This window comes from Salmo salar, chromosome ssa05, assembly GCF_905237065.1.
Source record: "Salmo salar chromosome ssa05, Ssal_v3.1, whole genome shotgun sequence".
NCBI classification, from domain to species: domain Eukaryota; kingdom Metazoa; phylum Chordata; class Actinopteri; order Salmoniformes; family Salmonidae; genus Salmo; species Salmo salar.
Window position 1 is genome coordinate 72770319 of NC_059446.1, and position 70649 is coordinate 72840967.

The window sequence follows — 70649 nt, forward strand, 5'->3', positions numbered from 1 at the left end:
TGCAGCACCTTCTCTCCCTCTCTCCACTGTCTTTTTATTCTCCTTTAGTTTTTCTTATCCCCACAGGTCCACACAAGTGTTCCGTATCTATTTGCAACAACACAAACTTGACCTTAAGGGGACCAGCAACAGACAGTCATGACACTGTTGAAGAGGCTGAAAGCACAGCTCTGGCAGCAGCCCAGCGTGATGAACAAATCATCAGAAGATCGACACGGCAAGTGAGTGTCCTCATGTAGTTAAATTAGAAGATCACAGCGATTTCTCCATAGAACAGCGCCATCTTCTGTTCGCATGTTGTATGACCTTGGCTGTACTTCAGTACCTGTTCCTTTTTGTGTCCATGCATTTGTTTCGTCTTTGTACCTCATGTTGTCACCAGGTTGGAGTTCAGATAGGTTTCTTGTCCCTCTGTCATAGTAGAACTTTTGATTTGTTTTCGGTTGTTCTTTGAACTTCCTCACTTTCTCTCTGTCTTTCGTTTTCAGGAGGTTCTCCGTAATGGGTCAGTTGGTCCTCAGTCTGCATCCCATGAGGAGGTGTGCTGGGAAAACCCCCAGTCAAGTGGCAACGTGCGGTATACAAGCAGGGTCCTGTAGAAGTCAGTTCCACTGTCTTTTGCTTTGTACATCAGTCTCTCCACTGTCTGAACAGATTTCTCCACTAGTCCATTCGATTGTGGGAAGTGTGGACTTGATGTAGTGGTGACGAAGTCCCAGTCCTTGCTGAATTGTTTAAACTTTTGCATTACAGAATTGCGGTCTAGTATCGCTGAAGACTTCACTTGCCACTCTGTGTCTCTGAAGACTTCACTTGCCACTCTGTGTCTGGATAATATGGATTTCATACATATTATCTCAGTGTCTGAGGTGGTGGTGTTCAGCCTACAAACCTCTGGATACAGGGAGTAGTATTCTGTAAGAACAAGGTCATTCATTCCATTAAATCAAATCAAATTTTATTCGTCACATGCGCCGAATACAACCAGTGTAGACCTTACCGTGAAATGCTTACTTACAAGCCCTTAACCAACAATACAGTTCAAGAAATAGAGCTGAGATAATATTTACTAAATAAACTAAGTAAAAAATAAAATAAAAAGTAACACAATAAAATAACAATAATGAGGCTATATACAGGGGGTACCGGTACCGAAACAATGTGCAGTAAATTGTCTGGGTGGCCATTTGATTATTTTTCTTACTTTTTGAGGATCTGAGGACCCATGCCAAATCTTTTCAGTCTCCTGAAGGGGAAAAGGTGTTGTTGTACACTCTTCACGACTTTCTTGGTGTGTTTGGTCCATGATAATTTGTTGGTGATGTGGACACCAAGGATCTTGAAACTCTTGACCCACTCCACTACAGCCAGGTCGATGTTAATGGGGGCCTGTTCGGCCCTCCTTTTCCTGTATTCCACGATCAGCTCCTTTGTCTTGCTCACATTGAGGGAGATGTTGATGTCCTGGCACCACACTGCCAGGTCTCTGACATCCTTCCTATAGGCTGTTTCATCGTTGTCGGTGATCAAGCCTACCACTGTTGTGTCGTCAGCAAACTTAATGTCGTTGAAGTCGTGCTTGGCCACGCAGTCATGGGTGACCAGGGAGTACAGGAGGGTGACTAAGCACGCACCCCTGAGGGGCCCCAGTGGTGAGGATCAATGGGGCAGATATGTTGTTGCCTACCATTACCACCTGGGGGCAGCCCATCAGGAAGTACAGGATCCAGTTGCAGAGAGAGGTGTTTAGTCCCAGGGTCCTTAGCTTAGTGATGAGGTTTGTGGGCATTATGGTGTTGAACGCTGAGATGTAGTCAATGAACAGTATTCTCACATAGGTTACCTTCACTTTCTTGGGCACAGGGACTATGGTGGTCTGCTTAAAACATGTACGTTTTACAGACAGTGAAGACACGTTCCAGTTGGTGCGTGCATGCTTTGTGTACACGTCCTGGTAATCCATCTGGCCCCACGGCTTTGTGAATGTTGACCTGTTTAAAGGTCTTGCTCATATTGGCTACAGAGAGCATGATCACACAGTCGTCCGGAAAAACTGGTGCTCGCATGTATGCTTCAGTGTAGCTTGCATCGAAGCAAGCATAAAAGGCATTTAGCTCGTCTGGTAGGCTCGCATCACTGGGCAGCTCGCGTCTGGGTTTCCCTTTGTAGTCCGTAATAGTTTGCAAGCACTGCCACATCCGACGAGCGTCAGAGCTGGTGTAGTAGGATTCAATCTTAGTCCTGTATTGATGCTTTGCCTGTTTGATGGTTTTACAAGTGAAAAGGTCAGCTCCTACCTTTTGGTCTGGTCTCTCGGGTGCAGGGTGGGGCTTTAATGGCTCTGCAGGTTTGCTTGGTATTTCAGACGTGCAGTAGAGTTTGATACTTTGTCTGTCACATCTTGGTTAATTCTGAGCCAATACATTACTTCCCATGCTCTCTTCTTGCACTTCTCGATTCCTAGGTGTCTTTTTTAACATTTCCTTCCTCAGACTTTTCAGAATTACTATTTTGCTTCCATTGTAGACAATGTTTTCAATTACTGTCAGCTCAGCTCAGCAGTTCGAGTATTCTGTTAAGTCTTGTGAGCAGTCTTGTTTATGTTAGACCATCCATTGATTATTATTTTCTTCATGTTTGTCAGTGTTGTGTCTTTTTCTGTCTCAGTCCGTATGTTTCCATCTTCCATCTGCGACTAGCAATGCTGTTGTGATCATGTCCACTTCTGCTCTCACTTCTTCATCTGCTTTGGTACTCGCTGGCGCCTTCGGGTCCACAGCTCTAGAAATAGTGTCTGCATCATCTTTCCTGGAGTGTATGCTACATTCAGAGCATAGCGTTGTAGTTTGATCATCATTCTTTGGACTTTCAGTGGACATTCATTCAATGGTTTTTGAAACAGCAGAATCAGTGGTTTGTGATCTGTTTCAACAGTGATCACTTGTCCTGACACAAACTGATGGAATCTCTCACAAGCATACGTTATGCTGAGCAGCTCCTTTTCAATTTCAGTGGGTCTCAGGGTCAGTCATTGAACAATATGCATATTCCACTGGTTGCCAGTTGTTGTCGTACTTCTGCAACAGAACAGTCCACTCTGTGATACATCTGATGATATCTTGATGGGTCTCGCTGGGTCGTAAAATCTCAAGACTGGTTCCTGTGTCAGCTGTTTTTTCGAGTTGTTCAATGCAGTCTCATGTTCATGATTCCATTCCATTTTCTTTTCTGTCAGTCTTCTCAGCGGAGAAATCTTCTCTGAGAGGTTGGGTTAGAATTTTCCTCTGGACATCCTTTTTTCTCTATGGTTTTGGCATGTTATCCACAGCAGATATTTTTCTCGGGTCACGTCTGATGCTTCTAGCACTTTTTTCAGTCTTGCATCGTGCTCTGCATTCGATGTCCCCCATACAATAATGTCATCCATCGACGTGTCCACGCCTTCAATAAGTTTGTAGATCAGATGTATAGTTTTGTGATAAACTTCAGGAGCTGAGGCAATGCCAAACGGTAATCTCAGGAACCTGTATCTGTTATGAGGGGTATTGAATGTACATCACTTAGAGCAGGCCTCGTCTAACTTCAACTGCCACGAGTAGCACTCCTGCGCATGCATTATCCTGCCCAGGCATGGTAATCAATCTGGCAAACACCATTTTCTTATATCATTACAAATATCTAAATATATTCTTGATCTGACTGAGTTCTAATCAGGCATGCCTCTTTGCGAATAAGTAGAATCATGAACAGTGGATTGTTTATTATGTTCGCCTGCATCCCCCATCCCCCAGATTTGACTCCCAGATTAGCCTTTTTAGCAGCACATTCATGTTTTAGTTTATATCGGTGGTTGTTTGTCTTATACATTACCCTCTTTTTTACCTCTACATCACTGATATTAATACAGAATTGTAAGTAATATTCTAATAATTCATGTGAATGTGATAATATGATCATCTGTGTGCTCCATTTTGCATTTTGATGTTGTCACGTCCTGACCAGTATAGAGGATATTTTGTTATTGTAGTTTGGTCAGGACGTGGCAGAGGGTAGTTGATTTATGTATTACGGGGTTTGTTGGTCACTGGTTTATGTTTGTATTTCTATGGGTATGTTCTAGGTTAGTTTTCTATGTGTAGGTTGGGTACTGGACTCTCAATTGGAGGCAGGTGTTTCTAGTTGCCTCTGATTGGGAGTCCTATAAGTAGGTGTGTGTTTTGTTTGTCACTTGTGGGTAGTTATTTGTTAGCACTGCTTTTGTTGAGCCTGCTACTCTGTTCCTGTCGTTAGTTTGTTTATTGTTTTTTCGTGGTGTTCTCATTTTTATAATAAAGATGTTGAGCACGCAACCCGCTGCGCCTTGGTCCCATTCTATCTTCCACGACAGCTGTTACAGAACTACCCACCACAACAGGACCAAGCAGCGGAGGAAATCTGGCGAGGACCGGGGAACACGGCTGGTAAGGGAGCCCGAGAGGCAGCCCCAATAATTTTTTTTGGGGGGGGCACAAGGGCAGTTTGGCTGGTTGTGGATGGAGCCCCAGGCCAGCTCCCCGTACCCTTTTTGGGCAGAGACATACTGGACAGGTCCCGTGCTTTGGGGTGATGGGTGCTGTGGCAAGGCCGGGTATTTTCATGCCGGTATGCGCAGTACCAGCGCCCCGCATGTGCCAGGGGAAAGTGGGCATCCAGCCAGTACGGGTGATACCAGTCCTGCGCTCGAGACCGCCAGCACGCCTCTATGGTCCAGTGTTTCCCGCTCCACGCACTAGCCCTGAAGTGCGTGTCTCCAGGCTGGCACGCCCAGTACCAGCACCACGCATCAAGCTTCTAGTGCGTCAGCCCAGCCTCGACAGTCCAGAGCCGCCCGCCAGCCAGGAGCCGCCAGAGCCGCCCGCCAGCCAGGAGACGCCCGCCAGTCAGGAACCGCCAGAGCCGCCCGCCAGTCAGGAGCCACCAGAGCCGCCCGCCAGTCAGGAGCCGCCAGAGCCGCCCGCCAGTCAGGAGCCGCCAGAGCCGCCCGCCTGTCCGGAGCCGCCAGAGCCGCCCGCCAGCCTGGTTAGTCCTGTGCCTGCGCCCAGGGCCAGGCCTCCTTCATGTCTTCCCAGCCTGGTGAATCCTGGGCCAGCGCAGCCAGGGTCGCCCGCCAGCTGGGCGCAGCCAGGGTCGCCCGCCAGCTGGGCGCAGCCAGGGTCGCCCGCCCGGCCGGGCACAGCCAGGGTCGTCCGCCAGCCGGGCGCAGCAAGGGCCGCCCGTCAGCCGGGCACAGCCATCGCCGCCCGTCAGCCGGGCGCAGCCAGGGTCGTCCGCCAGCCGGGCGCAGCAAGGGTCACCTGCCAGCCGGGCGCAGCCAGAGACACCCGCCAGCCGGGCGCAGCAAGAATCGCCCGCCAGCCGGGCGAAGTCAGGGTCGCCCACCAGTCCTCCGACGCGGCCAGGGGCGCCACCTAAGTGGGCGATGCCGAGGGTGGAGCGGGGTCCACGTCCCGCACCTGAGCCGCCTCCGATATAGGTGGGTTGGGGAGGGGGAGTGTAGCACAGTGCCGTTTAGGGGGATTTTTCTGTTTGTTTTGGGGTTTTCTGTGTTTTGTGCAGGTGCATCCGGAGTCTGCACCTTTGGGGGGGGGGGTACTGTCACGTCCTGACCAGTATAGAGGATATTTTTTTATTGTAGTTTGGTCAGGACGTGGCAGAGGGTAGTTGATTTATGTATTACGGGGTTTGTTGGTCACTGGTTTATGTTTGTATTTCTATGGGTATGTTCTAGGTTAGTTTTCTATGTGTAGGTTGGGTGCTGGACTCTCAATTGGAGGCAGGTGTTTCTAGTTGCCTCTGATTGGGAGTCCTATAAGTAGGTGTGTGTTTTGTTTGTCACTTGTGGGTAGTTATTTGTTAGCACTGCTTTTGTTGAGCCTGCTACTCTGTTCCTGTCGTTAGTTTGTTTATTGTTTTTTCGTGGTGTTCTCATTTTTATAATAAAGATGTTGAGCACGCAACCCGCTGCGCCTTGGTCCCATTCTATCTTCCACGACAGCTGTTACAGATGTCTGTTTGTGCGCAGCTCTGCCTCCTACTGTCACGGATCCCCCCGGTACTGCTGCTCATTCTGTTCACCAGTTCCGGAGGTCCACGTCACCGGCCTTCTAGGCTGCACTGAACTGTGTCATTACGCACACCTGGTTCCAATTCCTCACTGATTGTGTTTGTATAAAAGTGCCCTTTGTTTCCCCAATGGGCTGTCGATTATTGTTCTCATGTCTGTTGGTCGCGTGAGTACCTATGCGTTGTCTCAGCCTGTGCTGAGTGTTTTGTTTATTACGGGTCTCATCCCGTGTCGTTCTACGAGGTTTACCCTCGCTCTTTTGTTTGGGTACATCCCATTGTTTTGTATACGTGTTTGTTTCGGGTGTATTAAAAACCCAGATGTATTCCTGTGCATGTCTCCAAATCCTTTATACCAGCGTGACACCCACTCACTAAAACTCTAACCCTGGTTACAGCCCTGGACACAAACACACACAAACAACAAGTGCACATTCTTCCTCGTATACACTCACACCCAATCACTCACAGCCTTTATGACCTAGATCAGGTGACATTATGTGAGTCAGTGCTCCCTCTAAGATAGTTAATTTGAGAATCATCCAGACTCCTATACTGATGCCGTTCCCCTGATCCAGCAGAACAATTACAGTATTACTGACTTAACAATGAGGGAGAGTGAGAGAGGGAGAGATCAGATTGGACTGTGTAGTTTCCTAAGTCATTTGGCTTGATATTTCAAACACCCTGCTACTTGATCACTTTATTTAGCCCATCCATCTAGATCTCGTTCCATCCATTTACATGTAACTCTCTGTCTGCCTGATCTCTCTCTGTTGATCTCTCTCTTTGACCATTTAAAAGTCTCTCTGTTCATCTACCGGTCTCTTTTTTCCATCCATCTGGTAGGTCTGTCTTCAACCTGTCTCTCTCTCTCTCTCACCGTCTTGTCTCGCTCAGTCTGGTTATCTACTGTATCTTATTTACCCAGTCTGTCTCTCTGTTTAACTCTCTGTCATCCTGTCTCTCTGTCTCGCCATCTTGTCTCACTCAGTATGGTTATCTACTGTATCTTGTTGACCCTGCCTGTCTGTCTCTCTGTTTAACTCTATCTGTCCTCTTGTCTATCTGTCCCTCTGGCTTTGCCCCACCCCCTCTCTGTCCTGTTGTCTCACTGTCCCTCATATCAAACTATCTGTCCTCCTGGCTATGTCCTATTATTTAATCACCTCTCTGTCACTCTCTCTCTCTGCCATGCAGACAGCCTCCCATAGATTTACGCCTGGATCAGCATCTTTGTGTTGGCACTCCATTGTCTCCCTGCACCATGTGTTTCCATTTGTCAAACAGAGCGTCCGTGCTTCTGTATGAACTCCCCCCCCAACCCTGTCACATGAGCCCTGTCCCCCTGTTTCCTGGAAATAGTGCACCCTAAACATCAACAACTGAGGGGGGGGGTCCAGCACAACCATTTACAAAGAGAGGGGGTGAGGGGTGTTAAAGACATGCTCTGGTACTTTGGGGAATAAGAAAGTATTTTATAAACCTCCTGCTTGGGATGTGTCAATGTGTAGTTCATACATACATAATCTATGAGCAGAATTACTGTATTACCTCAATTAGCCACAAAATCCCTAGTTTGAACCCGACTGTTTTCTTGAAAAACAGAAATACCTTATTTACATAAGTATTCAGACCCTTCGCTATGAGATTCGAAATTGAGCTCAGGTGCATCCTGTTTCCATTGATCATCCTTGAGATGTTTCTACAACTTGATTGGAGTCCACCTGTGGTAAATTCAATTGATTGGACATGATGTGGAAAGGCACACACCTGTTTATATAAGATCCCACAGTTGACAGTGCATGTCAGAGAAAAAAACCAAGCCATGAGGTCGAAGGGATTGTCCGTAGAGCGTAGAGACAAGATTGTGTCGAGGCACAGATCTGGGGAAGGGTTCCAAAAAATGTCTGCAGCATTGATGGTCCACAGTGGCCTCCATCAATCTTAAATGGAAGAAGTTTGGAACCACCAAGACTCTTCCTAGAGCTGGCCGCCCGGCCAAATAGGGGAGAAGGGCCTTTGTCAGGGAGGTGACCAAGAACCCAATGGTCACTTTGACAGAGCTCTAGAGTTCCTCTGTGGAGATGGGAGAACCATCCAGAAGGACAACCATCTCTGCAGCACGCCACCAATCAGGCCATTATGGTCGATTTCCCAGACAGAAGCCACTCCTCAGTAAAAGGCACATGACAGTCTGTCTGGAGTTTGCCAAAAGGCAACTAAATACTCTCAGACCATGACAAAAAAGATTCTCTGGTCTAATGAAACCAAGATTGAACTCTTTTGCCTGAATGCCAAGCTTCATGTCTGGAGAAAACCTGTCACCATCCCTACGGTGAAGCATGGTGGTGGCAGCATCATGCTGTGGGGATGTTTTTCAGCGGCAGGGACTGGGAGACTAGTCAGGATCAAGGCAAAGAATAACGGAGCAAAGTACAGAGAGATCCTTGATGAAAACCTGCTCCAGAGTAGTCCGGACCACAGACTGGGGCGAAGGTTCACCTCCCAAAAGGACAACGACCCTAGGCACACAGCCAAGGTTAAGCAGAAGTGGCTTCGGGACAAGTTTCTGCGTGTTCTTGAGTGGCCCCCCAGGGCCCGGATTTGAACCCGATCTCTGGAGAGACCTGAAAATAGTTGTGCATCAACGCTCCCCATCCAACCTGGCAGAGCTTGAGAGGATCTGCAGAGAAGGATGGGAGAAACTCCCCAAATACAGGTGTGCCAAGCTTGTAGCGTCATACCCAAGAATACTCGATGCTGCCAAATGTGCTTCAACAAAGTACTGAGTAAAGGGTGTGAATACCTATGTAGATATGATATTTCAGTTTATTTGTATTAAATTAGCAAAAAATTCTAAACCTGATTTTGCGTTGTCATTATTGTGTGTAGATTGGTGAGGAAAATGTATTTAGAATAAGGCTGTAATGTAACAAAGGCACTGTAGGATGTCCACATGGTGCATACAGAACTCTAGACTACACCGGCTGTTACTGGCCCAAGTAAGCAGTGACCTGCAGAGACAGAAGGCAATGGAGAGAGGGAGGGGAGAGAGAGAGAGGGGACAAGATGTAATAATACATTTGAGGAAACAAAAAAACATAAGGTAAAGATGGGGGGGGTGCGAGAGAAGGGGTGCCATGATAGAGGGGACAAACTGTTGAACAACCCTTAGAGTCTAGGGCCTTGAGAGTTTTGGAGGGGAGGGAAGGTACAGATTGAGGGAGGGAGGAAGAGAGAGAGTGTGAGAGAACCGATAGCGGAAGGTCAAACTGGTTGGCCAAATTTTGAGAGGAAGCCAGGGAGAGAAGGAGACAGAGGGAGAGAAGGAGACAGTTGGAGAGAGGGGGGAGGAAGGGAGGCAGAGAGGGAGAGAAGTAGAGACGGGGGAGGGAGGCAGCCAGGGAGAGAAGGAGGCAGAGGGAGCCAGGGAGAGAAGGAGACAGAGGGAGCCAGGGAGAGGGGGGGAGGAAGGGAGGCAGAGAGGGAGAGAAGTAGAGATGGGGGAGGGAGGGAGGGAGGGAGCCAGGGAGAGAGGGAGGCAGAGAAGTAGAGAGGGAGGCAGAGAGGGAGAGAAGTAGAGAGGGGGGAGGGAGGGAGCCAGGGACAGAGGGAGGCAGAGAAGGAGAGAAGTAGAGAGGGGGGAGGGAGGGAGCCAGGGACAGAGGGAGGCAGAGAGGGAGGGAAGTATAGAGGGGGAGGGAGGGAGCCAGGGTGGCAGTATAGCCCCCAGAGGTGATGATGTACGTGTTGTGTAAATAGATGGGCCTGGGGTCTATTTATAAAGTCATCTGGAGTGGCCCTTAGCTGGGGTTAGCACAGACCTCCCTTCCTGACACACACATACATGCATGCACACACAAGCACATACATGCACACACACAAACGAACGCACGCACTCACGCACGCTGAGGATTTGTAGTTTTTCTATTTGTGTTAATTGGTATACAATTCAGTCTGCCCACTATCTACTAATAAATGCTGCTACGTAACTGGTAGCATTGGCTTTGCATTCAATTAGGGGTCAAGTCTACATAGGCTACTGACAGGCTAACAGCATGGCATGGTTGGGTCTTTGGGCTATTAGGGTAACATTCAGGGAGGTCATTTTTCTTCTGTTGGCATCATTCTCAGTGACAGAAATGGGACAGGTCCAGAGTTCCTTCTACAGCTAGGAGGTGATCCCTACTGTCACATGCAGTGGTCTGACGTTTTGTGTCTGCTGCAGGGTTTAGTTATTGTACTCAGAGGGACAGTTAAGCAGTTAAGGGTATAGTTATTGTACTCAGAGGGCCAGTTGTTAGATATTACTGCACTTGTTAGATATTACTGCACTTTATTAGATATTACTGCGCTTTGTTAGATATTACTGCACTTTGTTAGATATTACTGCATTGTCAGAAATAGAAGTACAAGCATTTCGCTACACTCACATTAACATCTGATAACCATGTGTATGTGACAAATAAAATTGGATTTGATTTGATTTGAAGTAGGTCAAGGGTCAAGGAGGCAGATCTCTCCACAGCAGGTTATTATGTTCGTCAGTTGTTGCTAAGGCAGTGACATAACTTTAAAAGGAGCTTGTCCTGTAGTTAGGTGTTAGGGTCAGTTTTTGCAGTGTAATGATGGTGCCTGATTGACCTGCTTCTAATGAAACACCCTGATAAGCTCTTATTCCTAACGTGGGTGAAGAGGGCAGATAGCTGCCATATGAGATTGAATACTGAGCTTGGAACAGCCTCCGGGGTATTAGGTATTATTTATTGCTAATGGTAGCCAAGTGTGTGTGTGTGTGTGTGTGTGTGTGTGTGTGTGTGTGTGTGTGTGTGTGTGTGTGTGTGTGTGTGTGTGTGTGTGTGTGTGTGTGTGTGTGTGTGTGTGTGTGTGTGTGTGTGTGTGTGTTTGGGGAGTGGAGGAGGGGTGGAGATGTAAAGTTGGATTCAATCCACATCTTTAGTTCCAGTACTGGCTTCATTCTGTCCTAAGGTCTTAAAGGTCCAGTGCAGCTGTTTTTATGTCAATATCAAGTCATTTCTGGGTAACAATGAAATACCTTACTGTGATTGTTTTCAATGATCTCAGTGATCACTGTTCTACTGCATTTATTAGAGATACTAAACAGATTAACACTGATCCTCGTATAATCATGACGAGAAATTTTTTAAATCCCAACAAGCTTTCTTCATGATGTATTACTCTGACTTGTCCTCAGCTACATCTCATTATGATCAGATATTGTTATGAGGCCTGGGCCAAGGCTGGGCCAAGGATAGAAAAAATGACTCTAGCTGATTTGCAGTTTTTCAGGCAATTGTAAAATAGATGCACTTTCGCAAATTAGGCCAGCTAAATCTATCTACTGTCTAAATTCCATCTCAGACTACTGGTGAGCTGTCTACATGTTGGAAAACAGTTAATGCGCTGAATATGTGAAAATCCCTCTCCTTCCCTGCCTAATCAAATTGTGTCAGACTCTGGGATCATTACTAAAGTGAGATGTGATGCTTTTAATCAGCATTTTATCCCGGCAGGCTTTTTATTGTAAATAAATTGTGGTTTAATTGGCCCTGGTCAGCCAGTCGACTGCCTGCCCCTCTCCCCACCTCTAGTTGTCTCAATGGAAGTTCTGGCAACTTCTAATGAATCTTTGTTTTCATTTCAACAACTTTCTACTTTTGATGTGCTAGACGCCTTAATAAGCAAGATTGAAAAGCGGCCCATATACTCCCCCTTCACAAAGGTGGTGACCTGTGTGACCTAAATAATTATCACCCCCTTTCCTAACTCTCTTGCCTAGCAAAAATAATACAATCCTTGGTAAATACTCAACTTAGATCCCTTTTAACTATGAAATGTATTCTAAAATGAAGGTAGGTTTCAGACCTGGTCATAGCACCATTTCTGCTATTCCTTTGGTTAACTGATGTTCTTAATTGTTTGGACAAGAAGAAACACTGTGTGGCCCGTTCCACTGGGCATGGTTACGCAGGAGGGCTTTTGGTCACCTGAAGGGTCTGTTTACCTCGGCTCCCGTGCTGGCTCATCCAGATCCCTCCTTGGCGTTCATAGTGGAGGTGGACGAGTCCGAGGCTGGGATAGGAGCCGTGCTCTATCAGCCCTCGGTTACGCCACCAAAGCTCCACCCCTGTGCTTTCTTTTCGAAGAAGCTCAGCCCGGCAGAGCGAAACTATGATGTGGGGGATCGGGAGCTGTTGGCTGTTGTCAAGGCTCTGAAGGAGTGGAGACATTGGCTTGAGGGGGCTAAACACCCTTTTCTCATCTGGACTGACCACCGCAATCTGGAGTACATCCGGGCGGCGAGGAGACTGAACTCGCGCCAGGCAAGGTGGCCATGTTCTTTACCCGTTTTGTTTTCACCCTGTCCTACAGACCAGGTTCCCAGAATGCTAAGGCAGATACACTGTCCCGGATGTATGACACAGAGGAGCGGTCCATGGATCACACTCCCATACTTCCGGCCTCTTGCCTGGTGGCACCGGTGGTGTGGGAGCTGGACGCGGATATCGAGCGGGCGTTATGAACAGAGCCCACTCCCCCCTCCAGTGTCCAACTGGGCGTCTGTACGTTCCGTCTGCTGTCTGCGACAGTTTGATCTATTGGGCCCATACGTCACCCTCCTCTGGTCATCCTGGCATCGGTCGGACGGTGTCCGGTCTTAGTGGGAAGTACTGGTGGTCCAAGGACGTGAGGGTTTATGTTTCCTCCTGCTCGGTGTGCGCCCAGTGCAAGGCCCCTAGGCACCTGCCCAGAGTGAAGTTACAGCCCTTACCCGTTCCACAACGGCCGTGGTCGCACCTATCGGTGGATTTCCTCACGGATCTTCCTCCCTCACAGGGTAGCACCACGATCCTAAGTCCTGCCGTCTCCTTCCTTTGCCCGGTCTCCCTACGGCCCTACAGACTGCGGAGGCCCTGTTTACACACGTCTTCCGGCACTACGGGGTGCCTGAGGATATAGTGTCTGATCGAGGTCCCCAGTTCACATCAAGGGTCTGGAGGGCGTTTATGGAACGTCTGGGGGTCTCGGTCAGCTTTCACCCCGAGAGTGATGGGCAGATGGAGAGAGTAAACCAGGATGTGGGTAGGTTTCTGCGGTCTTATTGCCAGGACCGGCCGGGGGAGTGGGCGGCGTTCATCCCCTGGGCAGAGATGGCCCAAAACTCGCTCCGCCACTCCTCCACTAACCTCTCCCCCTTCCAGTGCGTACTGGGGTATCAGCCGGTTCTAGCACCTTGGCATCAGAGCCAGATCGAAGTCGGTCCTTCTTCTTGTTCGGGCGGCATTCGGCGGTCGACGTCACCGGCCTTCTAGCCATCGCCGATCCACTTTTCATTTTCCATTTGTTTTTTCTTTGTTTTACACACCTGGTTTCAATTCCCCAATTAATTACATGTTCATTATTTAACCCTCTGTTTTCCTCATGGTTTTTGTGAGTGATTGTTTTATTGTAAGTTTGGTCCGAGGTTTGTGGACTTGGTATTACATCATGTATTTTGAGTAAAGTTCATTGTGTTACTCATCTCTGCTGTCCTGCGCCTGCCTCCTCTGCATCAGCTACACCCAGAACCTTACAATTGCCCTGTAGAAGGCCTTTGTTGAGCTGATATTGGTCATTAATGCAAGTAAAAACAACTATATGTTTTTAAAATGTATTTGATGCATACGTACTTTGGATGGTGCCTCATTGATCGTGTCCCTGCTTATGACTATCTGGGTAACTGGATTGATGAAAAGCTGTCGTTCAAAAAGCATGTTGATGAGTTAGTTAAGAAATTAATTATTATTTCAATAATTATTAGGCTTCATCTACAGGAACAGGTCCGGTCTTGTGTTAAATAGCAGAAAACAAATAATCCAGTCAACATTCAATCCGGTTATTGACTATGGCAATATCTAATGAATCCAGCTGCCACTCTATTGAAGCCATTGTACGCAGTTTATCATAGCGTATTGCACTTTATTACGGCGATAGGTTCAGTACACATCATTGCATTTTGTATCAGAAAGTAAGCTGGCCCTCCTTGAAGTCTCATAGATTAATGCATAGACGCGGTAAAATTGTCAATCAAAATCGACCAAAAGAATTGAATTACTATGGAATCGTGTGGGGGAAAGGGCCGTGGGAGAAAGATCCCGAATTTCCTCATTGCTCCCCAGCAAAATTAGCCTACATTTAGGCTATTGTGTATATGATATATCACATTATGTTGGGGTAAAAATCTGAGTATAAAGCTTGTATGGATGCCAACCCCAACACATGTTCATGTCATCGTCACCAATCAACTTCCTTACAGTTACAAATGACTTTGACTACCACCACCGATTTCTGTATGCTAGCTATGCTAACCAGCTTATACGAACAGGAGTTAGCATTTAGCAGTCACTTCTTCTAAACCTGAAAAGGGACAACTTCTAAATGTTATGCAGCAAAAACAGCCATATATATCCAAATCTGACTTAAGTAACCACATTGTGGGCCTGTTACAATATATAAATCATGACAAATTTGAACAATATCCACTTTGTTAGTTCAGATTTTTGATTGTGCGCCAATCTGGTCTGCGTTCCATTGACTCTTTTATCGCATCTATTGAGCTCTTTCAGTCTATAAAGCACTCTTGCATTAACTTCTGCCATACCTTACCAACCTTCAGACGTATAAGTTACCAGACCCAGACTCAGGGATAGCTAAACTCTTTTTTTGTCCTCTCATGGAAAATGATCTCCAAAAGTCCTTAAAGTTGCCAGATTTGGTGCCTCCAAGGAAATTCAGTTGGATGTAAGAGGAAGAAGAATGTGTTTGTTGATTGCTTTTCGTGTTTTGTGTTTGCTTTTCATGTATTGATGCGTATATAGATATGTATAGTGAAACTGTTGTTTACTGATGCGTATATAGATATGTATAGTGAAACTGTTGTTTATTGATATGTATATAGATATGTATAGTAAAACTGTTGTTTATTGATGTGTATACAGATATGTATAGTGAAACTGTTGTTTATTGATGTGTATATAGATATGTATAGTAAAACTGTTGTTTATTGATGTGTATATAGATATGTATAGTAAAACTGTTGTTTATTGATGTGTACATAGATATGTATAGTGAAACTGTTGTTTATTGATGTGTTGTTTATTGATGTGCTTGACAGATCATCCTTGTAAATAAGAATTATATCTTAATTGACTTATTGTATAAATAAAGGTGAAATTTCAAAAAATGTAAACAGTCAAAAAGAAACAGAAATAGCTTCTTAGCAAAGAGCCATTATTTCTGGGTGGGGAGCCGACACTGAGAAAGTTGTTATTGGCAGAGAGGTTTGGATTGCACATCAATCAACATTTTTGTAAATGTGCCGGATATAACCAGCTAGCTAATTGTTAACTGGAGAGCCTTGGCAGGTAGATACAAAAAAAGCATTGTAAACATTTCACATAAAAATTCAACATTTTTAAAACATTCGGGAAGTATTCAGATCCCTTGACTTTTTCCACATTTTGTTACATTACAGCCTTATTCTAAAATGTATTCAATTGTTTTTTTTCTCATCAATCTACACACAATACCACAAAATGACAAAGCAAAAACAGTTTTTAAGAAATTCAAAAAAATTGAAATATCACATCTACATAAGTATTCAGACCCTTTACTCAGTACTTTGTTGAAGCACCTTTGGCAGCGATTACAGCCTCGAGTCTTCTTCGGTATGACACTACAAGCTTGGCACACCTGTATTTGGGGAGTTTCTCCCATTCTTCTCTGCAGATCCTCTCAAACTCTGTCAGGTTGGATGGGGAGCGTTGCTGCACAGCTATTTTCAGGTCTCTCCAGAGATGTTCGATCTGGTTCAAGTCCGGGCTCTGGCTGGGCCACTCAAGGACATTCAGAGACTTGTCCCGAAGCCACTCCTGCATTGTCTTGGCTGTGTGCTTAGGGTCGTTGTCCTGTTGGAAGGTGAATCTTCACCCTAGTCTGAGGTCCTGATCGCACTGGAGCAGGTTTTCATCAGGGATCTCTCTGTACTTTGCCTCGATCCTGACTAGTCTCCCAGTCTCTGCCGCTGAAAAACATCCCCACAACATGATGCTGCCACCACCATGCTTCACTGTAGGGACGGTGCCAGATTTCCTCCAGACGTGACGCTTGGCATTCAGGCCAAAGAGTTCTATCTTGGTTTCATCAGACCAGAGAACCTTGTTTCTCATGGTCTGAGAGTCTTTAGGTGCCTTTTGGCAAACTCCAAGCAGGCTGTCATTTGCCTTTTACTGGGGAGTGGCTTCCGTCTGGCCACTCTACCATAAAGGCCTGATTGGTGGAGTGCTGTAGAGATGGTTGTCCTTCTGAATGGTTCTCCCATCTCCACAGAGGAACTCTGGAGCTCTGTCAGAGTGACCATCGGGTTCTTGGTCACCTCCCTGACTAAGGCCCTTCTCCTCACGTCATCAGTGATCTTCAGGTCGGAAAGTCGGAGCTCTAGAAAGAGGACCTAGTTCCCAAGGTGGAATTCGGAGTTGGATGACTATTCAAATAGATTTTTCCCAGTCGGAGCAGTGGTGTAGTGGTGCCTGGAGAAGTGGGTATACTCTAATATTGGTCTGTCACAGTCAGGCCAACCCAAGCTGTACTGGTCATATTGGTCTGTCACAGTCAGGCCAACCCAAGCTGTACTGTTCATATTGGTCTGTCACAGTCAGGCCAACCCAAGCTGTACTGTTCATATTGGTCTGTCACAGTCAGGCCAACCCAAGCTGTACTGGTCATATTGGTCTGTCACAGTCAGGCCAACCCAAGCTGTACTGGTCATATTGGTCTGTCACAGTCAGGCCAACCCAAGCTATACTGTTCATATTGGTCTGTCACAGTCAGGCCAACCCAAGCTGTATTGGTCATATTGGTCTGTCACAGTCAGGCCAACCCAAGCTGTACTGTTCATATTGGTCTGTCACAGTCAGGCCAACCCAAGCTGTATTGGTCATATTGGTCTGTCACAGTCAGGCCAACCCAAGCTGTACAGTTCATATTGGTCTGTCACAGTCAGGCCAACCCAAGCTGTACTGTGCAGAAGGCTAATAGCAGGCCTACTATTGGAACAGATGAACCGAGTCAGAAATTCACATGTTTCAGAAGTCACACTTTTTTTTCTTCCGAAAAATTGGATGTTCTAAGTCCATAACAATGCTTAAACCACATCAGGAGACCTCTTTTGAGGTCTAGGAAAAATCTCAGAAATGTTGATTTTTAGAGTAGTTACCCTTTAATTCAAGTGTGCAGGCACCTAGCATTATTGTTTGTGGTGTTTCTGTAGCACATGCGATGGAATTTGTCAAATAAATGGCCACTGGATTGACTCAAATAATATCATGGTATCATTCTGCAGTGGCATAAAGTACTTAGGTAGTAATACTTGAAAGTACTACTTAAATAGTAGTTTTTTGGGGCATCTGTACTTTACTATTTATATTTTTGACAACTTTTACTTTTACTTCACTACATTCTTAAAGAAAAGTATGTACTTTTCCCTGACACCCAAAAGTACTCGTTACATTTTGAATGCTTAGCAGGACAGGAAAATGGTCCAATTCACACAGTTATCAAGACAACATCACTGGTCATGCCTACAGTCTCTGATCTGGCGGACTCACTGAACACAAGTGTTTCGTTTGTAAATTATGTCTGAGTGTTGAAGAGTTCCCCTGGCTATCCATGACTTTAAAAAATAAAAGCACAAGTTTCCGCCTGGTTTGCTTAATATAAGGAATTTGAAATTATTTATATACTTTTACTTTTGATACTTAAGTATATTTTAGCAATTACATTTACTTTTGATACTTAAGTATATTTAAAACCGAATACTTTCAGACTTTTACTCAAGTAGGATTTTACTAGGTGACTTTCACTTTTACTTGATTCATTTTCTATCAATACGGTATCTTTACTTTTACTCAAGTATGACACTTGGGTACTTTTTCCACCACTGTCATTCTGACAGTTAGGCTACTTCGTAGCTAGTTAACATTTCATCTACCAGAAGACGGTTAGACCTATCATTAGCATCGCTGTCATTAGTAAACCTGGACATTTTATTTAATATTATGAGGCATGTCTTACCTTGACTCAAACTAGCCTATAGCCAAAATCCCACCAATTATTATTATTCTAGCTGCCAAAGGCATTATCCTAATCATATTAGCAACATATTAGCAAATGATAGTTGTTGCATGTTTAAATCCCCCCTCTTTTTAATGGATATTTCCATATCTGTCAATGAAACCGCTTGCGTGTGCGGTGCACATTTTAGAACGGTGTTTGCCGCAAAATGCATTTTGGAACATTCACGGGTAGGCCTACTGCCGTGTGTACATTGCTGCGCCTAAAATGTAAAGAAATAATAGTTTATCAACTTAAGCTAAACATTCCGATCTGTTCCATCAGCCATATTAATTGATACGATGTACAGCTCCACTACACTACTTTCATAAGTATCAGTGGGGATTAGTGCCGCGTTCAAAACTGGGAACTCTGGGGGGGAAAAAAACTCCAACTGGGAAAAATCGTTTTGAACGGTCATCCAAGTCGGAATTCCAACTCGGGAACTCGAGCCACTTTCTGGAGCTCCGATTTTCCGACCTGAAGCTCACTGACGTCATTCCCAGTTGTTTTGAACTGGGAATTGTCGAGATGAAAACCTCACACCATCATAAGTAAGACACTCCTCAGAGCGCCACCCATAGGAAACAGCAGAGGACCAGAAAGGACCGTTCGACCTCCAACTTGACCCCGCCCTTATAAATCAAAATCAAATATTACATCACGTTATTCACAGCCTACCACAGAGATGAGAAGCGTTTCCCCCCCGCTTTTTTATGGCAACTCAAAGGAGTCATGCCTCTCTCGATACCTCCTGCTGTACCAGTACCTCCTGTATACCTGCCTCTCAAATGTAATTTTACTGCTGCTTTTTAATTATTTGCTATTTGTATTTTTTTCCATTATCAATTTTTTTTACATAAGATGTCATTTTCTTAAAACCGCATTTTTGGTTAAGGGCTTGGAAGTAAGCATTTCACTGTAAGGTCTACACCTGTTGTATTCAGCGCATAAAATAGGATTTGATTTAATTTAACCGCCCCAGCAGCTTAACATAGCCCCATACACACACCAAGGCGCATTCTGTCTATTGTAATGACACAACGCAGCTGAGATATATGTTTTTTGCGCCAACCTGTCACTCAGTCATTGTAACTTTTTTGCTATTTTATATAGTGACATAAAGCTAAAACTGAGGGGGCTAAAGTTTGAACTGAGGGGACTAAGCCCCCTTCAGTGCCCTCGTGGAGCCAGGTACACTTGTGGATAACCTAGTTTTGCTGATTTTTCACAAAATCCCTAGGTTTGCATATTGGAAATGTATTTTAAGAGAATAAAAGAAAAAGTGTATTAGACAAACATAGAGAAGCAAGACATGTATATAAATATAAACTGGTTTATTCAGATAATCTTACAACATAAAGTGTGATAGAGTGATCATTATAATACAGCCTGTGTGTTGAAGGAGAACTAATTCATGTATTCTCTTAAGAGGCTACCTGCCCCTAAGCACACATGCACACTCAAGATCATGTTCAAGCATGCACATACACAGGCAGGTATGGCACATGCACGCTCACACACACACATAATATTAAGTTGCATTACACTGTAGAGAACTATTACAAGGTAAAACATACAACTATATCAAAATACAGTAGTCTCAATTCTATCAATACAGAGTAAGAAATGTTCGGCAAAATATTCAGAATATCAACCTCTATAAAGCAAATATTCTCTTTGAAAATGTACAGTACATCTTAAAAATTCTCGAACCTGTCTAGTATGAAACACTTTATCTCTCCCCTCTTCCCTCCCTCTCCCTCCCTTCCTCCACCGTTCCTGCCTCTCTTATTTTCCTGGCCTCCTTCTCTACCTCCTCTGCTTTCCTCTTCTCCTCTCTCTCCGTCTCCATCAACCAGGGCCCACCCAGGTAGCTGAGGATCTCGTCAGGGCCTCCTCGAAGCCTGGGCTGTGGGTTGAGCAGCTCCCTGAAAAGAGACATCACCAGTGGGCTGAAGCCTTCAAACTGTGGGGCCATAGGGTTTGACTTCTGATTGTTCTCCAGGCTCAGGATATTGTCCTTTTCACTTTCGCACCAAATTACTTCCTTTTCCCCTCTCAGTCCCTCGCTCCTTTCCTCCCTCTCCGCCTCGCGGTCGTACCACTCCTTGTACCTCCGGTAGGCGGGGTCGTCGTGGGTTGTCTCTTCCCAGGGAAAGCATCCCGTCAGCAGGCAGTAGACCAGCACGCCCAGGGCCCAGCTGTCTATAGTGGTCTCCACTGTGATCCAAATGTTCTCCTCCTCCTCTCCATCCTCCTGTCTCTGCTCTCTCACTTTCTCGGACTCTTTGGCCTGCTCCACCTCAGGCGTGCAGAAGGGCGAGTCGTACCAGACGGCGCGGACGGTGCAGCCAGTGGGGCGGGCCAGGCCGAAGTCACCCAGTTTGACCCAGCGACAGGCGCGGTCACACAGGAAGATGTTCTCTGGTTTGATGTCCCGGTGGACGAAGCCCATGGAGTGGAGGTATGAGACGGCACCACTCAGCTGAGACATCACTCTCTGGACACACTCTTCATCTACACCCACCTGGAGACAGAGAGAGAGATAGAGGGAGAAAGAGAAACAACATTATACTGTATATCATTGTTTCATAGGTCACACAAAAAGCTTTATGTGGGTCACGATGCAAAAATGTTTGGGAACCACTGCTCTATCACGTTGTCCTCGTCCCACCCATAGATGCTAAAAGGATTTGGGAGAGCAAACACCTTGTAATTTTTCACATTTACAAGTTAGACATTTAGCAGATACTCTTCTCCAGCGCGACTTACAATTAGTGCATTCATCTGAAGATATCTAGGTCAGGCAACAACACATCACAATTGTATCAAGGAAATTATCCCTCAACAAGGCACTTACCAGCAAAGTCAGTGCTAGGGTGAAAAGAGGTGGGGGGAGGGGGAACCGTGAGAGTTATTTAAGATACTCTTCAAAGAGGTAGGGTTTCAGACGTTTTCGAAAAATGGGCATGACTATAGGGGAAAAGTTGTTCCACCATTGGGATGCCAGGACACAGAAGAGCTTTGACTGGGCTGAGCAGGACCTGCCCTCCTGTAGGGGTGGGCGGCCCAAGAGACCAGAGGTGGCAGAACGGAGTGCTCGGTTTGGGATGTAGGGTTTGAACATAGCCTGAAGGTAAGGCGGTACAGTTCCCCTTGCTGCTCTGTAGGCAAGCACCAGGGTCTTGAAGATGATGCAAGCTTATCATCCACTGTAGGTTACTGGCATAGACCGACACAAACAAAGAGTCACTAGGGACGAGGTGGAGGCCACTGGAGAGATTCCATTGGAGTCTTTAATATGTACTCACTGACAGAGGAAGAGGGCAACTGGGACCAGGGCAATATGGAACAGTAGAGGTGGTGGCAGACAGAGGTCAGACCTCGGAGGAATTGCAATACTGGGTCTGTGTTGTGCACTTAGCTTTAGTGCTTTGACATTGAAATGAATCACCTCTCATGTATGACTGACTCAGAGACTGTAAACAGATGTATGACTAACTCAGAGACTGTAAACAGATGTATGACTGACTCAGAGACTGTAAACAGATGTATGACTGACTCAGAGACTGTAAACATATGTATGACTGACTCAGAGACTGTAAACAGATGTATGACTGACTCAGAGACTGTAAACAGATGTATGACTGACTCATAGACTGTAAACAGATGTATGACTGACTCAGAGACTGTAAACAGATGTATGACTGACTCAGAGACTGTAAACAGATGTATGACTGACTCAGAGACTGTAAACAGATGTATGACTCTAACTGACCTCTGACACGATGACACTGTAGAGGTCTCCATAGAGACCAGCCTGCTGGGCGAAGACATAGTAGCAGGGGGTGGAGAAGAAGATACCCAGGGCCCGGGTGAGAGAGGGATGAGTGCAATAAGAAAGGGAGAGGTTGTATTCACGCAGGAAAGAGAAGAGGGATGTGGACTGGCGGGGGAAGAACTTCAGAGCCATGGGAGTGCCTGATGGAGAGGAGGAGAGGCCCCAGCAATTATTTAGACATTCAAATCAAATGCTGCACCAAAACATCAATAGATCAATTATAGAGTAAATCATGTTGTCATCACTGTGACAACATTGATAACATAAAAACATCCTGGCAGATTCCATATAGCCCCGGGGATGTCTATATTACATTACTTCCCTATTCCCTGGGGTTTAGATAGAGGAAATCCAATGACTGTTTATGAATGGACAAAGCCATCGATCACGTGACAAAGTTTTTTATTTACACAAAGATTCACCACGAAGATTGACAATTTTCCATTCACTATCATGGGGATCCCATTTTTTGCTAACAATGCCTGCAGTAACGTGGTCGGCCTTGAACTTCTATGGTTTACTGATAAAACTGATAAACTGATAAACTGTAACTGATAAAAAAAACGAAGAAATTACATTGCCTGCAAAAATATTGTAATCAGATTACAGATATTTTGAAAAACTAGATGATTACTTCTTGGATTACTTTTCAATTCAGAAAGGATGCTTGCGAAAAAATACATTATGACACCTTTCTGTTTTGTCAATGACATTGAATTCAGCATTTAAAAAGGGCGTAACTTTAAATTTGTTCCACCTAAGTGAGTCTGACCACAAGTCAGAGACTAGAGGTCGACCGATTAATTGGAATGGCCGATTAATTAGGGCCGATTTCAAGTTTTCATAACAATCGGAAATCGGTATTTTTGGACGCCGATTTGGCCGATTTTTTTTATTTTTTATTATTATTATAATTTTTTTAGACCTTTATTTAACAAGGCAAGACAGTTAAGAACACATTCTTATTTTCAATGACGGCCTAGGAACGGTGGGTTAACTGCCTTGTTCAGGGGCAGAACAACAGATTTTTACCTTGTCAGCTCAGGGATTCAATCTTGCAACCTTATGGTTAACTAGTCCAACGCTCTAACCACCTGCTTTACATTGCACTCCACGAGGTTACGCGAATGCAGTAAGAAGCTAAGGTAAGTTGCTAGCTAGCATTAAACTTATCTTATAAAAAACAATCAATCAATCATAATCACTAGTTGATGATATTACTAGTTTATCTAGCCTGTCCTGCGTTGCATATAATCGCTTAGGTACACGTTGCTCAAACCATAAACATCAATGCCTTTCTTAAAATCAATACACAAGTATATATTTTTAAACCTGCATATTTAGCTAAAAGAAATCCAGGTTAGGAAGCAATATTAACCAGGTGAAATTGTGTCATTTTGCGTTCATTGCACGCAGAGTCAGTGTATATGCAACAGTTTGGGTCGCCTGGCTCGTTGCGAACTAATTTGCCTGAATTTTACGTAATTATGACATAACATTGAAGATTGTAACAGGAATAACGTTTTGTTTTCGAGATGATAGTTTCTGGATTCTACCATATTAATGACCTAAGGCTCGTATTTCTATGTGTTATTATGTTATAATTAAGTCTATGATTTGATAGAGCAGTCTGACTGAGCGATGGTAGGCAGCAGCAGGCTCGTAAGCGTTCATTCAGAATAGCACTTTCGTGCGTTTTGCCAGCAGCTCTTCGCAATGCTTCAAGCATTGCGCTGTTTATGACTTCAAGCCTGTCAACTCCCGAGATTAGGCTGGTGTAACCGATGTGAAATGGCTAGCTAGTTAGCCGGGTGCGCGCTAATAGCGTTTCAAACGTCACTCGCTCTGAGACTTGGAGTAGTTGTTCCCCATCCTCTACATGGGTAACGCTGCTTCGAGGGTGGCTGTTGTCGATGTGTTCCTGGTTCAAGCCCAGGTAGGAGCGAGGAGAGGGACGGAAGCTATACTGTTACACTGGCAAGACTAAAGTGCCTATAAGAACATCCAATAGTCAAAGGTATATGAAATACAAATCGTATAGAGAGAAATAGTCCTATAATTCCTATAATATCTACAACCTAAAACATCTTACCTGGGAATATTGAAGACATGTTAAAAGGAACCACCAGCTTTCATATGTTCACATGTTCTGAGCAAGGAACTTAAACGTTAGCTTTTTTACATGGCACATATTGCACTTTTACTTTCTTCTCCAACACTTTGTTTTTGCATTATTTAAACCAAATTGAACATGTTTCATTATTTATTTGAGGCTAAATAGATTTTATTGATGTATTATATTAAGTTAAAATAAGTGTTCATTCAGTATTGTTGTAATTGTCATTATTACAAATAAATAAATAAAATCGGCCGATTAATCGGTATCGGGTGTTTTGGGCCCTCCAATAATCGGTATCGGTATCGGCGGTGAAAAATCACAATCGGTCGACCTCTATCAGAGACCTCTATGATGACACATCAAATACATTTGATGGATAGTTTTTGTCTTCTTTTAGTGCCTCTTTAGGGGAAAATAATCAGATTACTGACTTTGGGTAATCCAAAAGTTACTAATTACAATTTTGGACAGATAACTAGTAACTGTTACGTATAACATTTAGAAAGTAACCTATCCAACCCTGCGTGGCTTCAATGAGAAGGGGCAGTCATTCTCCCCTGAGGAAACCCCACGGCAACTCTATCCCCAAGAATGTAGTAAAGCACTTCATAGCAGCAACACTCATGCTAACGGTTAAGTTGACACTATTTAAAGACACCTCTACCCTCACGTTGGACAAATAACCACTCACTGTTCACGTGTTTTATCCTCTGAACTGTAACCCCAGGCCCCTTCAGAGCCATATTTCACTAGAACCAGAAATCACATTTCATTAGTCACATGCGCCGAGTACAACAGGTGTAGTAGACCTTACAGTGTAATGCTTACTTATGAGCCCCTAACCATAATGCAGTTAAAAAAAATATGATAAGAATAAGAGATAAAAGTAACAAGTAATTAAAGAGCAGCAGTAAAAAATAACAATATATACAGGGGGGTGCCGGTACAGAGTCAATGTGCGGGGGCACCGGTTAGTTGAGGTAGTATGTAAATGAAGGGGGGGGCAATGCAAATAGTCTGGGTAGCCATTTGATTAGATGTTCAGCAGTCTTATGGCTTGGGATAGAAGCTGTTTAGAAGCCTCTTGGACCTAGACTTGGTGCTCCTGTACTGCTTGCCATGCGGTAGCAGAGAGAACAGTTTATGACTAGGGTGGCTGGAGTCTTTGACAATTTTTTGCGTTTATAACAAGCATTTATAGGTGTATAGTGGTCACTAACAAGTTTCAAGTTTTATTAGCCGTATGTACGGGATACACATGGTATATACCATCCAGCTAAATGCTTACTGGCAGGTTCATTCTTGACAATTCAACAACAATAAGAAATTATAAAAGAAAAGAATACGAACATAAAGTAAGTGGCTCAGTAGAACAGAATAAATGTTTTAGCATAAGTATAATACAGGAAGGCATCATTTATAATGCCTGCACACCCTGTAACTCTCCAGGACCATGGTCAGGGACCACCACAGTGACCTTTGGTGCTTTACTGACCTCTCTTCTTGTGGACGGCCAGCATGACCTTGCCGTAGGATCCCTCTCCCAGCAGCTTGACCATCTGGAAGTGGTCGGAGGTCTCCAGAGTGGACATGGACTGGGCTGAGAGGAAACATAACTCGTCCAGTTCCTGAGCTGCAGCCTGACAGAGAAAACAAGGAAACATGGTCAAATAGGGAGAACATTTTTCTAAGGAGTTGATGTTTCATTTCCAATGTCTTGTTACACTAGCAGGAATTGACTAGGCTTGTAGGCTACCGCGCTGCATGGTGAATAACCAACCTACACTGAAAATGGTCAACGAGGAGTGGGAATAAATACTAAGCACTTTATGACAAATGCAATATAAATACATTTTAATTTATCAATTGAATGATTGATTGATCAACTTGCTGATACATGTATGCTTGGGTGGATATGGTTTAGTGTCACTATAAGATGTACTGTTACAGGATGTCCAGCGACCTCGGGGATTACCATAAAATGTACTGTTACAGGATGTCCAGCAACCTCGGGGATTACCATAAAATGTACTGTTACAGGATGTCAGGCGACCTCAGGGATTACCATAAAATGTACTGTTACAGGATGTCAGGCGACCTCAGGGATTACCATAAAATGTACTGTTACAGGATGTCCAGCGACCTCAGGGATTACCATAAAATGTACTGTTACAGGATGTCCAGCGACCTCGGGGATTACCATAAAATGTACTGTTACAGGATGTCCAGCGACCTCGGGGATTACCATAAAATATACTGTTACAGGATGTCCAGCGACCTCAGGAATTACCATAAAATGTACTGTTACAGGATGTCCAGCGACTTCGGGGATTACCATAAAATGTACTGTTACAGGATGTCCAGCGACCTCAGGGATTACCATAAAATGTGAGAAAATGATGAGATGAGAGATTGGATGAATATGCAGTATGACATTGGAGCAACCAGAGCATGCTGTATGTACATACCTACTGTCCCCTCAGTCCCCTGTGTCTATCATATCATCAGTATGACCCCTATATACATCTGCTGACCTCGTTAAAATAGGATCCCACCCTGCCTATAGTAACACCCCAGCAAATGAGTGAGGGATGAAGAGACTGTTTGCGTAACACAATGGATGAAGCTATAATAACACCATGATATATTTATATGTTCGACCTTGCACATATATTTGTTGCATAATAGAGCATCAAAATGTCAAATAGGGGGTGCTTACAAGTGTGAAATGGAAATGTGTTATTTGCATATCCCACTCCCCCCAGAGAGTGGGATTACGGCCAGGCATCAGCCGTTATTGACGGTGACCCTGGAGTAATGTTTTCGACAGATTTTCCACCTAGTCAGATCGGGGATTCGAACTAGCAACCTTTCGTTTACCGCCCACAGCTCTAACTTCTGTAATTACTTGAGTTGGGAGTAACATACTTTTGGATGTTACTGACAAAAGACTTGATTTAATAAGCATTCGCAAAGGTCAGGAGTTTGCACCTGTTACATTACAGAGTGAAATAAAGACAAGTCTTAGGAACAAATGTAAAAAACAGCAGTTACATGTTTTAACTTTCAGCTGCAGAATCTTCCATCTGATGAAACGCTCAGTTAATCTATCGGTGAGTTGGCTTTGAGTAAATGGACTTTTATTTTAATGGACTATCTGAACTATCTGTGTCTTGTCACACAACAACGCCAAACATTTGATATGAAGCCAAGAATACGTCAGCAGGGTCCAACCAGTCTGAATATGCTGCTGCTGGGCACACTGGATAAAATATAAAATACATTTCTAACATAAATGACAAACTCTATTTCTTGATTTGCGCTGTTGGTTAAGGGCTTGTAAGTAAGCATTTCATGTTAAGGTCTGTATTGGTACCCCCCCTGTATATAGTCTCGCTATTGTTATTTTACTGCTGCTCTTTAATTACTTGTTACTTTTATTTCTTATTCTTATCCATATTTTTTTGGAAACTGCATTGTGGTTAGGGGCTCGTAAGTAAGCATTTCACTGTAAGGTCTACACCTGTTGTATTTGACGCATGTGACAAATAACATTTGATTTGATAGGCTACATTGGGTCAAAGGTCATTATTTCCCTCAACCCAATTTCATATGAAAGCACTGGAAATATTAACTCCTTTGGATCACAATCAGGAATGGGATCATTTCCATGTCAATTCAGAGAATGAATTGAACGTTGACCAAATTATCTTCAATGAGGACTTTTCAATTGATTGATTGAATTCACTCTTAATTGAAATGAAATTGACCCCCGGCTAGTACTGATCACAATGTCCAATGACGTTTCCCAATTGACACCAATTGCGTAACTTGTTGCTGCAGCAGGTGGAAGACAGTTGCCCCAGGCTCACCCACCTGACATTCACCGTGTCCTTGTATCCTGAGGTGATTATGAATTAATCCCTTATTGGTCAACGAATCCCCCTGTCGATAAGAGCTAGCTGTAATTGAAATACTGGCCTCTATGACAGTATTATGAGCTGTCAGAAGACTAGCGCTATTAACAGATTTAAAGACGAGTAAAACCAGTAAAGATATAAACACTGGAAGCTGAAAAGCCTCTCTACTATGTGCTCCTTTCTGGACCAGTGTCCGTGGCAACCACTGACAGCCCCAACTGAACACCCCCATATGAAGACATGTCTATATTATAATGTTACTTCACTATGCAGATACTAGTGTCAGAGTGATGTTACTGTATTTACAGACCCATAAACATAATGCCGTTGTCCATAGAATGTGACCCCCGAAACAAACTAAATCCAATGCAACATCTGACAGCAGGCTAAATCAAATCAAAAGCAAATCAAAGTTTATTGGTAGCGTAAAGCGTTCAGCAGATGCTATAGTGGGTGCAGTGAAAGTCTTACTAGCTGCTAACGATGCAGTAAAAATGTCAGACAATACACAAATCATGAATCTACTTGTAAAAACACTGGTTCTATATTTATATGACTATAGTGCAATGTCATCCTCCTGTCGATGTAGTGGGGCGAGGAAGACATTGGCTGTATAAATAAAATCACATAGTTGTCTTTGTGTCTTTATGACTATTTTGCGGTGGAATTTCTTTGCAGTTGGTATAGTGGAAATTAAAATATATGACACACGCCACTTTTCATACAATTTGCATAAGGACAACAGTAGCTGAATTTTAAAGAAACGTCCACTTACTGTCATTGTGGAGTTTTCTCAAATGGAAACGTCTGTCTCTGTTCAGCTTATCTGGGTCCTCGTCAGCATCTGAATAGACTTCAACACCCTCCTGACCCTCTGTAGGTCTGCTGTTGGTCTGCTGCTGTTCTGTTCCTAACTATTGTCTTTCACTGGTGATCTACTCTTCAGGAAATCTGTTTCGCAGCACAAGTGGCTGTTATTGTTACTTTGTCTCTGCAGGTCCATGCGCTGGTAGTTTTATAGCAGACACTGAGGTATATCTACCTTCCTATCCCTCAGGACCTTGGTACTTACCGTGTCTCTCCCTGAGAGACCACCACTTCACTCACTCTCTCTCCTCCCCTCTCTCTATCCCCCTCCTCCCGCTCTACTGCTCTCCCCCTCCCTCCCTCTCTCTCTGTCCCTAACACACACTCTCTCACTCAATCTGCATGTACCATAGTTGTAAGGTATTCCAACCCTCTCCCTCTCCCCACGTGTCCCACTCAATGTCAGTGTTAATGTTCAAATGTGCCCAATCTGTCAGTCTGCCTGTCTACATTAACCCTGTAACCCATTCATTGTGTTCCCTCTCTCTCTCTCTCTCTTGCTCTCTCTCCCCTCCCTCTCTCTCTCTTACTCCCTCCCTGTCCCTCTCCTCCCATACACAACCACCCCTCCCCATCATCTGTCACTCTCTCTGTCTCTCTCACTCTTCTCCCTCTCTCACTCTTCTCCCTCTCTCACTCTCTTACTCCCTCCCTGTCTCTCTCCTCCCATACACAACCACCCCTCCCCATACTCGGTTCTCCTCTCTGTCTTTCTCGCCCTCTCGCTCAGTCTTACTCCGTGAATTCCTTCCACAGTGTTTGGATTCCGTATCTAATCAACAGACGTGGTGGATTAGGATAGTCTGAATTAGCTAACAAGCTGTTTCCACCATCACTGCATCTGATGGAGTTTAGCTTCTAATGACTTCTCCTGCCAATCTGCATGTTGTATTAAATCCCTATTACTCAACATATCTCTGCTCTCTGCTCTCTGGTCTCTCCCTCACTCTCTCACTCCTTCTCCCTCTCTCTCCCTCTCTCTCACACATACACTCTCGTCTCTCCCTCTCCTTCTCTATCTCACACACACACACTCTCGTCTCTCCCTCTCTCTCCTTTATCTCACACACATGCACTCTCTCTCCTTCTCTATCTAACACACATACACTCTCTCTCTCCTTCTCTCTCTCACACACAAACACTCTCGTCTCTCCCTCACTCTCTCTTTCCTTCTCTCTCACACACATACACTGTCTCGTCTCTCCCTCACTCTCTCTCTCCTTTATCCCTCTCTCTCTCTCCTTCTCTCTCACACACATACACTCTCGTCTCTCCCTCCCTCACTCTCACTCTCTCCTTCTCTATGTCACACACAAACACTCTCTCTCTTTCTGCCTCCTGCTCTCTCAAGCAGTGAAGTGAAATCAAGTGTTGTGCATCAAAATAAATTTTTAAAACCCATGTCCTCTGAACTCTTAGTCAGCTACAAAGTTTAGAAAAGCCTAATGCATTAGTCATCTATTTTTCATCATACAAAACATATTTTTGGTAAGCCCTCAAAGCTACATTTCTGTCTTTCCCCTTTCACTCTACCTCTCCCCTCCACCTTTCTCCCTCTTTACCTCCCTCCCTCCCTCTAGCCCAAACTGTGTTATGTCCCATCATCTGTGAGTGACAAAGCTAACAGCTGAAACTTTACCTTACCAAACAGCTTAATACCACAGTGCCGTCAACATGCCAACTCCTTTTCCCTGCTTACTGCCAATGAACTGGGACCTCTTCTACATCTCTCTCCCCCGACACCCTCCTTCTCTTTCTGTCTACTCAGATTTCCCATGATACTACATACTACTGTACTATTATTGCCAAGGGCTCTCTCTCTCTGTGTGCTGTGTAACTAAAACACAGGCTGTTATAGCAACCACCCATATACACTCAGGTTACTACAGCTGCTGGGTGGCCTGACGGGCGCGGGGGGGGGGGGGGTTGTCCGCTCTGTGGGCTCCCCATGCCCCTGTTGTGACAACCTGCCACCACTCCACCAGGAACATGTCTCATCACTACCTATGAATGGACACTCAGCCTACTCTGCTTTAAATTCATTTAATTTCACACACACACACCGCATATACTGTACATACACACGCGTATACACTTGCACGCACACACGCTCATACACACACCAGCATGCAGAAACGTACGCTAGCATACACACACTCTCTCCTTCCATTCACAAAACTTGTTGACAGAGGCAGACAAACGACATAGTGTACCTTTCTGCTCCTAAATGACTTCTAAAGTACAGATAGCCTTTTTCAGTTTTTTCTGATTGCTAAGGCACTCTTTGAAACTATAGGCTATTTTTGCTAAACTCTACACACTAAACACAAAACCTTACACCAAACCAGCAAAACATTATACAACTTTTGCAAAAGCAAACAATTCTTGCAAAAAAAAAAATCTTCAAACGCTTTTTAAAAAATTGTGTTTTTGCGTAAATTCAGTACACTCTAACAGTATTCGTCATCTGAAGAAGATGAATCATTGGACCAAAATGCAGCATGGTAAGTGTTCGTGCTTATTTTAATAACTGAACACTAAAACAAAAAATAACAAAGAAAATACTGAAACAGTTCCATAAGGTGCAAACACTAAACAGAAATTAACTACCCACAAAAACCCTGTGGGAAAAGGCTACCTAAGTATGGTTCCCAATCAGAGACAACGATAGACAGCTGTCCCTGATTGAGAACCGTACCCTGCCAAAACAAAGAAATACACAAAACATAGAAAAGGGCACATAGAATGCCCACCCTAGTCACACCCTGGCCTAACCAAAATAGAGAACAAAACCCTCTCTATGGCCAGGGCGTGACATACACACAAACCATCATTTGAATAAGCAGACGAAGAACCAACTAGGCACTGATAGTATGAATGAAAAACACTTGTGGCTTTTGCTTTTTCTGTGTGCAGGGCATAGCAGTTTGCAATAAAGTTTTGTCATAGATGTAGTAAACACACATACACACAGGTATCCACATTTGTAAAGTATGGATGTGTATTGCGAACATAACACACTATCAATACAAAGAGGAAAATTATTTTCATTTTTTTTCTCAAAATGTTCTAACACTCCTGAAACTACAAAAGCACAGTAGAAGAAAACAAAAACATTTGTTCTAGAAAAAAAAGAACAGAACAAAATGAAGCTACATCCCACCTTCTTTGTGGGTCTTACCATAAAACTTCATCCACGTCACATGCGATGTTGTCTTGAGTTAGGCAGCATGGAAAGTATCGCCTGGAGGGCCGTATCCAGGCCTGGCATGACCCCTGATCCATGTCTCCACAAGCCTCCTCCATTGCCTGTAGAAGGGGTACGCGTTGGTGGGGCTGGCAATCATACACCTTCCAACGCCATGCAGAGAAGAATTCTTCAATAGGATTCAAGAACAGAAAGTAGGGGGGGAGATTGAGTGCGATGAAAAGTGCGTGACCTGTGAACCAATTGCGGATCACAGCATCCCGGTGGAAACTAACATTGTCCCAGATGATAACGTACCTGGGCTGCTCTGGCCCCTGGTCATTAGGGATTAGTCTGTTGTGGAGTGTGTCCAGAAATGTGATAATGTGTGCAGTGTTGTATGGGCCTAGGATTGCATGATGGTGAAGGACTACGTTTTGACTAATAGCCACACACATTGCTATGTTGCCACCACGTTGTCCCGGGACGTTGATGATGGCATGGTGTCCGATGATATTTCTGCCGCGGCCCCTTGTTTTTGCAAGGTTGAAACCTGCCTTGACAACATATATTAGCTAATTTTGCACTGCATCTGCTTCTAGCTCCATGACTCTCTTAAAGACACAAGACAAAACAATGTAGCATATTACGAAAAGACAGGGATCAGTCAATATGATGTAGCACCATGTACGTCCAGATCCAGTACCAATGATAGGATAGTATAGCTGACCTGCACATATTCATATCTCAGTTGTTTTACACGGTCTGAGTTTCTTTCGAAAGGGACTTTGTACAGCTGCTTCATCTTAATTCTATTGTGTTTCAGTAGACGAGACAGTGCAGAGAGACTCACTCTGTTGATGTTTTGGAATATGGTGTTATCTGCCATTATGTGGTCCTGCAGTTCTCTGAGTCTGATGCAGTTATTTACAATGACCATATTTACAATGTGGGTCTCCTGCTCTGGGGTGAACAGTCGACCACTTCCTCCAGATACTGGTTTTCTTGCAGTTCTGTAAAAACGTTTGAATGGTTTTAGTGAGATATCCTTCTCATTATGAAAGTTTAGTACACATTACTGTACCAGTAAGACTAAAGCACTTACAGTTACTTACCAGTTCTCATTTTGAAATATCCGGATGATACCTGCAACAGTATAGCGGCTCAGATTTGGTTGAACCCGTTTCCCAGCCTCCTTCATGCTCATCCCATGGTTGACAACATGGTCAACCACAGTCGCTCTGATTTCATCAGTTATTTTGTTCCTGATTCCCCTTCCTCTTCCTCTTCCTTTTCCCCGTTCCTACATCACATCTTCCTTCTCCTCCTCGTTCTCCTCCTCCTCCTCTTACTTCTTCACCTCCTCGTTCTCCTCTTCCTCCTCCTCCTCTAGTTCTCACCCGTCTTGCTCTCTGTCCAATATTGACCTCCATTGTTGTCCAAACCAAATGTTTACCTGTGGCCTATTTATAGTGCTCAATCTCTGATTTGTAAGTGAACTCATTATTTAAAAGTGTTTTCACATGTGTCAATGTGGAAAGGCAATTGGCAAAATAGTGTAGCAATGTAGAGACCAATATTTACAGTTTTGCTAGAAGTGTGTTATTAAATTATAAACTGAGTGTAAAGCAGAGAACGTGCATTCAGTTTGGCACACTTGGTAAATACATTGGCTACCAGTGTTAATGGTTTCAGAGATAGTGCTTCAAGAATCACGAATCACTGTTAGTGTTTAAGCATTCAGAAAAAACTGTAATACCTGTAATGACGTCGTTGTGGCACCTGTATAACAGGTTCATCTGTCCCCTGTCCTTCTGCAATTCTTGGTAGTGGCAGAATAACAACTACTTTATGTTTGCATTTAATCCATTTTGCATGAAAAGGAATGGTTAGCATTTGTTATATATTGTGGCCTACTTGTTTTAACTATCATAAGATCCATCAAATAATGTAAAATAAAATCTCCCTAACACAGTCCAATCTTAGAGCATGACCCAAGAGCAACCTACCATCACTACCCCGACCCACCTTCAGAGTAACACAAAAACGGAATTTACATTGCAACTCAAGCATAAACTATATTTCTTTGAAACACCAAAGCATATTTGTGTGTTTTCCTATGTGCCTGTCTGATCAGTGCTGGACCCACACCCTCTCAAGTGTCCCCAGCAATCCTGACAGAGCATAGGGGGAGAGGGAGTGTGTGTTACGTTGCTTCCTAGTAGGAGGGAGGTGCAGGAATCAGGAGCAGGAGAGCAAGGAAGTTCCAGTAGCACAAACGTTTATTAAAGGAGTCCCAACTCAACAACAACATGGGGGAAAACACGCACAAAACGAAGTCGCCACACACAGGGAAACTCACTGCACACACGGAGGAGAAACCTCGACTCCTAAACAAAATCTCGAAACGGTAACACTACCGAATGAAACAAAAACCCTGTGGTGCAGACACGCACCCCTAACATAGTACACATACAAACAATCCCGCACAAAGACTAGCAGGCAGCGGAGGTAAATAAACCCACCGAAATCAACTAAATGAACACAGGTGTGATAAAACAGACAGACACAAACAAAAAGAAAAATGGATCGGTGGCAGCTAGTAGGCCGGTGACGACGACCGCCGAGCACCACCCGAACAGGGAGAGGAGCCACCTTCGGTGGAAGTCGTGACAGAAAGAGAGGGAGAGAGAGAGAGAGAGAGAGAGAGAGAGAGAGAGAGAGAGAGAGAGAGAGAGAGAGAGAGAGAGAGAGAGAGAGAGAAAAGAGCCAGGGGAGTTTTGTTGTCTGTGACTCCGGTAGAATTTGTGGCAAAAATATAAACGCCACATACAACTATTTCAAACATTTTACTGAGTTACAATTCATATAAGGACATTTAGGCACTAATATATGGATTTCACATGACTGGGAATACAGATATGCATGTTTGTCACAGATACCTTAAAAAAAGGTAGGGGTGTGGATCAGGAAACCAGTCAGTGTCTCATGCATCATGACCCGACTCTTCAATGGCTTTACGAAGTTGCTGGATATTGGCGGGAACTGGAACACTCTGTTGTACATGTCAATCCTGAGCATCCCAAACCTGCTCATTGGGTGACATGTCTGGTGAGTATGCAGGCAATGGAAAAACTGGGACATTTTCTGCTTTGTTTCAGAACATTCAATTCTCTGGAAACAGCTCTGGTGGACATTCCTGCAGTCAGCATGCCATTTGCTGTCACGCTCTGACCTAGAGAGCTGTTTTTTCTCTGTTTAGTTGGGTCAGGGTGTGATAGAGGATGGGCATTCTATGTTTGTATTTCTATGTTTTGGCCGGGTATGGTTTCCAATCGGAGGCAGCTGTCTATTGTTGTCTCTGATTGGAAGCCATACTTAGGCAGCCTTTTTTCCTTTAGTTTTCGTGGGTAGTTGCTTTCTGTTTAGTTTGTAAACCTGACGGAACTGTTGGCTGTCATTTTGTTATTTTGTCTAGTGTTCGTTTTCCATTAAAGTATATCACGATGAGCACTCTACACGCTGCGCCTTGATCTCCTCTATACGATGTCTGTGACAATTGCATACTCCCTCAAAACTTGACACATCTGTGGCATTAAGTTGTGTGACAAAGGATAAATGCTCACTAACAGGGATGTAAACAAAATTGTTCACAAAATGTGAGATAAATAAGCTTTTGGGATCTTTTATTTCAGCTCATGAAACATGGGACCAACACTTTACATGTTGCGTTTATGTTTTGGTTCAGTGTAGATAGTGGATAAAAGGAGGAATTGTAACCCACATGTATAGCAGCTCTTATAATGGTCCTCTGATCTGTTGACCACCATGCATTATCATGGTTCAGCTGGGTTCTGACGCTATACTGTACATCTCTGTAAAATAGCCTGGAGGTTACCTCTGTGTGGATGCTATATGCTACGGTAGTGTTATTGAGGGCAATATACACAGCCACCCACAGCAGACATGCACATGTCCCAGACACACAATGTCCCAGGCTCAGAGGTGTCCTGTTGGGTTAGGGTTATAGGTTGAGTTTATGGGGTTAGGAACTGGGAAACGTGATCTCTGGACATTACTGTCTGACTGTACCAAGTGTATTTGTAAAAAGAGCTCTACAAATGTGAAGGAAAAATGTGAGTGATTGATGCCTGTGGATGTCACAGCGCTTGCAGGATTGTGCCTGTTGAAAGATGATTCTCTTTTATTGTGATCATAGTTTTCATAATGATATGCACATGAACAGGGACTCATGCCTGAGGAGGACAGGATAGATGCTTCGTGTTGATGGACTTTCAGCAGGGAGGGAGTCTCACTGCACGGGAAAATGGAGAGGTGTTTATGATTACTATTCATACCAGCAGAAACCAGAGCAACAATAAGGTTACATAACACGCTTCTGTGTGAATCTGAATGTGAAGAATGTGGATGAGAGGAATAGTTCCATTCACAACGAGGTGATTTATATGAGCTGATTTTATTTATAGCTCAATATTTGCTACTGGTTTTGCTGCTAAATTTAGGAAGTGGGCCTGCAGTAATGTCAACCGACACACAACACAAGCCTAACCCTCTTGAAATCAATGTCAGGCAAATCTCAACGATTTGTTGTCTACTGTCCCTTAGTAATATATATATATTTGGTGATTTGTGTTGTGTTGGCTGGTATTTTATCTTGTCTTATTTGATAAATACTTTGAAATATAAATATTGAAATATGCTTATATTATTAAAGTATATTCATATTTTATCCTTTTTTTATTCAACGGTTTCTAGGCCCGTTTGGGAAACAGTCAGGAGTCAGATATAAAAAGACAAGCTATATTTATTAAGGGATTCAGGCTACGTATAGGTTTGCTTGTTTCAAACAGGATAAACTCAAAGCACATTAACACAATTACATCCGGCCGTGATTGGGAGTCCCATAGGGCGATACACAATTGGCCCAGTGTCGTTCGGGTTTGGCCGGGGAAGGCCATCATTGTAAATAAGAATTTGTTCTTAACTGACTTGCCTCATTAAATAAAGGTTCAATAAAAAATAAAGAGGAAATCTGCAGTTGTAACAATAACAAAGCATATTCCCAACCACTGTTTCTGTAAAAATCTGAAGGATGGGGCTGGAGAAATGTAACCCCTCTCATATTCATAGACATAGCTATGGATGCAAGGACTGATCATTCAAGCATCCATGATATCAACATTATAGTTTTATCCATGTCATGAGGCTATACAATGTTTGTCTACATTTACTTTGTTTACAAACATTGGATTAAAACAAGCTTATGTTTTTGGTTCTGATGGGTTACTACAGTTCAACTAAGGTCAGTTGGCATTTTTAAGTTATATTCTTTAAGAATGAATGAGTACATATTATGTCAAAAAATGTAAGTAGCAACTGCAGATTTCCCCTTTAACAAAATACAAATTTGGAATATTGGCAACATCGCTCAACACACACTAGGGGCTCCCAAGTGGCACAGCAGTCTAAGGCACTGCATCTCAGTGCTTGAGGCATCACTACAGACACCCTGGTTCGATTCCAGGCTGTATGACAACTGGCCATGATTGGGAGTCCCATAGCACAGCGGACAATTGGCCCACTGTCATCCGGGTTTGGCCGGTGTAGGCTGTCCTTGTAAATAAGAATTTGTTCTCAACTGACTTGCCTTGTTAAATAAATTTAAAAAGAATATATTATGAACACATTTGATCACACCCCTTACATTTATCTTGGTCCTCAAATGTTTCTTAAACTGACTACGCACACTGACACCACACGTTCTCAACCAACACCATGTTCCTGCATCCAAAACAATCAATATCAATGGTGAGTTTGACATTATGTTACAGTATAAAGCTTATTTACAAGTGTGATAAATAGCGCTACATTCCCATCCAGACCATGAAATAGGTTAGAATTTAGATCAAATTGAAACTATTTTATGCATGACTGTGTAGCCTCTCCCAGTTCATAAATATGAAATGATGGGAGCGTGCAAAGGGGTGCGGTCTTTCCTGTAGTCGGGAACGGAACCGGAAGTTCCGCCATCTCCTTGTACCATTCGAGCTACAACAGGGTCAGTATAGACTTAATTTAGATGTTAATTATGGTATATTGTCAACAGTTATTAAATATTATGAGTAATATTGACACAGTAAACGTTCCATAACCATCAGTTTTATGTTAAGGATGGTGGTATCACTCGATCAGATCATAAATACCACTCGTATTCTGTTGCCACTTGAACTGCTAGCAACAGGGTTCAACGTTATCTCATCTGTTTGCACCATTGGCTACTTCAGCTACCTAGCTAGGTAAATAGCAATGATTCATTCAGTGTCGTGACAGGAATACCTATATTTAGTTAGTCGGGTTTCTCTTTCACGCTTTCCCCTTAACCCCCACCACAATTGTAAAACGTTAAAATTGATCGCTACTGAGAAAGCCAAGGAGAAGGGGAGTTAACGGTAAGTTGCTAACGTTTTCCAGCTGATAGCTGGGAGGGTGGTACCATAACGTTAGCCAGCCTATAGCTAGCTAACTAATTAGTTAGTGACCCCTTTTATCTGGGTTGGATGGCCTTCTATGTTTGCCAACCAAGTTCGTTACACTTCCCATGTTGTTCTTTGGCAGTAGTAGTTTCCAGTATTTCCTGTTGTAAAGTTGGTGTTGAATCGCTGTGTAGACTGTGAGAGATGATACCTGGTTAGCATGCTAACTGGGTGGGGGTCTCTGGCTCAGGAGGGTGTGTGACTGTCTGATAGCGACTAGCAAGTGGGAACGAGCGTAGAGGCCACGGTGTCTCTGACATTGTCATGATCGCTACAGTCTACATCGTTACACCGCCCTATTCTTTTTTCTGGCGTTAGCACAAATATGGGTTAGTAGCGCAATAACTTTGCCTTCCTAACTAACGTCAGTTCAATAGTTTGTTAGCTAGCTTATATTAGACTCAGCCAACTAGCTAAGTTTGTCTGGCTTCAGCTAACTAGTTGCATGTGTATTGCATGTTGGGATTTCATTGCCAATAATGTATCTGCCATTGAATGCACATTGTATGTCTCGTGTCAGTGAAACCAAGCAAGTTCTGATACTTATTCCACTGTAAGCTGTCCTGAATATTTAAACGGCATTAGCTAAGCTCCTTATCAACAGTTGAACTTGACAGTACAATAACATAGCTACATACAACAGCCGGACGTCTCCTCCTGTAGCATGTAGCATATAGCTATGTTATTGTTCCGTCAAGTTAAACTGTTGATAAGGAGCTTAGCTAATGCAGTGCTCCACATTATGATGTGTTGGGTTGAGGTCATTGCCATTTAAATTCAGCACAGGATATGTCTGTTTCAAGAAAATATCACTTTTTTTCTGAGTATTTCTCAATTCTTGAATTGGAATTTCAGAACACTTCCTCAATTTATATAGAATTGGCCTGAACCCTGTTGAATTGTGAGAGATTTGGGCTAAGCTTGTCCCTTATCTACATTCGGTCTTGGTAGATGCCTTGTATGAACTTTGGAACGTTGCTCCAGTAATCTCTAAACTGACTTCAGGGATGGTTATCTCTCTGCTGTGTTATGTAACCTAGTCTCCTATTAGTACTGTACAACCTGTCGTCTTCCACTCCTTATTAGTCTGGTCGGCCACACTGCTAGGGGTATTCAGCAGCACTGGAACAATTTTGTCAGAGAAGACAGTCAAATCATAAAGGAATATGTTGTACCTACATATTAGATGAGTTTGTTAGTCACGTACACAGGCTCGCAGGTGTAATCGCAGGGCACAGTGAAATTCTTAACCTCTGAGCTCCAACAGTGCAGGTCAAAAAGAGAAGTGACTGAAACCCACTAGGATTATTCATGCCACAGCATTGTTAAACAGCCCACTGAGTACTAACCATTCAATGATGTCAAAATGATGACACTGTTCAAGCCTGCATGCCATGGCCATGCTCATCTGACAGCATTACTGGGTCAGAAAGTGAATCAAACTAAAACACTATGCCTAATTCCAATCAAACCCAATTAAATATCCTAGCCTACGTTGTGTTTGGGGTGAGGAGAAGCTCGGGGTTTTCTCTTTGGGGCCCTCAACACGTACCGGTAAGATTAGTGTTGTCATCTCTCACTCCGCAGATTGGTTTTATCACCCCAAATCTGCGCTTTTGGGACTCAATGTCTCTGTAGGAGAGATGGACAGGCTGAGACAGAGCACTCTGTAAACGACTGGAGCCGGAAAGAGAGAAACCAAGTGAGAGAACACTATTCCTTTGTAACAGGTGTGTGTGTGTGTGTGTGTGTGTGTGTGTGTGTGTGTGTGTGTGTGTGTGTGTGTGTGTGTGTGTGTGTGTGTGTGTGTGTGTGTGTGTGTGTGTGTGTGTGTGTGTGTGTGTGTGTGTGTGTGTGTGTGTGTGTGTGTGTGTGTGGCTCATCTCCTCTATCCACAAAAGTGGAGACAAATCAGACCCCAATAATTACAGGGGAATTTGCGTAAACAGTAACTTGGGAAAGGTTTTCTGTAGCATTTTGAATTCAAGAATTCAAACCTTTCTTCAAGAAAAAAAATGTAATAAGTAAATGTCAAATTGGCTTTCTTCCCAACCATCGCACTACTGACCATATATACACCTTACACACACTAATTAATAAACACGTCCACCAAAAAAAAAGAGGGCAAAATCTTTGCTTGCTTTATTGACTTTAAAAAAGCATTTGATTCTATTTGGCATGAAGGGCTATTCTACAAAATTCTCCAAAGTGGGCTTGGTGGTAAGGTGTATGACTTAATAAAATGTATGTACACAGAAAATAAATGTGCAATAAAAATCAAAAACCAAAGAACATAATTATTTTCACAATGTCGAGGTGTGAGACAAGGCTGCAGTTTGAGTCCAAACCTTTTCAAGATTTATATCAATGAATTAGCAGACATGTTGGACCATTCTCCAGCCCCAGGACTCACACTATTTGACACAGAGGTGAAATACCTGCTATATGCTGATGACTTGGTACTTCTATCACCAACCAAAGAAGGTCTTCAACAGAACATTAATATTCTAGAGCAATATTGCCATAATTGGGCCCTGGCAGTAAATTTCCAAAAAACCAAAATCACGATTTTCCAAAAGAAAACCAGATGTCAGAAACACAAATATAAATTCACCCTGAACAACACCATCATTTAACACACTAAAAATTACACCTACCTTGGTCTGACCATATCTGCATTGGGAAACTTTAATATGGCAGTGAATACACTCAAAGAAAAAGCCCGCAGAGCAGTGTATGCAATAAAAATGAAATTATTCAAAATCAACATCCCAATTAGAATTTGGACCAAAATATTTGACAGTGTAATCCTACCAATAGCTCTTTACGGAAGTGAGGTTTGGGGGCCACTCAATAAACTGGACTTTAAAATGTGGGACAAACATCCAATTGAAGCCCTACATGCAGAATTCTGTCGGAAAATCTTACACGTCCAGAGAAATACACCAACTAATGCATGTAGGGCAGAATTGGGCCGCTTTCCAGTAATAATGAAAATACAGAAAAGATCATTAAGATTTTGGCTACATCTAAATTCAAGTCCAAATTCAAGTCTGCAATTTAAAGCACTCCAAACCCAAGAGCTGAGCCCAGAAACGAGCCCTCTCAGTCAGCTGGTGTTGGACCTCACCCACCAAGCTGACACCAGCACTGCTTCAAAAGAAAGAATTCAAATAAACAAAATCATGAACCAATCAAAGGACTCATATTTACAACATTGGAAAAACGAAACAAAATCCCAAAGCCGACTATATTGCTATCTGACCCTAAACAGAATATGAATTGGCTGATTATCTCTACTCTGTCAGAGATACGAAGCAGAGACCGATCCTTACCAAGTACAGGCTGAGTGACCACCGATTGGCAATAGAAACCCGGCAGACATAAAAAGACATGGCTACCCAAAGAGGAGCGTGTATGTGGTCACTGCACGACAGGGGAGGTAGAGACAAAGATGCACTTTCTCCTTTACTGTGATAAATATTCCTCACAAAGAGATTCCTTATTCACAGAAATGACTACATTTATTCCAAATTTGAACTTATTAAACCCAGAGGAAAAACTAAAAATACTCATGGGCGAAGGAGCAATGGCTCCTCTTGCAGCCAAATATGTATTTGCCTGCCATAGCCTGAGGGACTCTGAATAATAACATCTGCATAGTAAGCAGTAACTTACTTATTATTACTATTATTGTTATTACTATTATTATTGTTGTTTATCATTCCAAATAGTAGTGGTATGGGTAGTAATGGTAATGATAACAGTTTAGTGATGGTGGCGGTAGTAGTAGTGGTAATGATGATAGTAGTTGTAGTACTGATGTAATGGTGAAGATGACCGTTATTTAGTTAGAAGTTAGTTATAGATTCATTTTCCATATTTAGATTTTTATATTTATTACATTCTACTATTTTACTATTATTTTATTACTATTTTATTGTTGTTATTTTTAATTTTGTATTATTTACTGCCATTTTATATTATTATTTGTTATTGTTTATAATTGTATTACAATGTATATTGTATACATTGTTGCTTTGGCAATATTAACACAATGTTTTTCATGCCAATAAAGCAGCTTGAATTTGAATTTGAAAGGCAGCACAAAGGAGCACTATGTCCACTAAATTTGATTGCTGGTTTTGTTTTTCTCTTGCACGCAATGTTTGCCTATTCATCTTGATGTCTCTTTCTCTCTCTGTCTCTCGGTGTCTGTCTCTCTCGGTGTCTGTCTCTCTCGGTGTCTGTCTCTCTCGGTGTCTGTCTCTCTCGGTGTCTGTCTCTCTCGGTGTCTGTCTCTCTCGGTGTCTGTCTCTCTCGGTGTCTGTCTCTCTCGGTGTCTGTCTCTCTCGGTGTCTGTCTCTCTCTCGGTCTCTCTCTCTCTCTCTCGGTCTCTCTCTCTCTCTCTCGGTCTCTCTCTCGGTGTCTCGGTCTCTCTCTCTCGGTGTCTCTCTCTCTCTCTCTCTCGGTGTCTCTCTCTCTCTCTCGGTGTCTCTCTCTCTCTCTCGGTGTCTCTCTCTCTCTCTCGGTGTCTCTCTCTCTCTCTCGGTGTCTCTCTCTCTCTCTCGGTCTCTCTCTCTCTCTCTCTCGGTCTCTCGGTCTCTCTCTCGGTCTCTGTCTCGGTCTCTCTCTCGGTGTCTGTCTCGGTCTCTCTCTCGGTGTCTGTCTCGGTCTCTCTCTCGGTGTCTGTCTCTCAAATTCTAATTCAAGCTGCTTTATTGGAATGAAAAACATTGTGTTTAATATTGCCAAAGCAACAATGTATACAATATACATTGTAATACAATAATATAAAATGGCAGTAAATAATAATACAAAATTAAAAATAATAACAGTAAAATAGTAGAATGTAATAAATATAAAAATCTAAATATGGAAAATGAATCTATAACTAACTTATAACTAAATAACGGTCATCTTCACCATTACATCAGTACTACAACTACTATCATCATTACCACTACTACTACCGCCACCATCACTAAACTGTTATCATTACCATTACTACCCATACCACTACTATTTGGAATGATAAACAACAATAATAATAGTAATAACAATAATAGTAATAATAAGTAAGTTACTGCTTACTATGCAGATGTTATTATTCAGAGTCCCTCAGGCTATGGCAGGCAAATACATATTTGGCTGCAAGAGGAGCCATTGCTCCTTCGCCCATGAGTATTTTTAGTTTTTCCTCTGGGTTTAATAAGTTCAAATTTTGAATAAATGTAGTCATTTCTGTGACTAATGAATCTCTTGGTGCAGAATATATATCACAGTAAAGGAGAAAGTGCATCTCTGTCTCTACCTCCCCTGTCGTGCAGTGACCACATACACGCTCCTCTTTGGGTAGCCATGTCTTTTTATGTCTGCCGGTTTCTACTGCCAATCGGTGGTCACTCAGCCTGTACTTGGTAAGGATCTGTCTCTGCTTCGTATCTCTGACAGAGTAGAGATAATCAGCCAATTCATATTCTGTTTAGGGTCAGATAGCAATATAGTCGGCTTTGGGATTTTGTTTCGTTTTTCCAATGTTGTAAATATGAGTCCTTTGATTGGTTCATGATTTTGTTTATTTGAATTCTTTCTTTTGAAGCAGTGCTGGTGTCAGCTTGGTGGGTGAGGTCCAACACCAGCTGACTGAGAGGGCTCGTTTCTGGGCTCAGCTCTTGGGTTTGGAGTGCTTTAAATTGCAGACTTGAATTTGGACTTGAATTTGGATGTAGCCAAAATCTTAATGATCTTTTCTGTATTTTCATTATTACTGGAAAGCGGCCCAATTCTGCCCTACATGCATTAGTTGGTGTATTTCTCTGGACTTGTAGGATTTTCCGACAGAATTCTGCATGTAGGGCTTCAATTGGATGTTTGTCCCACATTTTAAAGTCCAGTTTATTGAGTGGCCCCCAAACCTCACTTCCGTAAAGAGCTATTGGTAGGATTACACTGTCAAATATTTTGGCCCGAATTCTAATTGTGATGTTGATATTGAATAATTTCTTTTTTATTGCATACATTGCTCTGCAGGCTTTTTCTTTGAGTGCATTCACTGCCATATTAAAGTTTCCCGATGCAGATATGGTCAGACCAAGGTAGGTGTAATTTTTAGTGTGTTCAATGATGGTGTTGTTCAGGGTGAATTTATATTAGTGTTTCTGACATCTGTTTTTTGGGGAGGAAATCCTGATTTTCGTCTTTTGGAAATTTACTGCCAGGACCTAATTATGGCAATATTGCTCTAGAATATTAATGTTCTGTTGAAGACCTTCTTTGGTTGGTGATAGTAATACCAAGTCATCAGCATATAGCAGGTATTTCACCTCTGTGTCAAGTAGTGAGTCCTGGGGCTGAAGAATGGTCCAACATGTCTGCTAATTCATTGATATAAATGTTGAAAAGATTTGGACTCAAACTGCAGCCTTGTCTCACACCTTGACATTGTGAAAGGAAGTCTGTTCTTTGGAGAATTTTGTAGAATATCCCTTTGTGCCAAATAGAATCAAATGCTTTTTTAAAGTCAATAAAACAAGCAAAGATTTTGCCATCTTTTTTATGATGGACGTGTTTATTAATTAGTGTGTGTAAGGTGTGTGTGTGTGTGTGTGTGTGTGTGTGTATATATGGTCAGTAGTGCGACATCTCTCTCGATGTCTGTCTCTGTGTCCCTCTCGCGATCTCTGTCTCTCTCTCTCGGTGTCTCTCTCTCTATCTCTCGGTCTCTCTCTCTCAATTCAATTTGCTTTATTGGCATGACGTAACAATGTACATATTGCCAAAGCTTATTTTGGATATTTACAATATGAAAATGATGAGAATCAAAATTGTCAACGGGACAACAGTAACAACAATAACCAAGGGTCTAAATAACCATACATTGAACAATAACAATAAGCATATGGTAGAGGACATGTTGATTGGTCTGTCAGATACTGTCCCTCATCTTATGGCAGGCAGCAATGTAGTGCGCTGCCAACCCACAGCTCTCTGCGTCCTCCCCCAACAGGACAGGTAGCCTACTCTCATCAGAGAGGTCTTTGAAACCTTGAATAAGGATATCAAATTTGGGGAAATGACACTCATTGTTTTATATTTTTCACATTTTGTAAGGAAATGCAGCTCTGTCTCAGGTTCTGCTGTTGTGCAGTGGTTGCACAGCCTTTCCTCTACAGGGAGCCAGGTTTTCCTGTGTCTACCCTTCTCAATGGCAAGGCTGTGCTCACTGAGCCTGTACTTTGTCAAGGTTTTTCTAAGGTTTTGATCAGTAACCATGGTCAAATATTTAGCCGTAGTGTACTGTCGATTTAGGGCCAGATAGCACTGCATTTTGCTTTGTGTTTGTGCTTGTGTTTCCCAATAAGCAATGTAGTTTTGTTTTGACTGTGTTGTAATTTGGTTTATTCTGATTGATTGGATGTTCTCGTCCTGAGGCTTCAGTGTGTTAGTAGAACAGGTTTGTGAACTCAGCCCAAGGACCAGCTCTCTCTCTCGATGTCTCGATCTCTTGATCTCGATCTCGATGTCGCTCTCTTTGTCTCTCTCGATGTCGCTCTCTTTCGCTCTCTCGATGTCGCTCTCTCTCTCGATGTCGCTCTCTCTCTCGATGTCGCTCTCTCTCTCGATGTCGCTCTCTCTCTCTCGATGTCGCTCTCTCTCGATGTCGCTCTCTCTCTCTCTCGATGTCGCTCTCTCTCTCTCGATGTCGCTCTCTCTCTCTCGATGTCGCTCTCTCTCTCGATGTCGCTCTCTCTCTCTCTCGATGTCGCTCTCTCTCTCTCTCAATGTCGCTCTCTGTGTTGCTGCTTTTCTTTTTCTCCTCAGAGTTCAGCTACTCTCCTCTCTCTCTGTATTAACTCACTGTACACTTTGCCCTGGCTGCTATTTGTTTTGTGTTGTATTAACTGTTTTACAACCCCTCTCTTTCTCTGTGTCGGTCAGATTTTCTGTGGAACCCGACAGCCAGACGGTTGCCATGTCGACCTCATCGCTACGGCGACAAGTGAAGAACATTGTCCACAACTTCTCAGAGGCCGAGATCAAGGTTCGCTCGTCCTCTTTCTTTTATCTCTTCCTCTCCGACCACTTTTCCACCCTCACACCTCCTTTTTTTTATTCTTCTGTTTCCCATTGTCCTCTTCTTCCTTTCCTCAGCACTTCTTTCAAGGCTATCTCACCTCATTCTCCTCCTCCTCCTCTGCTTCCTCCCTCTCCAACTCCTCTTCCTCTCCTCCCTTACTTCTGTCTTGACTTCTCTTAACCTCTATGGGCTAGGTGGGACGCTAGCGTGCCACCCGTGGTGCACTCCATCAACAGCAGGTGCATTTCAAGAGCGGCAAATTTGAATCCAAATAAATGTCAAAATTCAAATTTTTCAAACATACAACTATTTTACACCCTTTCAAAGATAAACATCTCCTTAATCTAACCACGTTTTACGATTTCAAAAAGGTTTTACGGCGAAAGCATAAATTTAGAGTATGTTAGGACAGTACATTTACAAGAGTTGTGTGTAATGTTTTGTCAATTCAAAGACAGGGTCACCAAAACCATAAAACCAGCTAAAATGATGCACTAACCTTTTACAATCTCCATCAGATGACACTCCTAGGACATTATGTTAGACAATGCATGCATTTTTAGTTCTATCAAGTTCATATTTATATCCAAAAACAGCGTTTTACTATGGCATTGATGTTGAGGAAATCGTTTCCCTCCAATAACCGGCAGTCAAGTCAGCGTCACAAATTAAATAATTAAAATTAGAAAACATTGGTAAAATATTATATTGTCATTTAAAGAATTATAGATTTACATCTCTTGAACGCAATCAACTTGCCAGATTTAAAAATAACCTTACTGGGAAATCACACTTTGCAATAATCTGAGCACTGCGCCCAGAAAAATACGCGTTGCGATACAGACTAGACGTCATGTTGGGGAGATCTAAAATCGAAAATACTATGTAAATAATCCATTACCTTTGATTCTCTTCATCAGATGTCACTTCCAGGTATCACAGGTCCATAACGAATGTAGTTTTGTTCAAAAAAGCTCATCATTTATGTCCAAAAATCTCCGTCTTGTTAGCACATGATCTAAGCCAGCCGGACTTCTCGTCATGAACGAGGGGAAAAAATATATTTACGTTCGTTCAAACATGTCAAACGTTGTATAGCATAAATCATTAGGGCCTTTTTTAACCAGAACATGAATAATATTCAAGGTGGACGAATGCATACTCTTTTATAACGTATTGGAACGAGGGTACCCAACATGAACTCGCGCGCCAGGTGTCTAATGGGCCATCATCGTTCCATGGCTCTTGTTCGGTCAGATCTCCCTCCAGAAGACTCAAAACACTTTGTAAAGGCTGGTGACATCTAGTGGAAGCAATAGGAAGTGCCAAAATATTCCTCAGCCCCTGTGTTTTTCAATGGGATAGGTTTAAAGGTAATACAACACATCAGGTATCCACTTCCTGTCAGAAAATGTCTCAGGGTTTTGCCTGCCAAATGAGTTCTGTTATACTCACAGACACCATTAAAACAGTTTTAGAAAATGTAGGGTGTTTTCTATCCATATGTAATAAGTATATGCATATTCTAGTTACTGGGTAGGAGTGGTAACCAGATTAAATCGGGTATGTTTTTTTATCCAGCCGTGTCAATACTGCCCCCTAGCCCTAACAGGTTAACTATTGGTACTTATTAAATAATACATTCCACTGTGTACTCCCTGTATCTCCACCTCTTGCTATCTGGGTTAATGTAATCATCTTATCCATTCATCATGATGGTTCTGTCCAGCCTGTTTATCATCACATCTCCACACACAGAGAGTAGGTGACCTACGATCACGGCTGTGGACTTATCACGGCTTCATTTGATTAAAGTACTTTGCATAATTGTTTTGTCTGTTTTTACATGTTTAGTCGTGAGCTTTGTATCGTAATATATTTTGTTGGCTTGAGCTTGCCACGGGAATGAATAGTCTGTCTTGATATAAACTACCAGTTGACTTATCAATTCATTGATCAATAAATCACACCTTAGATTGTTGACTGCTTTTGGGGCGTCGGGTAGCCTAGTGGTTAGAGCATTGGACCAGTAACCGAAAGGTTGCTCGATCGACTCCCTGAGCTGACAAGGTAAAAATCTGTTGTTTTGCCCCTGAACAAGGCGGTTAACCCACTGTTCCTAGGCCGTCATTGTAAATAAGATTTTGTTCTTAACTGACTTGCCTAGATAAATAAAGGTTAAATAAAAGAATCCTGATGTTTCTCTCTACCCCCCCCCCCCCCGTCCCTTGTCTCTCTTCTCCCCATCCCCCTGTCCCTGGTCTCTCTTCTCCCCATCCCCCTGTCTCTCTTCTCCCCATCTCCCTGTCCCTGGTCTCTCTCCCCCCCCGTCCCTGGTCTCTCTTCTCCCCATCCCCCTGTCCCTGGTCTCTCTTCTCCCCGTCCCTGGTCTCTCTTCTCCCCGTCCCTGGTCTCTCTTCTCCCTGTCCCTGGTCTCTCTTCTCCCTGTCCCTGGTCTCTCCCCCCCATCCCCCTGTCCCTGGTCTCTCTTCTCCCCATCCCTGGTCTCTCTCCCCCCCATCCCCCTGTCCCTGGTCTCTCTTCTCCCCATCCCTGGTCTCTCTCCCCCATCCCCCTGTCCCTGGTCTCTCTTCTCCCCCCTGTCCCTGGTCTCTCTTCTCCCCCCTGTCCCTGGTCTCTCTTCTCCCCCCTGTCCCTGGTCTCTCTTCTCCCCCCTGTCCCTGGTCTCTCTTCTCCCCCCTGTCCCTGGTCTCTCTTCTCCCCCCCTGTCCCTGGTCTCTCTTCTCCCCCCTGTCCCTGGTCTCTCTTCTCCCCCCTGTCCCTGGTCTCTCTTCTCCCCCCCTGTCCCTGGTCTCTCTTCTCCCCCCCTGTCCCTGGTCTCTCTTCTCCCCCCTGTCCCTGGTCTCTCTTCTCCCCCCCTGTCCCTGGTCTCTCTTCTCCCCCCCTGTCCCTGGTCTCTCTTCTCCCCCCCCTGTCCCTGGTCTCTCTTCTCCCCCCCCTGTCCCTGGTCTCTCTTCTCCCCCCCTGTCCCTGGTCTCTCTCCTCCCCATCCCCCTGTCCCTGGTCTCTCTCCTCCCCATCCCCCTGTCCCTGGTCTCTCTCCTCCCCATCCCCCTGTCCCTGGTCTCTCTCCTCCCCATCCCCCTGTCCCTGGTCTCTCTCCTCCCCATCCCCCTGTCCCTTGTCTCTCTCCTCCCCATCCCCCTGTCCCTTGTCTCTCTCCTCCCCATCCCCCTGTCCCTTGTCTCTCTCCTCCCCATCCCCCTGTCCCTTGTCTCTCTCCTCCCCATCCCCCTGTCCCTTGTCTCTCTCCCCCCACCCCCTGTCCCTGGTCTCTCTTCTCCCCACCCCCCTGTCCCTGGTCTCTCTTCTCCCCCCTGTCCCTGGTCTCTCTCCTCCCCCTGTCCCTGGTCTCTCTCCTCCCCCCCTGTCCCTGGTCTCTCTCCTCCCCCCCTGTCCCTGGTCTCTCTTCTCCCCATCCCCCTGTCCCTGGTCTCTCTTCTCCCCATCCCCCTGTCCCTGGTCTCTCTTCTCCCCATCCCCCTGTCCCTGGTCTCTCTTCTCCCCATTCCCCTGTCCCTGGTCTCTCTTCTCCCCATCCCCTGGTCTCTCTTCTCCCCATCCCCTGGTCTCTCTCCTCCCCCCCTGTCCCTGGTCTCTCTCCTCCCCCCCTGTCCCTGGTCTCTCTCCTCCCCCCCTGTCCCTGGTCTCTCTTCTCCCCATCCCCCTGTCCCTGGTCTCTCTTCTCCCCATCCCCCTGTCCCTGGTCTCTCTTCTCCCCATCCCCCTGTCCCTGGTCTCTCTTCTCCCCATTCCCCTGTCCCTGGTCTCTCTTCTCCCCATTCCCCTGTCCCTGGTCTCTCTTCTCCCCATCCCCTGGTCTCTCTTCTCCCCATCCCCTGGTCTCTCTTCTCCCCATCCCCTTGTCTCTCTTCTCCCCCCACGCCCCTGGTCTCCTCTGTCCCTGGCCTCCCCCTGTCTCCAGGTGCGGGAAGCAACGTCCAATGACCCATGGGGCCCCAGCAGCTCTCTGATGTCAGAGATAGCAGACCTGACCTACAACGTAGTGGCCTTCTCTGAGATCATGAGCATGGTGTGGAAACGACTCAACGACCACGGCAAGAACTGGAGACACGTCTACAAGGTTTGCGTGTGTGGGTGGTGAGCGAGAGGAAGTGAAAAGGAAAGTCTGTTCAATATTGACCATAACAACAGCTGACGTAGTCGGTCTGTCTGGTTTGTTTGCTCACACACACTCACTCTCACTGTTGTATTTGTGCACATAGAAATAGGAATTAGAATACTAGACTGGATATAACTAAACCAAGATAGACCACAGCCTGTTGTTTTCAAATGGGAACAAATGAGTCATAGTGGGCAGAGCCAAGCACGATCTAGCAAGATCCTATTGGCGTGTTCTAGCATGCATTTGCATATTTGCAATAACTCAATTCCCCTTTGCACTGTTTCTAAACAACACCATTTTTTTTACAATTTGGCAAAGTTTAGTCCACTCTGTTCGTAACATATATTTTAGTTTTGGGAAGAGAACTGTATTGAGATTAATTGTTTGATCGATGAGAAAATTAGCAGAATATCGGCCAAAATCCATCTGGTTCCACCTTCTCCCACTGCCGGCCACTGGGCTTCCTCTCACTACCGTATTTGGTAGTGAGTTGAAACGCCAACCAGATGCTTCACATTTATACATCCGGTGAAATATCTGTCTCTTTGTTCTAAGGCTTCATATGACAGTATAAAATATCTGCCATTTTGTTCAGGGAGTAGGTCAGCCAGTGATATTGTGCACATTATGCTTGTTAGCTAGCCAGTCAGTTTCAGTGGAATTAAAGATTCCATGAATGTTTTAAATTAACAATGTATACACTTTCTGATCAATTTCATGTTATTTTAATGGACAAAAAAGTATCTTTTCTTTAAAAAACAAGGACATTTCTAAGTGACACACAAACTTATACATTTATATGAGTGTAGCATACAGTAATCGGTGGTGGTAATCAAAGTAGTTTTTAACTGTAATTCAGTTGCTTGGTGATGACATGAACCTGTATGGGGGTTAGTATCCATACAAGCATTATACTCAGATTTTTACCTCAACATAGTGTGAAATATACATAAACAATAGCCTAAATGTAGGCTAATTCTGCTGGGGGGAAAGGAGGAGATTCGGGATCTTCCTTCACTGCCCTTTCCTGTACCCGTTTCCATGGCAACTCCATTGTTTTGGTCGAGTTCGATTGACCTCTTTACCACATCTATGGCTGCTATTCTCGTCCCGTTCTGGAACCTAGAGGGTTTATGCCATAGCATCTCCAGTAATTGAATAGGATCTCTGTGGTTTCTACTGTACTGTGTGTTCTCCAGGCTATGACTCTCATGGAGTACCTCATAAAGACGGGTTCAGAGCGCGTTGCTCAGCAGTGCAGAGAGAACATCTACGCTGTCCAGACTCTCAAGGACTTCCAGTTCATCGACAGAGACGGCAAGGACCAGGTACGACGCGCGCACGCACATGCACACACACTGTACACACATTCCCAAACACACACTGGTACGGAATCACTACTCGCCTCTCATTCAAGGACTTTACAATGTTTTCACTGTGACCTCTTATACAAACACAGAGTGAAAGCCAACAGTAACATGTTTATGGGCTGGTAATGGCAATATAGCAGGTCACAGGGAAACACTGATGGAAATGGAATGACTGAAACAGGAATGTAGCACTTAGTTTGCAGGCAAATAACTGACATTTATCAACAATTCAGTGACACAGCTGGGTAGTTAGGAAGGTTGTGCACTGAGTTGTATGTACTCATGTGCATTCACCTGCGTGTGTGTCAGGGGGTGAATGTGCGGGAGAAGGCCAAACAGCTGGTAACACTGCTGAAGGACGAGGAGAGACTACGAGAGGAGAGGATCCATGCACTCAAGACCAAAGAGAAGATGGCACAGACCACCAGTGGTGAGAGACAACTACGTTACCCAGCCTGCACCAGCCACCAGGGGATCTGAAACAGATTGAGGAGGAAAGCAAACCATAAACAGAAATGTAGTTTTAAATTGTCTGCTGTGATGCAGAGCTGCCCTGATCCTGGAGAGATGCATGTGGTGTTTGCAGGCTTTTGTTCCTGCCCACCTCTAACTATGCCATGATGCAAACAATAATATTTTCTTTCCCTGTCCTCCGGTCCCCTCATCCTGTCCCCCAGCCTCTTCGGCCCCCTCAGCTCCAGGTCTGGGGGGTGGAGCGCTGTCTCAGGGCTCTCACTCTGGAGGGGCGGACCCAGAGCAGGCGTGGCCACAGAGCTCCGGTGAGGAGGACCTGCAGCTGCAGCTGGCCCTGGCCATGAGCAAGGAGGAGGCAGAACAGGTATACAGCCAGCCAGCCTGGAGCTGGTGGAGGGTAGGCAGAGCCCCCGCTGGCCAACCACACTGTTAACCTGAGGTCCAATGGCTTGATAAACGGGTTTATTTGTGTAGGATATATGCACTGTACACCCTACAACCGCTATACATAGAACACATATATATGGGGACACTTAACTACAGTCCATAACAGAAGTATCCGGGCATAGCAAGGTTAACCCAGGACAATGTGTGTTTCCATTCACTCACCTTTACCCTCTGACCCCTGACCCCCAGACTACTGTGGCCCCTCTGGAGGACGCAGAGCTCCGCTATGCACTCACACTCAGCAAGGAAGTACAAGAACAGGTCAGGGGGCAAAGGTCACCACCTGACCGGCCGATCATCTACCTATCTACCTATCTGTCTACCCAGCCGGTGGTCACTCCATCCAGTCTTAATCCCAATCAAAATGAATGATATTTATAAGAATTATCTGTTTCATTAATTCCAAACATACACATGTCAGTGGGTTAATAATATAAGAGGGTAAGAAGGAAAGAAGTAGTTTTAAAAATAACTCCCCTATGATTTAATCAGTGTAAAATGATGCATGGCAAAGACTTGATAATTTGAATGACTCAATTTAACCCTTTCTGAATGAGTGGTTACTCCCTTTTTTTCTTCCGTTGCAAATTACTTTGTTCTGAACGCATGCTTCAAACTACACACACAATGACATACTTAAACACACTCAATTAAAGGCATCTTCCAGTGCCCACACTCTGCAAATTGGAGGGCAGTATTCAATCAACACTGGTATTCAGAAGTTTAGAGGTTAAGGCAAAACAACACTCTACCTTTAGCATAAAGACAGGTTGTTTTTACCCAGTTTGTTCTTTTGTCTCACAAAGTTTTGAAGTATAGATAAAACCTCAATGTAATTCTAGCACCCCGACGTCATTCTAGGACCCCGACTTCGTTCTAGAATGTCAACTTCCTTGCAGAAGCACAAGAAGAGGACTGTTGTTTTGTCTGCCCATGAACACTTCTGGATACAGGTCATGGTTGAATACAGACAGTCCACGTCCACTATGGCTGGGACCCTGACCAGTTTTTTTAGGTGAAAGAGGATACTGCCCATAGCGGCTGGTCTAGAATCAGTTTTTGATTTCCTCAAGGAAGGGAGAATGTTTTCCAACTCCCTAAGGTGGGTTGAGGAGAGCTGATCTGAGAGCAGCCACTAAAGGCAGCATCTCTCCTGGAGCTTTGCATCACGGTCAGATAGTGCTTCCTGGGGGAGTGAAATGAAGTTGCTCCCTAGACACTGATCTAATGTCAGTTTAGCATTTTCTCCCCAAATGGCTTTGGCTACAATTTGGAGGTAGTAAGCTGATCCTAGATCTGTGCCTATCGGCTGGCCTGCCCGAGCGCTAGTCGCAGGTGATGACGTCACAGCTGTATGTGATTGGCAGGAGGAGAGGCTGCGCAGGGGGGACGACCTGAGACTGCAGATGGCCATCGAGGAGAGCAGGATGGAGAAGGCCAAGCCAGAGGAGGTGTGTTTGGTGACGTGTGTGTACGCCAGCCATAGGGGAGGGATGGATGGGGGCTACACACACTCTTTAGACAATACCACTCAGTTCCTCTTTCTCTCTCCTGGTGTTACCTGCTGTAGTTGTGTCTCTCACCTGTGCATTCTGTGGAGAAAAGTGAAAGCTAAGGTAGTGTAGGCCGACACCAGAATGGTTTCTGAACCCTATCAGGTAACTAACTGTAAGCTATGATATTTCCTAGAGGAACCTTTTTGAATTAAAGATGTGCTTAAGAACTGAAAGAGTTTGCCAATTATCTGACTGACTGGTCAGCAACATCAACAGACCGGTGCTGGTCCCCAGACCACAGGTTGAGAAACAAGAAACACCCCTCGCTCTCTCCCGTCCCGGTACTAGTTGATCTATCCCTTCTTTCATCCTCTGCTTTTATCAAGGCAACTGTGTGTGTGGCCTGTGTGTCAACATTTGTTTAGTGTGTATGTTAACTGACTATGCTCTGTGATTTTCATGTTGTGTGTGTGTGTGAGAGACAGACTTGAGCTCATTGACTCTTGGTGTCTGTTCAACATCAGTGTGTTATAACCTGTGTATTATCCTCTCCCAGAGTGCGTTAATGGAGTTGAGTGCTGTGGACCCCTGGGGGGCTCCTGCTGCTGCCTCTGGGGGCTCTGCCGGCCCCTCACCCCCTCCCACAGTCCCCCTCCCAGCCCCCTCTGCCTCTGGCCCCTGGGGCCTGGCCCCTGCAGAGCCTTGGGGCGCCTCATCGCCCGCCTCACCCCCCAGCGTAGACCCATGGGCTAGTGGAGGGACGGCCCCTCCAACGATAGCCCCCCCGCCAGACCCCTGGGGAGAGACGGCCTCCTCAAGAGTCAACTCTGTTGACCCCTGGGGACCCTCAGGTTAGTGACCTCTGACCTTTACACCCCTCGCCTCGTCTACACCCGTTACCCTCATTCCGTCTCCTTGTCCCACACCCCTACCTCCACACTCTGGACATCAATACATTTGGTCTATTTTCCAATACTCTTCAAATGGCCAGCATGTTTAGATCATTTAGAATGTGACCCTCCATATCTCAGTCAGGGGTATCTCTGGTTTCAATAAAGATCTCTGTCAGTTCTTACCTCCTTTCAAGTGAAAAGACTGTCTGTCCAGCTCTTCCATATCAGTACAGATAAATGAGAGAAAATGGGGAAAGGAAGCCATATTGGACAATTGGGATCCAGCCCAGCTCCTTGTTCCCTGTATATTGTATGGTGTTAGGTTCCTGTTCAGTTCAAGAGATGAACAATCCTCATTGGAAATAAATGGCACTTTTGAAATCATAAATGGGAATTCCAATTCATCTTTTGAATTGACTGACATGAAATGGTATTGACCCCGACCTTGGTGTTGTATGTGAGCCAAACCCCTGCCTGTCTCCCTCCCCCATAGCTGTGACCCCCCCCAGTGTCGACCCCTGGGGCCCCTCTGTGCCCCTCTCCACCACCTCCTCTTTTGGGGGGCCAATAGACCCCTGGGCTGGGGACGGGGTTGACCCCATCACCTCTGACCCATGGAGTGACTCCGCCAAACACACTAATGGCACAGGTACAGCCACACACACACACTGACACATAATGGCAAGGACATGTGGATGAGATACTCATTGACGCCCCCCCACAAACACAGTTGTCTTGCATTCCATCCTCCCTCAGTAATAATGGTATAATGCTGTGGTGTCTAATCTGGTTAGTCACTATAAATACAGTACTCCATGTTCGCTCTCGCTCTCTCCTTCCCTCCCTCTCGCTCTCTCGCCTTCCCTTCCTCCCTCTCTGTAGGACACCCAGAACTGCGAGGTCAGTTAACGGGTGACAGTGCGGGTTCTCCGGTGCCCTTTGACCTCACATCTCTGTGCTCTTCACTTCCTGTCCGTAAGACCCCCGAGTCGTTCCTGGGGCCCAACGCATCGCTGGTGGACCTGGACTCCCTGGTGTCTTCTAAACCCAAACCTAAACAACCTCCTCCTCCATCAATCTCCTCTTCAACACACAACCCCTTCCTCCAGACCACAGGTACTGATAACACACACACATGAACACATACACACACATTTTTAAGCACTTTGTGTTTGTAATAAATGAAAGTACATTGATTTGAAGTATTCTCTCCTCTCCAGCCTCGTCTTCAGCCCCTGGCATGGCAGTCACCCCGGGCAGCACAATCTCTAGCAGGGGGGTTTCCCCAACGCCACCCCCCACCTCCAACCCGTTTGGCGCGGCCGCTCCCATGTCCTCCATCTCCCCACAGCCCTCCACACTGGGCCTCAGCGGCCTCCGCACCAGCCCTGTACCACCCAACCCCATGGCATACCCTGGCATGGGCTTGGGGTCTATGGGTATGGGAGCACCAGGCCTGGGGATGGGCATGATGCAGAGCCCTATGGGAATGTCCCCCTACGGCGGGCTCTCGCCCATGGGTCCTCCTGGGTCCTCTCACTTCATGGGGCCCGGAGGGGCCCTGCCCCCACAGCTGAATTTTGGGGGGTCTACGGGGGCAGCTGGAGTGATGGGAGCCGGGGGATCAGTGGGAGGGGCTGGAGTGACGGGCGCCAGCACCAATCCCTTTCTTCTTTGAGGACGTTTCGGCACTCCCTCTTCAACACCCAATCCAGGCCCTGCCCCGCCCCCCCAGAGCGATCCTCCTTCAACACAAACTATTTCTGTTTCCAAATAGAAACGTGTTCATCTCTATATTTAAAGAAGAAAAAAGAACATCTGAATTTGTTATTTTCTTTCAGAAGCATTTACATGTATTTTTCTCCTAGCTCAGATGAATTTCAACAACAAAAATATTTTGGTTCCTTTCATTTCAGTGGGATGTAGCGGGAGGGAAATAGAGGTTTATTTATTTTTATTTAGTTTTAATGCGTTTTGGTTTCTTTCAGTCCTTTCTGAAATAAAGGTGGGTGTTTGAGAGTTAGGCTTCATCAGTAATGTCACTCTGATATAATATTGTATTATTGCACTGACAGAGATGGGGACATGGCCACTAACAAACTGAAACACAAACAAATTCCTGTACCTGCCTCTTCCTCTTTGTCTGTAGAAGAGAATGATAGGAGGATCACTGACATGAAAAGAGGAGGATTGAAGGAGGATTTTATTTAAAAAAAACTCCTGAACAAGATTGGGACTGAAAAAGCTGGCATTAACATTTCAGCCACAATATAGTCAAATCATTCAATAGCTGTTCTATTTTTTATTTAATGTTTAATATAATTTATTGATCTTTTTTTCCGCTCCTGGGAATGAATAAACAAGGGGAAAAATTACGCAATTATGCCATTAAATCAAATGCTTATTTTTTCTTACTGATTGTCATGGAAATCAAAAGAAGGCATCTATTGAGTTGGTTGAGGAGAGATGGGATGTGTTTTGTAAATGTGTTGTGTGGAAGAGGAGTGTGAGTGAATGTGTCTGTCTCCATTCATCCTGCGTCCTCGCTTCTTTTTCAGTGACTCAGAAGGCAAGATACAAATCTATTATTTTTGTTTTTAAAAATTGTCACTTGTATCAATGCTATGTAATGTTGGGATTTTAAATGAGGTATTATAAGGGTCACATTTTTCAGCCAATTTTATTTCACAAATGTTTTGTATTAATCAGAAGCATTAGTCTTTCTCACTCTTTCATACAGGATGCCTAGTCTGCAGGTGTCTCTCGACATGACTGGACCCTCCTTTCCTTTCTGTCCCTCGCTCCTACGGGGGGAGAGCTACAGATGCTTCTTTTAAAAAGACTTAATTCAATGAATGAAAGAAGTGAAACAACAGGGGACTTTGATGACTTGCTCCTTGCTGTTTCTTTTCATTTGGTTTGATGAATTGATTGTTATTTTATATCAACTAAAAGATCTCTTTTATTGGGAAAGGTCACATTTTGTGTGGTGTTAACTGTGAACATTCACATTTGAAAAGTAAAATGGAAAAAAAAATAAAGAAATAAAACAAATCCACAAAGGGTATGTTTCCTAAATCTGTCTGTCCGGTGTGCTGTGTGTTTGATGTGCCAATGCTGTTGGATGGAAAAACTGGGACAAGGATTAATTTTCTAGTATTTTATTAACATATGAAGTCTCCTCTGTCAGTTGGAGGATATATGCATGTCCAGAAGCTTCTGTGAAGACTTCCAGATAGGGATACAATTGCAGAAAATAAGTAGGAACCAAAAAACTTTCAACCATTTCACTATAGCAATACTGCATTCAATCATAATGTACCAATGACCATCCTCACTGTGAAGAGTAGTGTGTGGTGAGGCAGCTGAACATAGGGTGTAGTGTTTTGTGTGGGAGCCCCCTTGGAGTAGGAGGAAGTTTCCCCTAGATATTGATCTATGTTCAGTTTTGCATGTTTCCTCCCAGTGGTACAGGTTTGTTTTGGGGAGAGTAAGCTGATCCTAGATCTGTGCCAGCGGGCAGCACTGATCCAGTAGACTTCCTGAATGGAATCGTGGGGCAAACAGAATCCACTCTGTCAGGCGATCAGAGAGTCCCAGTCAAAGTCATCTTGGATCTCCTCGCTGTTGTTATGGAGATGTTTCATAGGGGGACGGGGTTTAGGTTGAAGTTGGACCCCAGCTGTGTGAGAGAGTGGAGAAAAGATACTATCATAAGCACTGTTGACTAGGAAACTACTGCACAGACCTCAAACTATTACAAGGAGTGCAACTCAAGTCCCTTTCAAAGCAGTTTAATATTCACTTCCCTATTATCACTTCCTGTTTCCTCTTCTCCTTCACTATGTGACATCATGATGTGACTGGGGTGGACTTTCCACCTTACCAACCCAACCCAGCTCTTTCCCTGTTACATTAGTGGTAATGAGGCCAATGAAGGTAAGGAGAGGAAGCCATTTGATTACATCAGAGTGATAGTATATTTGACTAAATAATCCCAACATGCACCATTGAGCAAATCAAAGCTTTACACTGATACTAAATATAACTTTTTGTAAAAAGGCTTTGCAATGAAAACGCTTGCCAAAACACCACTACTGTGTCCTGGAAGTTGTAGAGCTAAAATCCTGTCAATAGTTTAGAAAAGTGTCTTGTGACCGTGGCTGAGGTCTCACCATTGGTCTGAGGAGCTCCAGGTTGGGTCAGGTGGGGCCTCTGTACACCCTGAGTTTGGGGGTGGAGGGGCCTCCTGGGAGGCTGCCCACTGCTGGAAGGGGTAGGCGGGGGGTAGGCCAGGGGAGAGGGGTGGGTCAGGCTGGCCAGGGTGGGGGTGTTGTGAGTAAGGGGTGGGAGGAGCAGAGATTGAGGGGCACCGTGGGCCAATGGGGAGTTGTTACCGGAGGACGAGCCAATTAGGCCCTTCTGAGTGAAGAAACGGTTCAACGAATCACAGAGCGAAGTGAAGAGCGTCGGCTCCAGCGCCCAATCACAGAGCTCGGCCTGGCGCATGCTCTCCAGGAGGTCTGGAGGATAGAGGGAGGGGGGAAAAAACAAATAGCAGGGAGAAAGAGGAAGATTGTCAATGTGATAACTATTCTTGTCAATAGAAACAATGGGTAGCATTGATCTATAATTATCATGTAGTTTGTTAAGTGACCTGGGTGGCTAGTGAGGTCAATGTTGGCCCAGTCCAGACTGCTGGCGACCCTAAAGCTCTCCTTCAGAGTGTCTGTAGTACTGAACCAGTCTGCTGGCACCACTGCAGAGACAAACAGAGAGAGAGGTGGTATAGGTTGTCAAAGAGTTAGTTACTGTATCATATTCACACAGTGCAGTGACAAGCCTACAGCCACAGATGAATAGGTTTTTGAAGTGCTAAGGTGTTCAGGTGTTGAGTTGTTATAATCACCACTGCTGTGAGACAGTCTGTCTGCCTCAGGAGGAGGCCCGGGCGCTACAGAGGGTACAATGTGAGGGGAGAAAGGGGGGAGGGTTGGGGTGTGCAGTGGGGTACTGTCATTGGTCAACACAAATAAGGGACCCACGTCCGCTACAGAGAGAGAGAGAGAGAGAGAGAGAGAGTTAAACATTCACATACACAGATTCTCTGACAGCACATACAGATATGTATAAAAAACAGTCATTTAGAAAGTGAGAGAGAACGTACATTGCGAGGCCACTCTCTCCCTGACGCTTCTGCAGAGGGACTGGAAGGAGGTGTAGAGGTCTGGCAGGTTCAGATCAGAGAAGGAGAAACGGAGAAGGGGATCACAGGAGTGAGACGAGGCGTAGGTGGGGGCAACAGAAAGAGATGGGACAGAAAGAGAGGGAACAGAGAGAGCGGGAACAGAAGAAGGGAGAGTTTGAGAGGAGACAGAAGAGGAGACAGTAGAGTGAGAGGTAGAAAGAGAGGGGAGAGAATGAGTGACAGAAAGAGAGGGGAGAGAGTGAGGGACAGAAAGAGAGGGGAGAGAGTGAGGGACAGAAAGAGAGGGGAGAGAGTGAGGGACAGAAAGAGAGGGGAGAGAGTGAGGGACAGAAAGAGAGGGGAGAGAGTGAGGGACAGAAAGAGAGGGGAGAGAGTGAGGGACAGAAAGAGAGGGGAGAGAGTGAGGGACAGAAAGAGAGGGGAGAGAGTAAGGGACAGAAAGAGAGGGGAGAGAGTAAGGGACAGAAAGAGAAGGGAGAGTAGCAGAGGTAGTAGATGGGGTGACAGTCTCATGGGGGACAGGGAGAGAGGAGACAGGGGACTGCATATAGGGTGGCCGTTGCTGTGGAACCAAGGTGATAGACAACAACAGCTTGTTATTTGGTTGTAAAACCCATGATCTTTATCAATCTACTGGATACATTTGTTGGGACTGAACTTACTCTACCTTGCATGGTGGGGGGGATAGTTGTTGACTAGGTTCCTGTGGAGATGCTAAAGGCGTATAATAGTCTGTCTGTGGAGATGCTAAAGGCGTATAATGGTCTGTCTGTGGAGATGCTAAAGGCGTATAATGGTCTGTCTGTGGAGATGCTAAAGGCCTATAATGGTCTGTCTGTGGAGATGCTAAAGGCCTATAATGGTCTGTCTGTGGAGATGCTAAAGGCCTATAATGGTCTGTCTGTGGAGATGCTAAAGGCGTATAATGGTCTGTCTGTGGAGATGCTAAAGGCCTATAATGGTCTGTCTGTGGAGATGCTAAAGGCGTATAATGGTCTGTCTGTGGCGATGCTAAAGGCGTATAATGGTCTGTCTGTGGAGATGCTAAAGGCGTATAATGGTCTGTCTGTGGAGATGCTAAAGGCCTATAATGGTCTGTCTGTGGTGAATGCTGTTTCTCTGCCTGCATCACTGAGACATTGGGGACCTGGATGGACCCCTCCTCCTCTTCAGCTGGATACGGACGCTTGGTTCCTCTCAGCGGATTGGGCTCTGAGGGGCCGTCCATCATCCAATAGGAACCCTGGAAACACAAGAGGTGGAGGGTTCTCACAATTTATAAGTATTACTACAAAAGTACCAAAAAGTATGAAACTGTAATATATTCAGTAGATTTTGAAATATGATACTTTTATCTATTTCTAGCCTATGTATCATATTTCACAGAAAACAGTGGATCACTGAGTGCACTGGCCACTGGAATGTTTTTAGAATGACTCACCTTCCCAGGGTCACTTTGGGGTCGAGGAACCTTCCGGAAGCATTTATTGAGGGACAGGTTATGGCGGATGGAGTTCTGGGAGGCAAAATCAGCATGAACATGTATTGCAGTAACACTATCATTTCGGATAATCGACTTTGGACAGTTTGCACATGGAGTGTTTGGAGTATTTCTGATTACTGCACCTTCCATCCCCTGCCAGATCTGTTGTAATAGGGGAACATGTCACTGATCCACATGTAGATGTCATTCAAACTCAACTTCCTCCCGGGGGCTGTGCCTATTGCCATGGCAATGAGGGTGGCATAGCTGTGAGGGGGCTTGGCTTTGGATCCAGAGGAAGGAAAGGGGGCAGGGATGGGTGGAGGAAGATCACTTCTCTCCCTCCCTCTCTCTTTCTTTCTCTCCCCCTCTTCTCCTCCTCTCTCTCTTCCTGATCGCAGTGAGCTGATTCCCAGCTGGGGGAGCCAGTCTATGCTGGTTAGACTGGAGTCCAAGTTAGAAGACATGCTCTCTCTCTCTCTCTCTCTCTGTCAGGGCTCTGAGGGTTGGAATAAAAGCCTGCACACACTGCAACCCTCCAGGACCAGAAGTGCCCACCTGCTGTAGAATATAACATGTATAACAACAGTTCTATAGAACAACATTACAGTAAGACTCACCACAGTAATGCACTACTGTCATCAGCACTGCAGTTTTAGATGGTGTTGTTTACATTTCACATGTTGTGTTTCAATGGAACTATAACACTCACAATAGAGACTGACTTCAAGTGTTTGTTCATAGTTTTCTGTTTAGTTACGAGTAAGAGTGATTGACTTACCTCTCCCTCCTTGGTCAATGAAGGCCTCAAGGCCTCAAACACGTAATATTTGATGTTCTCATCAGTTGTGCAGTACACTCAGTGTCAGGTTAGTGTTATTCCTCCCTATTTCTTTATCTCTCGCTCTCATTCCCAATCGGTTGATCCTCACCGGGTCTCTTATCGTCTTTTCTCTTTTTGAAAGTTTCAGTGTGGAGAAAAAAAATCTATAGCAGACTGCTTCCTTTTTCTCACTCTTTCTTCCCCTCCCTTTCAGTCTGCCCCTGAATGAGGTCATCCACTCCTCCCCCTCTGTGACATCACAGATTCTGTTCCTCCTCCTCTGAAGGGTTGTCTACAACCCTTGTCTGCTTGAGGAAGTTGCCACAGTTCTAGGATTAGATTACCATACCTTCATTCCGTGGGGTAAGAGTGAAAATACAAAAGTGACCATATTTCAGTGTCTATAGGATCATTTATGAACTTTTACCTAGTCCTCTGTCTCATCTCTCCCCTGTGGACTGTAGAAGGTGGAGTGGAAGTGTCAGAGGAAAGCCCTAAATATGGTCAAAGACTCCAGCCTCCGAAGTCAGACTGTTCTCTCTGCTACCGTACGGCAAACAGTACCGATGCACCATCGATCAGTACTGGTACCCTGTGTATATAGCCAAGTTATTATTACTCATGATGTATTATTACCTTTTGTTATTATTGTTCTACTATTTCTATTTTTTTTCTCTCTGCATTGTTGGGAAGGGCCCTTAAGAAACCATTTCACTGTTGGTCTACACCTGTTCTTTACCAAGCAAGTGACAAATAAAATGTGATTTGGAGTAGGAAAGATGTAAGCCTACCAGCATACACAGAGCAAAGCAAAACTCACAACAGTAATATGATGTCATCAAAGGGCTCCTATATACGCTCCCTTCTCCATCCCCCCCATTTCAAAGATGATCAACATTCAGCAGTCAGCATGGAAAACAGCAGCATGGGTTTATTTCCGTACTTGTGTTCACACAGTGTTTCAGATGCATTCACAGACAACAGGAAGGAGCTTGTCTTCTCTACAGAGAGCTGAAGAAGGCTAGCAGGGCTGTGTCGGGGGACGGCTTGACCAACAGCTTCTGGATCTGTGGAAGTAAACATGATCACATGAACATTCCAGATTCATCCACTGCTGGATACTATTTACATTACATAGGCTTATACAAGAGTAACGACTTGTGAAATAACCTATGTAATTACCATGTAACAGGCTGAGTGGCATTGTGTAATCACAACACTAACTGATAAGACAATAGGCGGTGTGTGTATTCTGAAAGGTGGAGGTCACATGGTACAGTACCTCTCTAAAGTTGGGGTGTTTGGCATCTTGCACTAGCTGTAGTAGGACGGCCTCTGTGGTGGTCAGGAAGGCTCCACTCTGCCTCAACCGGGACAGGGCAAACAACCGGTCTGTCTGACTGGAGATAGAAATAGAGAAGGGAAAAGAATTTCTCAGCATCAGAAATGTTTAACCAGTGAAAATGTGAGCATCATATTATGTTATTGAAGAAAAACAGTATTGTCATATTGAAGAGAAATAGTAGGGAACACAGTAGTACCTTCTGGACGAGACGGCATCAGCCACGATATGGACCTCCATACCCTTCTCCAGCAGGTCAAAGGTCGTGCACTAATTAGTGGGAGAAGAACAGATAGATGAGCCCTATTTACAGTAAACTCAATTAATTATGAACTTGTTCCCAAGGCTTGTTCCCAAGGCTCCAGATTCAGCTAGGGTAGAGAAAAACTGATCACAGATCTGAGCTTAGGGACCAATTCCAGTCATATCTGACCCTGTGGTCTCACCGCGATGCAGGCCTGTGTCTCTATCCCACAGAGGATGGCTATCTTGGGGTCTCCAAGGGCTTTGAGCTCCTTCTCCACTGGCTCTATCATCATGGTGAACTTGGTCTTGGCGTGGGCTGTCAAGTCTCCAGCCCCCAGCTCAGGCACCGTGGGACCCAGGCCTTTAGGGTACTGCTCTGTCACTATGGGGGGGATGCCCAGAACACGGGCTGCCTGGGGTGGGGGGGAGACACATTGAATTTGTATTGGCTGCTATGTGGGTGGCAACAAACTTTAACTTGTAATGAGCTGTATGAATATGAGTGTGTGTGTGTGTGTGTGTGTGTGTGTGTGTGTGTGTGTGTACCTGTAGCAGTCTGGCTGCGTTGCTTACGATGTTGGTGAACTGGAAGATGTTGGGTCTGAACTTCTCCTGCATGTCACACAGTAAGAGTACTGAGCCTTTTGTTGACAGTCTGCCAATCCCTGCCACTGAGAGAGCAATATGTAGTGAGAAAATGGAGAGAATAGAATAGACTAGAAGTACTACATCAAAAGGGTGCTCAATGGATCCGATTCAGAGGACTGTGACAGAAAACATTTGTGACAGCAAAATCATGTTCTCAACTCTCAACATGTGTTTATTCAACTCAAGACACAGAGGAGACAACAAGGGGATTCAATGCATGTAATTATTTCAATGTCATGCTGTACTTGTATGTATACAGTGGGCATGGTCATAGGGAATTCGTATGTCAACCTTGTACACATAGATATTGCAGATTTTGATACTTCACTGTAATGTTTTCAATGCATGTCAATTTTAACGGAATGCATGTCCAGGAATGCCTATCAAAAGACAGTAAATAAGCATTAAGTTGGTAAAGGCTAAAGGATCAAACGTACTGTTGATAGTGGGGGTTCGACGTGTGGAATGGTTGAACTTGAAGGTTCAACTTTCTACAGCTGCCGGAAAGTTGACGCCCCCTCCTTATTAGCAAAATCTAGAAACATTTTAGAGTAAATAAGGTTACACATACAGTACACAACCAACATTCAGCATGTGAAATAAAATACCGAGACTGTCATAGAATTAGACATTGATTGCTAGATCAAGCTGTAAAATATATTGGCTAAACAAAGACAGGGATAATTTCATGCACTGCACACCTCAACAATTCACGAATAGATGGAAAAACCACGAGATCAACTTTCTACTACGACGACTGTTCACAAATTACACTAAAACGCCCCAACATCCAATACACCAATCGAATGAGATGCATTAAGCATTGACATTGGTTTCGGCCAATAGCATGCAGCGTTTTCCCCATAACGAGTGCGCGTCAGAATCTAGTGCACACACTCATGATTAGGACTGCTGAGGATGTCTGACAACGCAGAGTCTCCTACAGAAACGCAAAAAGATGAGCTTTCAACCCCACAACAGCCTACGGAAGACTCGGGGACGGCAGACGAGAAGAAAAAAAGTAAATTATGAGCGACTGTTTGACTCACAGTTACATTTACAGTAAGATATCGTGCTTTCTGTTTACAAGCAACGTGACCCGGAAGAGGTCGATTGACCGTTGTCTCAGTCAATATAATTGAACAATTTTGTAAACAGCGAATCGATGGTCAGGAATGTCCATACATTTTAAGTAGGGCGGGCGCTGGGTGAATGGTTAACGTTTAGCTTACATTTCAAACTGTTTACCTCATACACATTTTTTTTTTTAAGGCTGAGACATTTTTTTTATTTCTTACTGCATCAAACATGCCAAAATCAATGTTCAGACGTTACGGCCTGTGTCATGGCTATAATGATTTCACAGTCCAAGATCTACCTATTTTTCCAGCTGACTATAACATAGCTGGAAACCTATGATAGTTTAGGTTGCAAAATTAGGTTATGTAGCTAATACATCGATCACTAGTCGCTTTAATAACGCCACTTTAATTATGTTTACATATCTTGCATCACTCATCTCATATGTATATACTGTATTTTATAATATCTATTGCATCTTGCCTATGCCGCTCTGTCATTGCCCATCCAGAAGCACAAGCATTTCGCTACACTCGCAATAACATCTGCTAACCATGTGTATGTGACCAATAAAATTTGATTTGATAACACAGATCAGGGCATTAACTTTAATCTAGCAGTCTATTGTTATGCTATGCAAAATATACATGTATTCTGTCTCCCTCTCATTCTCCCTTCTCTCCCTAGTTGATGTGTTGTTGAAGGCAGTAGGAGACACCCCCATCATGAAGACAAAGAAATGGTCGGTAGAGAAAGGGAGGACAGTGCAATCACTCTCTCAGTTCATCTCTCGATTCCTCAAGATGGAGGCCAATGAACAGCTGGTGAGTTATTGTGTGTGTGCTTCTCAATAGTTGTCTCTTGTCTCCTTCCCTAACTCTAGAGGAAGTGGTGCATATACCTCTGGTATACCTCTGGTATATGCACCAATGAGGGAAAGATATATTTAGAACTAACCTATGATGGTTCATCTGTGTCGTTTTACAGTGGGAGCAAATAAAGCCTAGCACAATCCTATAGAGTATCAAGGTATGAGTCATTATACCCATAAAACCTAGCGGTCAAACAGGGAAATGGTTCCAATTGTTTTTCCACCATTCATTTTTCCCATAGGGGATTTTAGAAACTCTTAAAATAAAGGCTGTGTTTTGTGTAGGCTTACTCTGGTGTGATGTTTTGATAACCGTGTAAAGTTCTCTCGGACAAGGTGACTTTTATCAATATATTCGCCTATATTTACCCCCAACAAATGAAATGCTAATTATCTGCTAATGGGGCTATTATAAAGAACTACAAATGCTGAATTGAGGCAAAAGTTAATCCAGAGATTCTTACCATCTAATGTTAGCTAAATGTTGTAATTAATAAATTGGCAACATTTCTTAAAATGTACATGTTAGCGAAGGTGCCAGCTAGAGATGACATGCAGGAGCGTGCAGGGATTTGAAGTCTTGCAGGGTGCCTACTTTGATGCTAATTAGCATATTCGAATCTGAGAATAAATGGAGGTGAATATATTGATAAAAGTAACCTTGTCTCAGAGATATTGACATGGTTATCAAAGCGTCATGCCAGGGTAAGCGTACATGAAACGCAGCCCTTCATTTAAGTGTTTCTAAAATCCCCTATGAGAAATGAATGGTGGAAAAATGATTGGAACCATTTCCCTGTTTGACCGTTCTTAACGGATGCTTCAGCTTTATAGCCCCTGTGACATGTCTGGACTACCCCTTCTGTCTGTGACTGAGGTATGAACTGGAGAAAGCATCCTGGCCCCTTGATATGCACCCACTGTGGCCTTTCATCTGGGACTGTAGTGCGTCAGCTTGTTCAATGATTCTAAACTCTCATTGCTCACTCTCTCTCTCACACACACACACACACACACACACACACACACACACACACACACACACACACACACACACACACACACACACACACACACAATGGCCTTTATTGGCAAGTGAAATGGATAATAAACAATAAAAAAAATCTCTCACTCCTCACAGTTCATTTACGTCAACCAGTCATTCTCTCCCTCGCCTGATCAGGAAGTAGGAGTCCTGTTTGAAGTGAGTACTTTTCATTTGAAATCATTTCTGGAGGCTTTGGGAAATGCAGTTTTTCTGTTATTTATTTGTCCTGTGGTAAGTTAGTTGACCACCGGAGGGAGGTCTAAGTGAGCAGTTCCCTGTGAGATGTAGCTGTTCTTATCTTCACAGTGACTACTGTTCCCTGGGGCCAGTACACTACTGTATGTGTTATGTCAATACAGGCCTGGAGTACTCACCAAGGATGTATATAAACCCTGGATTGCTGATGCTATCTATTAGCCAATGAGAGGCTAGTAACAAGGAAAATGTATTTTATTTTTATGTTTAGCTCATAATATAATTTTTAAAGTATGCATTAAGGTATCTGTAATAGCATAAACATGACTGTGTGAGAAAAGATGTGAGGTGATTCTGAGAATTTGGTTACAAAATATCCTCTAGCCCAAGGCTACCCCTTCAGTGTTTACAGATCAGAAGGAACTGTATAGATGTTTGGCAGAAGCTCCACTATGCTCATTGCAAGCCTGTATGATGGAGCCAGCATCACATATGACTTACTATCTAATTCTCTTCAGACCTGTTAACACTGGGGTAAAGGCTAAAGGTTTATCAGGCACAGTTCTCCTGGTCTAAGGGTCAGGGTATTGGTGTCCACTTGACCCCATCTTGACCCATGGCCTTGACCGTCCCTATTAAATACCCACTAAATACTTCAGCTGATGTTTTGTGCTCCCTTTCCTATTCTTCTAAAAGAGTAACTCTTACCCTCTCTCTGTTTTTCAGTGTTTTGGCAGCGATGGGAAGCTTGTTCTACATTATTGTAAATCTCAAGCCTGGGGTTAACAGTTTTTAGCCCTTTTCAGTTCAAACGCATACACACACAATATTGTTTATACTCCTTCCTTGCCTAAACCAATGTTGTCATTGCTAATTTCTTGTTTGTTTTGCTGTACATAACCCAATGTAAATACATTGTGACTATATAAAGTAAACCCACTCTGTCCCCTGTGTTGTCTCCAGACAATTATAGACATTAATAGGAAAATGTCAGGATTTGGCTTTGCACAGGGGGCATAACCTGTCCGGCTAGGATACTTACACTAAATATAACCCCACACAAATTATGATGAGTGCAACAATTCAAACACAAACACTGTAATGACATGACATGGGATGGTGCCAAGAGTGGGTGAAAGTTGAGTTGGGGTTAGTCAAGAAAGGAGGGGGGGTAATATGGAGGGAGGGAGGGAGACTGATATGGGAGAAAGTACAGTAACAGATGGACTTAGAGGGATTACATGGATTCGGGATGGGTCTGTGACACAAATTCCCAAGAAAGACAGAAAAAGGAGGAGTGTGGCGGGGGACTCACACTCGTCCTGGAGCATGAGAGAGAGTGGGAAAGGAGGATAAAGAGAGAGAGAGGAGCATCCGGCTGGAGAGGTAAGGGTCACAACTGCTCATTCTGACAAAGGGGTATTAGAGAGAGGAGTAGTGCAGAGTACTTGGGTTAAACCAGGGATGACAAAAATACCAAACAATGTGTGCAAAGTTATTGCTTGGTCAACATGAATGTCTCAGCATATCGGAGAGGACTGAGGAAAAATACGAAAGAGGATAGGAAGGAAAGATTGTGATGGAGGAAAATAAATGTCAGCAAAAGACAGCAGTAGAAAGATTGCATTGTAGTGATGGAGAAAAATAGACTTCTGTTTCTTCTGTAGTGAGGCAACGATGCAGTTTCGATTTGGTGCCAAATTTCAGGCTAAGAATTAGTAGTTCCTAGAACTGAATAAGCTGTTAAGAGTTTGGCATGGAGAAAAGAATGATGTACTTCCTCATGTGCTCTGTATGGTTGTTTATATATCTTGTACTGTCCAGTCCTTCCTTTAAAAAATACAAAAATTGCAACTGAAATGACAAAGAGAATGTTGCTGTTGGTAACTGAGGATTATAGGGAAAATCACATTTTATTGGTCGCATACACATTTTTAGAAGATGTTATTGTGCCTGTAGCGAAATGCAGGTATAGTGAAATGGCACTGGGTTTTTAACATACAGTAGGTCATTTTGTGTTTAGCATTTTT

The 70649-nt window shown here is 44.2% G+C and overlaps 5 protein-coding genes across 15 annotated transcripts in view; 3 read left to right on the forward strand and 2 right to left on the reverse strand.

Annotated features, from left to right (window-relative positions):
* Positions 1–19598: 19598 nt before the first annotated feature.
* Positions 19599–29321, reverse strand: LOC106576877 (serine/threonine-protein kinase SBK2). Its single transcript, XM_014154383.2, has 4 exons — positions 28935–29321; positions 25735–25879; positions 22058–22260; positions 19599–20806 (listed from the first exon to the last, which is right to left on the reverse strand). Exons 1-4 carry the CDS (start codon positions 28938–28940, stop codon positions 20012–20014), a joined length of 1149 nt encoding a protein of 382 aa, XP_014009858.2. The 5' UTR covers positions 28941–29321; the 3' UTR covers positions 19599–20011.
* An 8901-nt stretch (positions 29322–38222) lies between these two features.
* On the forward strand, positions 38223–58732 carry epn1 (epsin 1). 9 transcript variants are annotated; one of them, XM_045717716.1, is made up of 13 exons: positions 38242–38683; positions 40355–40497; positions 46709–46811; positions 50794–50952; positions 52194–52322; positions 52674–52794; positions 53042–53202; positions 53475–53546; positions 54653–54736; positions 55338–55632; positions 56168–56323; positions 56557–56790; positions 56895–58732. In XM_045717716.1, the coding sequence occupies exons 3-13, from the start codon at positions 46743–46745 to the stop codon at positions 57350–57352; spliced, it is 1938 nt and encodes a 645-aa protein (XP_045573672.1). In that variant the 5' UTR covers positions 38242–38683; positions 40355–40497; positions 46709–46742; the 3' UTR covers positions 57353–58732. The 9 variants fall into 9 exon arrangements, with proteins under 9 accessions (XP_045573669.1, XP_045573666.1, XP_045573668.1 ...); XM_045717715.1 differs by having other exon boundaries at positions 40355–40469; XM_045717717.1 differs by having other exon boundaries at positions 38248–38292; positions 40355–40469.
* Positions 58733–64094: 5362 nt separating this feature from the next.
* On the reverse strand, positions 64095–66405 carry LOC106605821 (isochorismatase domain-containing protein 2). Its single transcript, XM_014201783.2, has 7 exons — positions 66127–66405; positions 65863–65960; positions 65324–65448; positions 64978–65190; positions 64731–64801; positions 64472–64589; positions 64095–64256 (listed from the first exon to the last, which is right to left on the reverse strand). Coding segments are annotated over exons 2-7 (594 nt in total). The 5' UTR covers positions 65864–65960; positions 66127–66405; the 3' UTR covers positions 64095–64190.
* On the forward strand, positions 66304–69563 carry atg12 (ATG12 autophagy related 12 homolog (S. cerevisiae)). 2 transcript variants are annotated; one of them, XM_014201784.2, is made up of 4 exons: positions 66304–66446; positions 67193–67329; positions 68518–68580; positions 69346–69563. In XM_014201784.2, exons 1-4 carry the CDS (start codon positions 66344–66346, stop codon positions 69403–69405), a joined length of 363 nt encoding a protein of 120 aa, XP_014057259.1. In that variant the 5' UTR covers positions 66304–66343; the 3' UTR covers positions 69406–69563. The 2 variants fall into 2 exon arrangements, with proteins under 2 accessions (XP_014057259.1, XP_014057260.1); XM_014201785.1 differs by having other exon boundaries at positions 66319–66487.
* A 261-nt stretch (positions 69564–69824) lies between these two features.
* Positions 69825–70649, forward strand: part of LOC106605820 (germ cell-specific gene 1-like protein) — an 8220-nt gene continuing 7395 nt past the window's right edge. The window contains exon 1 of one of the 2 annotated variants that reach the window (XM_014201781.2): positions 69825–70005. The gene's annotated coding sequence lies outside the window, so the exon portion shown is untranslated. The other variant, XM_014201782.2, reaches the window with a different exon arrangement.

What these genes read in the sequence shown, in the direction of transcription:
- LOC106576877 (XM_014154383.2), bottom strand. An exon ending in GGCCGTCCACAAGAAGAGAG is followed by an intron (nt 22,261 to 25,734) that starts GTCAGTAAAGCA and finishes CCTCTCCATCAG; the next exon opens with GCACTCCCATGGCTCTGAAG. An exon ending in ACAGTGTCATCGTGTCAGAG is followed by an intron (nt 20,807 to 22,057) that starts GTCAGTTAGAGT and finishes CTCTGTCTCCAG; the next exon opens with GTGGGTGTAGATGAAGAGTG.
- atg12 (XM_014201784.2), top strand. Translation starts at nt 66,344, where the DNA reads ATGTCTGACAACGCAGAGTCTCCTACAGAAACGCAAAAAGATGAGCTT. An exon ending in GGCAGACGAGAAGAAAAAAA is followed by an intron (nt 66,447 to 67,192) that starts GTAAATTATGAG and finishes TTCTCTCCCTAG; the next exon opens with TTGATGTGTTGTTGAAGGCA. An exon ending in AAGTAGGAGTCCTGTTTGAA is followed by an intron (nt 68,581 to 69,345) that starts GTGAGTACTTTT and finishes TCTGTTTTTCAG; the next exon opens with TGTTTTGGCAGCGATGGGAA.
- LOC106605821 (XM_014201783.2), bottom strand. An exon ending in AGACACAGGCCTGCATCGCG is followed by an intron (nt 64,802 to 64,977) that starts GTGAGACCACAG and finishes CCCACTAATTAG; the next exon opens with TGCACGACCTTTGACCTGCT. An exon ending in GATGCCGTCTCGTCCAGAAG is followed by an intron (nt 64,590 to 64,730) that starts GTACTACTGTGT and finishes TTCTATCTCCAG; the next exon opens with TCAGACAGACCGGTTGTTTG.
- epn1 (XM_045717710.1), top strand. Translation starts at nt 38,397, where the DNA reads ATGTTAAGGATGGTGGTATCACTCGATCAGATCATAAATACCACTCGT. An exon ending in TCTCAGAGGCCGAGATCAAG is followed by an intron (nt 46,812 to 50,793) that starts GTTCGCTCGTCC and finishes CCCTGTCTCCAG; the next exon opens with GTGCGGGAAGCAACGTCCAA. An exon ending in ACTGGAGACACGTCTACAAG is followed by an intron (nt 50,953 to 52,193) that starts GTTTGCGTGTGT and finishes TGTGTTCTCCAG; the next exon opens with GCTATGACTCTCATGGAGTA.